Here is a 71,937-nt window from a genome sequence, read left to right on the forward strand (position 1 = left end):
TTGAGAGGCAAGAATTATCCACTGTTCCACCTCTTTGCAGCCAGTTTGAGAGGCAAGAATTATCCACTGTTGTGTATGAAGAGCCTATGTTATATGATCTCAGTGAGCCACCCATCTATGTTGTTGATGAAGAAGGAGTTGCCTTTGAAAGTCAGAGTAGCAGCTTCAGTGTAGCTCATGGTACTGGTGTTTGCACACAAGAGAGCAAGAATGTAAAAGGAAAACTGAAAGCTGTGTTGGAAATAGAAGAAGAAGAGGGATATGATGGCAGTGGTGGTTCTGATTGTGAAGGTGAAGATGACAGTGATGTAAACCCTTTTTATATGGGTGATGCTGGTGATATAGAGATGGAGGAGGGAAAGAAGCAGAGAGAGTATGATGAAATAGAAGAGGAAGAAACAGATGATGAAGAATTTGAGGTGGAAGAAGTGTTGCATTATGAGGGTGACACAGAGGTTGAGGAACCTTTCCAAATGGATGAAGATGAGAAAGTTGTTTCACGGGATGAAGAAACTGTAATTGTACGGGAAGAGAAGAAGAAGAAGAAGAAACAGAAGCTTCCAGTTAGGAAAGGGCCTACAACAAGGACACATTCAAGTGTAGTTCAAGAGGAGGAACCTGATTTCAAACCTTCATCTGATGAAGAAGATAAAGGATTGTTGAAGGAGGCTGATGATGATGGTTATGAGCCATTGTCATTTATACTGCCAAAGAAAAGGAAGAGCAGGGCAAAGCAGAGGCCTCCTAGAAAATGGTACAATGAGAAGATGGAGGCACCACATGAGTAATTATGTCTAAATATGTGTTTCTTGGATCTACATCAATTCAGAGAGGCTTTGTTGAACTTACACATCACTCAAGGCAGAAACTTCAGATATCATAGGAACTCATATCAAAGAATAATTGTAGAATGCAACCAAAAACATTGCAACTTCTTTATGGTGGCAGCAGTTATAAAAGGCGAAACTACTTTTGTAATTAAGAAGATGAGAATTAAGCGCACTTGCCCTATTAGTACAGAGACAACAGGGGTAAGTGCCAAGTGGCTTGCACAGAAGTATGAGTCACTGTTCAGATCTGATCTAACAACTGGCATTCAGACTTTGATTGATGCCTGCATGGAGAAGTATGGTGTGGATGTGCCCAAGTCAATGGCATATAGGGCAAAGAACCTAGCTATTGATGTTGTGCTAGGAGACCACAAGAAGCAATACCCTAGGTTGAAAGACTATGCTCAGACAGTGATGGATACAAACCCTGGGAGTAGAGTAGCTGTCACTACTGTAACTCCAACACACAATGCAAAAATCCCCCATCCAGGTCCAAGATTTCATGCTATGTTCCATTGCATCAATGGAGCAAGGGAGGGGTTTCTCAAGGGGTGCAGACCATTCATTGGTTAGTTTGTTCACCTTGTGCATTAGTTACATATTTTTTCATCTTGAAATGCATTTGAATGTTCTAAATATTGAATTTGCTTGCTCATTTAGGTGTTGATGGGTGCTTCATTAAGTTAAGTACTGGTGCTCAACTACTTGCTGCCACTGGTAGAGATGGCAACAGCAATATATACCCACTAGCATTTGGTATTGTTGGGCAAGAGGACAAAGCTAATTGGTGTTGGTTTCTACACCAACTTAAAATCTGCCTAGGAGGAGAAGAGGGACAGTTTGGTCCATATACAATAATGTCAGATAGGCAAAAGGTATGTGCTTGCATCTTATGTCCTTGTTCCTATAAGGTTGTTTTGTGCTAGATATTAGCTTAGCTAGTTTAATTGCGTGTCCCAGGGCCTACTATATGCAGTGAATGCTGTCTTTCCTAAGTGCAACCAAAGGTTCTGCCTTAGGCATATCTATGCAAACTTTCAAACTGCTGGGTTTAGGGGGGGAAGATGTGAAGAAGTGTATGGATAATGCTGCCTATGCATATAGTGAACACAAATTTAACATTGCAATGAATGACCTTAGAGCTGAATGTAAGGAAGCTTGGGAGTGGCTTTGTCAAATACCCAAGAAAACATGGGCAAGGCATGCATTTGACACAAACTCCAAGACTGACCTTGTAGTCAACAATTTGTCTGAGGTGTTCAACAAGTATGTCCTAGATGTTAGGAAGAAACCAATTAGGACAATGTGTGATGGAATAAAGGATAAGCAGATGATGAGGTGGCATAGGAATAGGGAGAGTGCAAAGACAGCTAGATGGGACATAACACCCCATTATAGTGAGAAGCTAGAGGTTGAGAAAGAGAGGGCCAAATATTGCAAACCAATTCAAACTGGTGTGGACTTGTGGCAAGTTACAAGTGGGCAGCAAACCCATGCTGTTAACTTGCAAGTGCACACATGTGGGTGCAGAAAATGGGACCTTAGTGGCATCCCATGTAACCATGCCATCTCAGCAATAAACAAGGGCAAAAGAAAACCAGAGGATTATGTCAGCAAGTTCTTCAAGAAAGAATTTTATGTGGCAGCTTATGAACCAATGATCTATCCAGTTCCTGGTGAGCATGACTGGACAAGGACCCCTGGTCCTGACATTGACCCACCTGCATTTAAAGTGAAGAGAGGAAGAAAGAAAGAGAAAATGATCAAGGGGAAATTTGAAGTTTCAAAGCCTAAGGACACATCCAGAATGGGGACTATAACATGTGGCAATTGTGGACTACAAGGACATAGGTACACTAGCTGCATGAAGCAGTTGAAGCCTGAGCTGGCTTTGAGGAAGAACAAACATGTGGTAATCCTCTTATAAGTAGTAACATGTTTTCCTTCTTGTACATTCCATTTTTAAGTACTAACTCATTTTCCTTCTTGTTTATGCAAGCCTCTTGCAAGGAATCCCAATGCTGGTGCTGGTGCTGCTGCTACTACACCAGCAACAAGAACTTCTCAACCAGCTCCTACAACAACACCAACAGCTGGAACAGGAGGTGCTGGGAGAGGTGCTGGGACAGGAGCTGGGAGAGGAGCTGGTAGAGGTGCTGGGAGAGGTGCTGGGAGAGGTGCTGCAGTTGCAGGTGCTGGGAGAGGTGCTGGTAGAGGTGCTGGGAGAGGGAGAGGTACATTCTCTGCCCCAAGGCAATCTGGTCCATCCACATCTACTGCTGGGACAGGTGCTGGTGTTACACATAGTGGATGGAGGAGGTACTTCTATGCAAGTGGCAACTAGATACTTCATGTGTGTGTTCTTGCATCCTATGATACAATGGTGATCTTGCTTTGATGATGTACTTCATGTGTGTGTTCTTGCATCCTATGATACAATGGTGATCTTGCTTTGATGATGTACTTTAAGAATCAATGCCATGTATGGCTTTTGTTCATGTGGATGCATATTTATTGGATATCTTCATGTGATATGTTGATGAGTACTCAATATATTATTGGATATATTGCTGGAGTTATTGATATTTTGGAGTTATTGATGAGTACTCATCATATTGGATATCTTCATAGTGTGTATGTTCTTTTTATGATTCATATGTTGATGAGTACTCAAATGGAGTTATTGATATGCTGGATATATTAATGGAGTTATTGATATGTTGTGTATGCTGAAAATGTTCTTTATATGATTGATATGTTGATCCTATTGATATGTTGTGTAAAGCGATCATTTTGGGTTTTGGTGGCTCGGGGTCGACGAAACCACCTAAAGCCATCATTTTGGGTTTTGATGGCTCGGGGTCGACGGAACCACCTAAAGCCATCAACTAGGGTCTAGGGTGGCTCGGGGTCGACGAAACCACCTAAAGCCATCAACTAGGGTCTAGGCTGGCTCGGGGTCGACGGAACCACCTAAAGCCATCATTTTGGGTTTTGGTGGCTCGGGGTGGACGGAACCACCTAAAGCCATCAACTAGGGTCTAGCGTGGCTCGGGGTCGACGAAACCACCTAAAGCCATCATTTTGGGTTTTGGTGGCTCGGGGTCGATGGAACCACCTAAAGCCATCAACTAGGGGCTAGGGTGACTCGGGGTCGACGAAACCACCCAAAGCCATCAACTAGGGTCTACGGTGGCTCGGGGTCGACGAAACCACCTAAAGCAATCATTTTGGGTTTTTGTGGCTCGGGGTCGACGGAACCACCTAAAGCCATCAACTAGGGTCTAGGGTGGCTCGGGGTCGACGGAACCACCTAAAGCCATCAACTAGGGTCTACGGTGGCTCGGGGTGGACGAAACCACCTAAAGCGATCATTTTGGGTTTTTGTGGCTCGGGGTCGACGGAACCACCTAAAGCCATCAACTAGGGTCTAGGGTGGCTCGGGGTCGACGAAACCACCTAAAGCCATCAACTAGGGTCTACGGTGGCTCGGGGTCGACGAAACCACCTAAAGCCATCAACTAGGGTCTATGGTGGCTCGGGGTCGACGAAACCACCTAAAGCGATCAATTTGGGTTTTTGTGGCTCGGGGTCGACGAAACCACCTAAAGCCATCAACTAGGGTCTAGGGTGGCTCGGGGTCGACGAAACCACCTAAAGCCATCAACTAGGGTCTAGGGTGGCTCGGGGTCGATGAAACCACCTAAAGCCATCAACTAGGGTCTACGGTGGCTCGGGGTCGATGAAACCACCTAAAGCATCACTGTACCATAACAAACTATTCCTTTTGCAAATGCATTTAAGCATTTAAGAATCACTCTAACATATGTAACTATATGCATTTAAGAAGCATTTAACCATCAGAATAACATAAGCATCAGTATGTAAACATTTTCAGTCTAACATAAGCATCACTGGAGTTCACATTACATAGTGGAGTTCAAATGCACAATCCATCCTTTTCTCACAAAAGGATGAATAGCATATTACTAGGTAGATAAATAGACAGAGTTCACAATTAGTACTAGAACCATACATTACACAACCATAATTCTAAGTTACTAGGTCATTGCCCAGCCATCCTTCCCAAAAGGTCTGCAATGCCCACTAATCTCAATTCATCTTGTTCAGTTCTCCAAGATGGCCTGGATCCCCTTGATCTTCTCCTTCAGCTTCTCCTCTGCCTTCATGAGCTCAGTTATCTTAAACTCTTGCATCTTCTTCTCTTCATTATGGTTTTCCTTGAGCTTCAGCAGATCAGCAACCTGGAACTTCAACTCTAGCTTCTCTTGGGTGAGCTTCTCCTCAAACTTTGTGAACTCTGCATTCTTCAACTCCAAATTCATCTTAGCCTCACTCAGCAATTCCTTCTCTTTCATATTCTTCAACTTGAGGTTTTGGATGGCAATTGCTTGAGCACTTGTCAGGTTGCACAGGATTTCATACTTCTGTTGAAGCTTCTCTGTAGCTGCATCTTTCTTTGCCATTCCTGCATTCTTACGAGCCACCAATTCAGCTCTGCATTCGTGCTGATATGTGACAGCTGACTGCAGATAACTAAAATCCACAACCCTATCCTGCTGAAAGTCCACAAGTTGATGCACATCTTTCACTAACTTGTCATAATCTGCATCCAGCTTCTTCTTTTCTTCTGTCAAATGGTGAATAGTTAAAGCACTTTGAAGATTATCATTCACCCTGGCAGACTTGCTCTCTTCAACCATTGACCAAAGCTTCAGCAATGCATTCTCCATTGTTGGGGGCCACTGCTCATCAACCCACTGAACAAACCCACAATTCTGACCTTCCTGGAAAAATAACAAGGCAAAATTTAGTACAATACAACTACTATGAGTAGTAAGCAACAGTTAGTTCATGCCAGTAGCTAATGTTGGTACTGACCAACACTGAATTTGCACAGCCATGTGCTAAGCAAGAGGGTGATCAGTATATAATTAGCATAGTAACACTCCATTCAACTTTGCATAATAACCAACTTACAATTGGCCATTAATATAATGGAATCCTACAATCTGCACTACCACTCTAGCAGTGAACTACTTTGCCATATATCACTAACAAATGGAACATAGAAATCACTGAATGAAGAGTTATCAAACCAGACTACATTAGCCTAGCTAAATACACTACATTAGCCTACAGGAACAAACTAGCTAATGACAGTACCTACTGTCAACAGTAAGCAACAGTTACTTATTAAGAGTCACACATCAGCTAATGGAGGGGCTAATGTGAGTACTAAGCAACATTGCATACAAGCATAAATAAATAGCATATGCACACAACAGAGCATTCATGTGCAAACAACAGAGCATGCTTGAGCCTATATTTAGCCTAAATGCACTCCACTGACCATAATATTCACCATTCCTACAATGAGCACTACAGTATGGCATACATGACTAACAAAATTACCATACACATAACTGAATCACAATTGGCAAACAAGACTCTGTCACTTCCAATGAACATATCCTGTGCATAACCAATAAGGCAAGAAAAATACCGGCTCTGCACATGCTAAGAACCTTCTCCCGGTCATTGTTCCTTCAAATGCAACAAGCCTCTCTGATGGCTTCCCATGCTTCTCGCACAGCACTATCAGATCTAGCTCAAGACCCTTGTAAGCCGGGTCCTCAAGAGAGAAAGGCACCTGCCCAAGCAAAATCCAAGTTAGCATCATGTGCAGCGGACGAGGACAAAGCAAATCAAACGAAATCCTCACACCAAAGACCACCTACATAGAAAAATCCCCAAAATTTTCTAAACCTAGCCCTAACCCTAGCTCCAATGGAGTAACTGACCTGGTTGAGCCCATCGGTGGAGGTTTCCGAGTGCATGTACGGGAGGCTTGAGTTGTCGTCGCTACTCTTGTCTTCAAAAACCATGGCTGCGGTAGCTTCGTGTGGCGGCCGGCAGGGGCGGGCGCAGGCGGCGGCGAGGCAGAGAGAAGGAAGAAGAACACAGAGCAGAGCGGGGGGGAGTGAGCGGGGTGTGTCTCGACCGCACCAGCGGCGCCCTAAACGGCTCGACCCAGGCTCGTCCGAGTTAGCGCGCGGGCACGCGCGCACTGGCCAGCGTGGCGCCTGACGGGCGGGCCCAACCGGTTAACTTTTCTGTCAATACGTATAAAACACAGTTTTAGTCTTTTTTGCAACGGCTCGCCCCAATCTTGGTACTGACACGTGAAAATTACCAATCTTGGCACCAATCTGCTTCCAATGCCTCAATTGTGGTACTTCTATGTAATTTATGTTGGAAATATGCCCTAGAGGCAATAATAAAAGCATTATTATTATATTTCCTTGTTCATGATAATTGTCTTTTATTCATGCTATAATTGTGTTATCAGGAAATCATAATACATGTGTGAATAATAGACACCAACATGTCCCTAGTAAGCCTCTAGTTGACTAGCTCGTTGATCAACAGATAGTCATGGTTTCCTGACTATGGACATTGGATGTCATCGATAACGAGATCACATCATTAGGAGAATGATGTGATGGACAAGACCCAATCCTAAACATAGCATAAGATTGTATAGTTCGTTTGCTAGAGTTTTCCAATGTCAAGTATCTTTTCCTTAGACCATGAGATCGTGTAACTCCCGGATACCGTAGGAGTGCTTTGGGTGTACCAAACGTCACAACGTAACTGGGTGACTATAAAGGTATACTGCGGGTATCTCCGAAAGTGTCTGTTGGGTTGACATGGATCAAGACTGGGATTTGTCACTCCGTATGACGGAGAGGTATCACTGGGCCCACTCGGTAATGCATCATCATAATGAGCTCAAAGTGACCAAGTGTCTGGTCACGGGATCATGCACTACGGTACGAGTAAAGTGACTTGCCGGTAACGAGATTGAATGAGGTATTGGGATACCGATGATCGAATCTCGGGCAAGTAGCATACCGATTGACAAAGGGAATTGTATACGGGGTTGCTTGAATCCTCGACATCGTGGTTCATCCGATGAGATCATCGAGGAGCATGTGGGAGCCAACATGGGTATCCAGATCCCGCTGTTGGTTATTGACCGGAGAGCATCTCGGTCATGTCTACATGTCTCCCGAACCCGTAGGGTCTACACACTTAAGGTTCGGTGACGCTAGGGTTGTAGGGATATGTATATGCAGCAACCCGAATATTGTTCAGAGTCCCGGATGAGATCCCAGACATCACGAGGAGTTCCGGAATGGTCCGGAGGTAAAGAATTATATATAGGAAGTGCTATTTCGGGCATCGGGACAAGTTTCGGGGTCACCGGTATTGTACCGGGACCACCGGAAGGGTCCCGGGGGTCCACCGGGTGGGGCCCCCTGCCTCGGGGGGGCCACATGGGCTGTAGGGGGTGCGCCTTGGCCTATATGGGCCAAGGGCACCAGCCCCAAGAGGCCCATGCGCCTAGGGTTCAAGAGGGAAGAGTCCCAAAGGGGGAAGGCACCTCCTAGGTGCCTTGGGGAGGAGGGATTCCTCCCTTGGCCGCACCCCCTAGGAGATTGGATCTCCTAGGGCCGGCGCCCCCCCCTTGGACTCCCTATATATAGTGGAGAAAGGAGGGCCTCTCAACCCTTGCCTTTGGTGCCTCCCTCTCCCTCTCCAACACATCCTCCTCCTCCGTAGTGCTTTGGCGAAGCCCTGCCGGAGTACTGCAGCTCCATCACCACCACGCCGTCGTGCTGCTGCTGGAGCCATCTCCCTCAACCTCTCCTTTCCCCTTGCTGGATCAAGAAGAAGGAGACGTTACGCTAACCATACGTGTGTTGAACGCGGAGGTGCCGTCCGTTCGGCGCTAGGATCTCCGGTGATTTGGATCACGTCGAGTACGCCTTCCTCATCCCCGTTCTTTGAACGCTTCCGCGCGTGATCTACAAAGGTATGTAGATGCAATCCAATCACTCGTTGCTAGATGAACTCATAGATAGATCTTGGTGAAACCGTAGGAAAATTTTTGTTTTCTGCAACGTTCCCCAACAGTGGCATCATGAGCTAGGTCTATGCGTAGTTCTCTTGCACGAGTAGAACACAATTTGTTGTGGGCGTTGATGTTGTCAACTTTCTTGCCGCTACTAGTCTTATCTTGCTTCAACGGTATTGTGGGATGAAGCGGCCCGGACCAACCTTACACGTACGCTTACGTGAGACCGGTTCCACCGACTAACATGCACTAGTTGCATAAGGTGGCTGGCGGGTGTCTGTCTCTCCCACTTTAGTTGGAGCGGATTCGATGAAAAGGGTCCTTATGAAGGGTAAATAGAAGTTGACAAATCACGTTGTGGCTTTCACGTAGGTAAGAAAACGTTCTTGCTAGAACCCTACTTCAGCCACGTAAAACTTGCAACAACAGTTAGAGGATGTCTAACTTGTTTTTGCAGCAAGTGCTTTGTGATATGATATGGCCAAAGTTGTGATGAATGATGAATGATATATATGTGATGTATGAGATGTTCATGCTATTGTAATAGGAATCACGACTTGCATGTCGATGAGTATGACAACCGGCAGGAGCCATATGAGTTGTCTTTATTTTTTGTATGACCTGCGTGTCATTGAGAAACGCCATGTAAATTACTTTACTTTATTGCTAAACGCGTTAGCCATAGTAGTAGAAGTAATAGTTGGCGAGCAACTTCATGGAGACACGATGATGGAGATCATGATGATGGAGATCATGGTGTCATGCCGGTGACAAGATGATCATGGAGCCCCAAGATGGAGATCAAAGGAGCTATGTGATATTGGCCATATCATGTCACTATTATTATTTGATTGCATGTGATATTTATCATGTTTTTCATCTTGTTTGCTTAGAACGACGGTAGTAAATAAGATGAACCCTCATAATAATTTCAAGAAAGTGTTCCCCCTAACTGTGCACCGTTGTGACAGTTCGTTGTTTCGAAGCACCACGTGATGATCGGGTGTGATAGATTCTAACGTTCACATACAACGGGTGTAAGACAGATTTACACATGCAAAACACTTAGGTTGACTTAACGAGCCTAGCATGTACAGACATGGCCTCGGAACACAGAAGATCGAAAGGTCGAGCATGAGTCGTATAGAAGATACGATCAACATGAAGATGTTCACCGACATTGACTAGTCCGTCTCACGTGATGATCGGACACGGCCTAGTTAACTCGGATCATGTTATACTTAGATGACTGGAGGGATGTCTATCTAAGTGGGAGTTCATTGAATAATTTGATTAGATGAACTTAATTATCATGAACTTAGTCTAAAATCTTTACAATATGTCTTGTAGATCAAATGGCCAACGTAGTCCTCAACTTTAACGCGTTCCTAGAGAAAACCAAGCTGAAAGACGATGGCAGCAACTACACGGACTGGGTCCGGAACCTGAGGATCATCCTCATAGCTGCCAAGAAAGATTATGTCCTACAAGCACCGCTAGGTGACGCACCTGTTCTCCCTGCAGAACAAGACGTTATGAACGCTTGGCAGGCACGTACCGATGACTACTCCCTTGTTCAGTGCGGCATGCTTTACAGCTTAGAGCCGGGGCTCCAAAAGCGTTTTGAGAGACACGGAGCATATGAGATGTTCGAAGAGCTGAAAATGGTTTTCCAAGCTCATGCCCGGGTCGAGAGATATGAAGTCTCCAACAAGTTCTTCAGCTGTAAGATGGAGGAAAACAGTTCTGTCAGTGAGCACATACTCACATGTCTGGGTTACATAACCGCTTGACTCAGCTGGGAGTTAATCTCCCGGATGACGCGGTCATTGACAGAATCCTTCAGTCGCTTCCACCGAGCTACAAGAGCTTTGTGATGAACTTCAATATGCAGGGGATGGAAAAGACCATTCCTGAAGTATTTGCAATGCTAAAATCAGCAGAGGTAGAAGTCAAAAAGGAACATCAAGTGTTGATGGTGAATAAAACCACTAAGTTCAAGAAAGGCAAGGGTAAGAAAACCTTCAAGAAAGACGGCAAGGGAGTCGCCGCGCCCGGCAAGCAAGCTGCCGGGAAGAAGCCAAAGAATGGACCCAAGCCCGAGACTGAGTGCTTTTATTGCAAGGAAAGTGGTCACTGGAAGCGGAACTGCCCCAAATACTTAGCAGACAAGAAGGCCGGCAAAACGAAAGGTATATGTGATATACATGTAATTGATGTGTACCTTACCAGTATTCGTAGTAGCTCCTGGGTATTTGATACCGGTGCAGTTGTTCACATTTGTAACTCGAAGCAGGAGCTGTGGAATAAGCGGAGACTGGCGAAGGACGAGGTGACGATGCGCGTCGGGAATGGTTCCAAGGTCGATGTGATCGCCGTCGGCACGCTGCCTCTTCATTTACCTACGGGATTAGTTTTAAACCTCAATAATTGTTATTTAGTACCAGCTTTGAGCATGAACATTGTATCAGGATCTCGTTTAATACGAGATGGCTACTCATTTAAATCCGAGAATAATGGTTGTTCTATTTATATGAGAGATATGTTTTATGGTCATGCTCCGATGGTAAATGGTTTATTCTTAATGAATCTCGAGCGTAATGCTACACATATTCATAGTGTGAGTACCAAAAGATGTAAGGTTGATAATGATAGTCCCACATACTTGTGGCACTGCCGCCTTGGTCACATAGGTGTCAAACGCATGAAGAAGCTCCATGCTGATGGACTTTTAGATTCTCTTGATTACGAATCATTTGACACGTGCGAACCATGCCTCATGGGTAAAATGACCAAGACTCCGTTCTCAGGAACAATGGAGCGAGCAACCAACTTATTGGAAATCATACATACTGATGTGTGCGGTCCAATGAGTGTTGAGGCTCGCGGTGGCTATCGTTTTGTTCTCACCCTCACTGATGACTTGAGTAGATATGGGTATGTCTACTTAATGAAACACAAGTCTGAGACCTTTGAAAAGTTCAAGGAATTTCAGAGTGAGGTTGAGAATCAACGTGACAGGAAAATCAAGTTCCTGCGATCAGATCGTGGAGGAGAATACTTGAGTCATGAGTTTGGCACACACTTAAAAAATGTGGAATAGTTTCACAACTCACGCCGCCTGGAACACCTTAGCGTAATGGTGTGTCCGAACGTCGTAATCGCACTCTATTAGATATGGTGCGATCTATGATGTCTCTTGCCGATTTACCGCTATCTTTTTGGGGGTATGCTTTAGAGACTACCGCATTCACTTTAAATAGGGCTCCGTCGAAATCCGTTGAGACGACACCGTATGAATTATGGTTTGGGAAGAAACCTAAGCTGTCGTTTCTAAAAGTTTGGGGATGCGATGCTTATGTCAAGAAACTTCAACCTGAAAAGCTCGAACCCAAATCGGAAAAATGCGTCTTCATAGGATACCCTAAAGAAACTATTGGGTATACCTTCTACCTCAGATCCGAAGGCAAGATCTTTGTTGCCAAGAATGGGTCCTTTCTAGAGAAAGAGTTTCTCTCGAAAGAAGTAAGTGGGAGGAAAGTAGAACTTGATGAAGTATTACCTCTTGAACCGGAAAATGGCGCAACTGAAGAAAATGTTCCTGAGGTGCCTGCACCGACTAGAGAGGAAGTTAATGATGATGATCAAGATACTTCTGATCAAGCTCCTACTGAAATTCGAAGGTTCACAAGGACACGTTCCGCACCAGAGTGGTATGGCAACCCTGTCTTGGAAATCATGTTGTTAGACAACGGTGAACCTTCGAACTATGAAGAAGCGATGGCGGGCCCGGATTCCGACAAATGGCTAGAAGCCATGAAATCCGAGATAGGATCCATGTATGAAAACGAAGTATGGACTTTGACTGACTTGCCCGTTGAGCGGCGAGCCATAGAAAATAAATGGATCTTTAAGAAGACAGACGCGGATGGTAATGTGACCATCTATAAAGCTCGGCTTGTCGCTAAGGGTTATCGACAAGTTCAAGGGGTTGACTACGATGAGACTTTCTCACCGGTAGCGAAGCTGAAGTCCGTCCGAATCATGTTAGCGATTGCCGCATTCTATGATTATGAAATATGGCAAATGGACGTCAAAACGGCATTCCTTAATGGTTTCCTTAAGGAAGAATTGTATATGATGCAGCCGGAAGGTTTTGTCGATCCTAAGAATGCTGACAAGGTGTGCAAGCTCCAACGCTTGATTTATGGGCTGGTGCAAGCATCTCGGAGTTGGAACATTCGCTTTGATGAGATGATCAAAATGTTTGGGTTTACGCAGACTTATGGAGAAGCCTGTGTTTACAAGAAAGTGAGTGGGAGCTCTGTAGCATTCCTCATATTATATGTAGATGACATACTTTTGATGGGAAATGATATAGAACTCTTGGACAGCATAAAGGCCTACTTGAATAAGAGTTTTTCAATGAAGGACCTTGGAGAAGCTGCTTATATATTAGGCATCAAGATCTATAGAGATAGATCGAGACACCTCATAGGTCTTTCACAAAGCACATACCTTGATAAGATATTGAAGAAGTTCAATATGGACCAGTCTAAGAAGGGGTTCTTGCCTGTGTTACAAGGTGTGAAATTGAGCTCAGCTCAATGTCCGACCACGGCAGAAGATATAGAAGAGATGAGTGTCATCCCCTATGCCTCAGCCATAGGTTCTATTATGTATGCCATGCTGTGTACCAGACCCGATGTAAACCTTGCCGTAAGTTTGGTAGGAAGGTACCAAAGTAATCCCGGCAAGGAACACTGGACAGCGGTCAAGAATATCCTGAAGTACCTGAAAAGGACTAAGGAAATGTTTCTCGTCTATGGAGGTGACGAAGAGCTCGTCGTAAAGGGTTACGTTGACGCTAGCTTCGACACAGATCTGGATGACTCAAAGTCACAAACCGGATACGTGTATATTTTGAATGGTGGGGCAGTAAGCTGGTGCAGTTGCAAGCAGAGCGTCGTGGCGGGATCTACATGTGAAACGGAGTACATGGCAGCCTCGGAGGCAGCGCATGAAGCAATTTGGGTGAAGGAGTTCATCACCGACCTAGGAGTCATACCCAATGCGTCGGGGCCGATCAAGCTCTTCTGTGACAACACTGGAGCTATTGCACTTGCCAAGGAGCCCAGGTTTCACAAGAAGACAAGGCACATCAAGCGTCGCTTCAACTCCATTCGTGAAAATGTTCAAGATGGAGACATAGATATTTGTAAAGTACACACGGACCTGAATGTAGCAGATCCGTTGACTAAACCTCTCCCTAGAGCAAAACATGATCAACACCAGAATTCCATGGGTGTTCGATTCATCACAATGTAACTAGATTATTGACTCTAGTGCAAATGGGAGACTCTTGGAAATATGCCCTAGAGGCAATAATAAAAGCATTATTATTATATTTCCTTGTTCATGATAATTGTCTTTTATTCATGCTATAATTGTGTTATCAGGACCCAATCCTAAACATAGCATAAGATCGTATAGTTCGTTTGCTAGAGTTTTCCAATGTCAAGTATCTTTTCCTTAGACCATGAGATCGTGTAACTCCAGGATACCGTAGGAGTGCTTTGGGTGTACCAAACGTCACAACGTAACTGGGTGACTATAAAGGTATACTACGGGTATCTCCGAAAGTGTCTGTTGGGTTCACATGGATCAAGACTGGGATTTGTCACTCCGTATGACGGAGAGGTATCACTGGGCCCACTCGGTAATACATCATCATAATGAGCTCAAAGTGACCAAGTGTATGGTCACGGGATCATGCACTACGGTACGAGTAAAGTGACTTGCCGGTAACGAGATTGAACGAGGTATTGGGATACCGACGATCGAATCTCGGGCAAGTAGCATACCGATTGACAAAGGGAATTGTATACGGGGTTGCTTGAATCCTCGACATCGTGGTTCATCCGATGAGATCATCGAGGAGCATGTGGGAGCCAACATGGGTATCCAGATCCCGCTGTTGGTTATTGGCCGGAGAGCGATCTCGGTCATGTCTACATGTCTCCCGAACCCGTAGGGTCTACACACTTAAGGTTCGGTGACGCTAGGGTTGTAGGGATATGTATATGCAGTAACCCGAATGTTGTTCGGAGTCCCGGATGAGATCCTGGACGTCACGAGGAGTTCCGGAATGGTCCGGAGGTAAAGAATTATATATAGGAAGTACTATTTCGGGCATCGGGACAAGTTTCGGGGTCACCGGTATTGTACCGGGACCACCGGAAGGGTCTCGGGGGTCCACCGGGTGGGGCCACCTGCCCCGGGGGGCCACATGGGCTGTAGGGGGTGCGCCTTGGCCTATATGGGCCAAGGGCACCAGCCCAAGAGGCCCATGCGCCTAGGGTTCAAGAAGGGAGGAGTCCCAAAGGGGGAAGGCACCTCCTAGGTGCCTTGGGGAGGAGGGATTCCTCCCCTTGGCCGCACCCCCCTAGGAGATTGGATCTCCTAGGGCCGGCGCCCACCCCCCTTGGCCCTCCTATATATAGTGGGGAGATGGAGGACTTCTCACCCCACGCCTTTGGTGCCTCCCTCTCCCTCTCCAACACATCCTCCTCCTCCATAGTGCTTGGCGAAGCCCTGCCGGAGTACTGCAGCTCCATCACCACCACGCCGTCGTGCTGCTGCTGGAGCCATCTCCCTCAACCTCTCCTTTCCCCTTGCTGGATCAAGAAGAAGGAGACGTTACGCTAACCATACGTGTGTTGAACGCGGAGGTGCCGTCCGTTCGGCGCTAGGATCTCCGGTGATTTGGATCACGTCGAGTACGCCTTCCTCATCCCCGTTCTTTGAACGCTTCCGCGCGTGATCTACAAAGGTATGTAGATGCAATCCAATCACTCGTTGCTAGATGAACTCATAGATAGATCTTGGTGAAACCGTAGGAAAATTTTTGTTTTCTGCAACGTTCCCCAACAATTTACTCGCACTCGAGTGGTAGCCACGTCGGCGTGTTTCCCCTTCTTGGCACCTTTGTTGCTGTCCGGCCGCCCTTCCGATGCGCCAGGAGTCGGCGCGTCCAGCTTTTAGGTCTCCTTGGCCTTGTCGAGGGTGCGCCGGACTTCCGCCCACTTCTCGCACTTGTCAATGCGCTTGTAAACGTGGAGGTACTTGAATTCGGCGTCGTTGTTGCTCTACCGGTACAGGGCGAACATGCGCAGCAACTGCGCGGAGGAACAAACAGTTGACGGGCGTACACGGCGAAGAGAGGCGGCAGACCGGCGTGGCATACCTGATCCTCAATGCTGGCGCCGCTCTCCGGGCGAGGCGCGACCTCCTCGACGACCCCATGCCATTTGTTGCACGCCCCCTGGATACGCCCCCAATGGTTCGCCATCGCCTTCAAGCCGCGCTGCATGTAGACGCCTTTGAAGTAGGGGTCGACGAGTTTGCGCTCGTCGAACTTGGTCTTGATGCGCTCCCAGTACGTCTCAATGCTCTGGTTCGTGCCGGTGGTCGGGTCAAGGCAGACGACTTTCCATGCTTCGGCGAGGCATTCCTCCTCCTTGGACGCCCACTTGATGCGCGGCTCACCTGACCTGGCCGCCCGCGTCTTGTTCTTGTGCCTCTTCGCCGGAACAGTCGTCGGCTCCTCCTCCACCTCCTCATCCTCCTCCTCGTCCTCCTCCTGCTCCTGCTCCTCCTGCTCCTCCTTGCTGTCCATTCCGCTGCCGAGATCCACCGTCTCGTCGGGGGTGTCGAACCCGGGAGACGCCACGGCCAAAACTGCGGCGATGATGTCGTCCATGTCGCCCTTGGTCTCGTCGGTGTCGCCAAGGTGCGAGAAGGGCAGCGCGCAACGACGGAGACGGGGCATCGGGGAAGACGCGTAGGCGGGCGGCGAGTAGTTGTATGGAGGGTACTGCACGCTGGTGAAGGTCACCGGCGAGGGCGTGCGCTGGGCCGGGTGTCCATGGGGGAAGGTGACGTTTGGGTTGAACCCGCCGTGCACGTCCCCGTCGGCGTAGCTCGGCGAGGGCGATCCCCATGGCTGCGGCGACGGAGAGGCGAAGCTTTGCTGTCCCCAGGGAGCGTACTGGGCGTGGCTGCCGGGTGGATTCATCATCCCCGCGCGAGTCGCCTCGGCCTCGGCTTGGTCTGCCGAAGCGGCAGCCGCAGCCGCGCGCGCCGCGTTGTCATGGGCCTTCTTAGCGATGGCCCTATTCCGTCGGTCGGCGGTGACAGCCTCCCATCGCTGAACTTCCGCCCTCCACTTGGCGTTTGGCATGCCCGGTGGCTTCGACGGTGGCGCCCTCGGATCCGTCTGCTTCGGTTGGGCGACGGAGGCGGTTGCGGTTGCCGCCGCGCGGGGGACGACGTACTTCTTCGGTGGCATGGCGGCCGGCTGGGAGGCAAGCGGGAGGGAGATTGGCGGGAGGAGAGGAGAGAATGGGAGGAAAGTGGGGGAAAAGCGGGAAGAAACGGTGGGAATAGGCGCGAGACTCGCCGACAGGGCGGACCCACATGCCCATTTTGCTTGTGTCGGCGCCCCAGCGCCCCTAGGGCGCCGAGTTCTACCTGGGTCCGCCGGCACCAGTTTCGGCCCGAGCCGGCGAAAAACGGTCTTCTGGGGGGCGACTGGACCGTTGTTTCGGCGCCGGCGCGGCAAAAACGCCTGGGGAGGGCTTGTTGGGGGCGCGGCTGGAGATGCTCTTAGGGCATGGACAATGCATAGCCTCGGGATGATGCCTCGCATGTTATGTAAGAGCGGATGTCAGGAAAAGTAGATTCGGATGTGGAAGCGAGATTCTCTACAGGAGATAGGTGCTTGAGAAGAAATGGAGTGGTCCGGTGCATAAAGTTGAAAGTTGATGTGAAAAGTAGGGACGCATGTGTAGTCGGAGTCTACTTTCTGTTCTTTGATAAGGCTCACTAGTAGCAGTTTGCATTGTGAAGGAAAATCAATATAGATGCTTCAACCTACTTTTTGTCATGGGCGTCTGTATCCATATATCATCATTGTACATGCCCTTATCTCTCTTCAGCATAGTAGGATGACCCATGATGCCACAGGTATGGTAGAACTCAGACAAAAAATCATACACGAATAGACACCAATTCCGTCCCATCTTCCTTCTCTTTTTGTTGTTAGGCAGACCCAATCCCTTTCCCTTCATTTTTGTTAAGACTCTCCTCACCATTATGCCCCACCAGAGTGGCTCCTTAAGGGCATCTTCGTTTTTCCAGCGATTGGTGCCCCTAGGACAATCAACGGGAAAAAAGTGGTTGGATGGGTCTGTTCGCATATGAACATGTCATCGTGTACCTCCAACGTCGAGGATGATGCACCGCAGCGCACGTCGAAGAAGACCCGTCTGGAAGCGCGGTACGCAAGCAATCCGGCGGACGCTTTTGAGCACCCGAAACCCCACGTGCCCGGTAGGGACCCCGTCTGGACACTTAGCGGCTATGGGCTGCCCTAGGTTGGTTCGTCCGCCCCTAGGGCCTCGAGGATCGCTGCCCTTCAACGAAGAACGAACGAAGAACGAGAGAGAAAGAACAAGGGAGAGATGTAAAACTAGGGTAAAAAGTAGATTGATTGTTCGATTGTGTGTTGTTCAATCGGCCGTCACCGCTTAGGTATATAAGAGGCACCTGGACTTCCCGTGCAAGGAAAAGGCTTGGATTCACGTCCAATACCCTAGTCAAATTCGGATTGATTTTGTCCGAGCTTTCTAAAACTGTTCGGTTTAAACTGGCTGGACCTTGCGGGTAATTTTTGAGGTGGTAAACAACCTTCGACGAAAACGAGCCCAAAAGCAATCTTGACCGTTTCGACGAGACGGACAACTTTCATGTTGAATGTTTTTTTATCAGAGGTCATCTTGAGGGCCAAATGGCTCGCGCAAAACAAACTATTATTCGCGCTACCCATCAGACAGTGTGTCTGGTGGGGCGCGCCACTTTTGGCTCGTGATATGGTTGTATTCGGATGGCTGTAACTTTTGCATACGAACTTGGATTGGGACGATTTTTATATAAAAATCGACCGTTTCGACGAGACGAAGACAATTCGTGTAAAACGTTTTCTCATACGTGACCATTTTGGAGGCGTAATCAGCCAAATAGTGTTCTGGATACAAAATCTCAGTACTTCGAACACAACTTCGGCCTTGGAGATGAGACCGGATGGCTATAGCTCAAATATCAAAGTTTATCTTTTTTATGAAAGGAACTTTCTCGCTTTGAGCATTTTTTCATTTGAGACATTCTTAATTATATTTTCGACCATGCCAAAATCTGGTGTCAACAGGGCCAAGAAAAAGGATGCGTGGGTGAGTAGGATTGGTTGTTGCTTCCATCGGCGCCTCCAACACCGCCTCGGCATGCTATTTTTGACATGGGTTCGCCGCCCCCATTTTGAGGTCTTGGGGGGGCTTGGGGGCACGACTGTGCCGTTTTTTTGCCCTTTTTACATCATCGACGCAAAAAAAGGCTCCTGGGGAAGCACTCAGGGGCGGCTGGAGATGCTCTAATATTCAAACGTATTTTCGCCCTCAAAATCCTATGTCTTGTAGCTATATCCACCACCGTTTGCGCTTTCATAATCATTTTTTTTGCGGGAAAGTAACTTTGAAACAGTTTCATCCAGAGGTTGTAGTTCTTTTTGAGAATTATTCAGAAGTTGTACTACTACCAAAGAGAATGTTTGGCTTCCATCTAACTCCAGCTTCAAGAATAGAAAAGATGAAAAGGATCTATTTGATTGGTTGAGGGGGGAGAAACGAAGGGGTATCCACTTACTGGTGGCAATGATGGGTAATTTTCATCCAACTTCAGCTTCTAGAGTTTTTTAAGCACCTTCTGAAGAGCTTCATAAAAAACTGAAAGTTGTACCCCAGATTCTAGTTTTCTCACGGAGTGGCATATCGTGAAGCTACTTCTGTTTGGCTTGTATTTTCTAAAGCGGAGCTGAATTTTAAGGAGCAGAGCAGTCCCAAACAGGCTCTATGCTATGCTAGCTAACTTCACAGGAGAGTTCCGAAGCAAACAAGCAGCTAGCTGTTGCAAACGACCCATGCATGCAAGGATATGACTAGGTGCATTCACATGCCTACTAATTTTAGCTAAGCTAATGTTCCTTCCTTGGGACAACACACTTCTGATTTCGTTCACCCGGTTCGAGTGTTGCGACATATCCTGTTTAGCGCGGGATGTACTGCAAGGTCAATCACTTGTTTCCCTTTTGAGACATCTGCAGATGGGTGTGGTTGCAGCATAAACTACCCCATCTGATCACCATTATTTTTCATCCATTTTTCATTCAGCATTCCCAGCGGCATGTAAGATACCCGACGGCAGTGAACTAATCCTAGTTTAGATGGTTTGATTCTTTGTGATGGCACCAGCCTATCAAGGTTAAAATCCTATATTCTTTATTATTCAAGCTTTCTAGCGATATTCGTTCAACGGAAAGAGGTGTTTTTGTCGACTATGGAGTTGTGATGACCTCGTCAATCTCAAGATGATGTGTCGGCTTAGTCTCTCGAAGATACTTATATGGATAGCTTGTGCATACGTGTGTTCATAGGGATAAGTATATATGCATATGTATGAGCGTCTGCATTTGTATTATGTTAAAAAAAGATACCCGACGTTCAATTGGTAGGAAGGAAATTCATATTCATCAACAATCTTCCTTGGGTCATAATTCTACGGCACGAGTGCATCACCCCTAACATCCAAGGGGGTTCCTCCATGGCCTTTCTCTTCCCCGACTGCTATATGAAAGTATTTTTTTAAGACTACAACGTGACAGTTACAAGGAAGATATCTTTCCCCATGGTTTTGCACTCCGTGCCCCGCAGCGGACACCAAAACCTACCTACCGAGTTCTCTAACAGCAACTCTAGCAGACCTCGTAAAACGCCCCGACCCACAAAATAAATGCGGGTCGGGGTCAGAAAATCTGCACGAGCAGACCCTGCATCCCGCCCCGGTCCGCAAATTTTTTTGCAGGGCGCGGCAAATCTTCTCCCCCAACCTCTATCTTCACGGGCTGGGAGGCCGACCCGAGCTCAACCCCTATCCCACGCGAGATTTGGTGGGAGGGACATTTCCGCGCGGCCCTTCCCACTCCCCGCATCCTCCGCCACCATTGCCCTCACTCCGCAGGTTCCGGCTGCTCCTCCCCGGTCGTCCCTCGCCACCATGGACAACCCCATGTTGTCCCACGTCACCGTCGAGGTCGCGCACGCCCCTTCCCCTCGGGCAGATCTCGTCGCCGGCCATGTTGGCCCCGCCGTCGTCGCCCAAGCCCACGCCGCGCCTGCCCTCAAGCGGCAGGGCAACATGGTCGCGCAGGGTGGGAATCCGACCGCCCCCGCCGCGATGGCCCGTGCTCCGGGCGCCAACGCGGCAGCGCGATCCCGGCCAGCGGCGGAGAAGGTTGGCAAGGTCGCGGGCGTAAAGCGAAGGAAGGTTCTGGCTTCAAAGAAGCCACCTTCTTCAACCTCTCGCTCCATCCCGCCGCAAGGAGGTGCTCCGGCGATGCCATTCAACGGTGCCGCTCCCCCCGCGAGCGAGGTGTCGACGAAATGGCCGGAAGGTATGCGTCTTCGGTCTTGGCGATTCCCTTTCATTTTTCGCCATTATTCTCGATAGCGCGTGACTTCTTATCGTTCGCTATAGAGGTGGTTCGAACAATGCAACAACCGAGTTCGTGAACTTGTTGGACACGAACGCGGTTGACATTGATCAAGCCCCTTTCGAACCATTCGACTATAATGAAATGAAGGGCGGCGTGCATGATCACTGTTGTGCGAACGAATTGGAGGAGATCGAAGCAGAAGCGTTTGAGCAATCGCAAGCAAAATCTGGGAAAAGCATAAGATCGAAGAACTACACGATCTTGGAAGATCAAGCTTTGGTTCAAGCATGGAGTGCGGTGTTTCTTGATGCATGCACGGGTACTTCTTAAACTTCCAAGAGATATTGGCAAAGGATCAAAGATCAATACTTCCGCATTATGACAAAGCATTCCAATAGGACTACACGCACATTTTGATCGCTTCAAGGGCATTGGGAGAATATCAAGCCTATGTGCAGCTTGCTTGGAGCAAGTGTGCAATGCACCTCCAAGTGGCACCGTGGGGTCCGACTATGTGAGTTTGTTTTGCCTTTGTTCAAATTGTGCATCATCATATTGCATCATGGGAAATGATTGGATCACTTTGTTCACATTGTGTAGTGTTGGAAATATGCCCTAGAGGCAATAATAAAAGCATTATTATTATATTTCCTTGTTCATGATAATTGTCTTTATTCATGCTATAATTGTGTTATCCGAAAATCGTAATACATGTGTGAATAATAGACACCAACATGTCCCTAGTAAGCCTCTAGTTGACTAGCTCGTTGATCAACAGATAGTCATGGTTTCCTGACTATGGACATTGGATGTCATTGATAACGAGATCACATCATTAGGAGAATGATGTGATGGACAAGACCCGATCCTAAACATAGCATAAGATCGTATGGTTCGTTTGCTAGAGTTTTCCAATGTCAAGTATCATTTCCTTAGACCATGAGATCGAGTAACTCCCGGATACCGTAGGAGTGCTTTGGGTGTACCAAACGTCACAACGTAACTGGGTGACTATAAAGGTATACTACGGGTATCTCCGAAAGTGTCTGTTGGGTTGACACGGATCAAGACTGGGATTTGTCACTCCGTATGACGGAGAGGTATCACTGGGCCCACTCGGTAATGCATCATCATAATGAGCTCAAAGTGACCAAGTGTCTGGTCACGGGATCATGCACTACGGTACGAGTAAAGTGACTTGCCGGTAACGAGATTGAACGAGGTATTGGGATACCGACGATCGAATCTCGGGCAAGTAACATACCGATTGACAAAGGGAATTGTATACGGGGTTGCTTGAATCCTCGACATCGTGGTTCATCCGATGAGATCATCGAGGAGCATGTGGGAGCCAACATGGGTATCCAGATCCCGCTGTTGGTTATTGACCGGAGAGCGATCTCGGTCATGTCTGCATGTCTCCCGAACCCGTAAGGTCTACACACTTAAGGTTCGGTGACGCTAGGGTTGTAGGGATATGTATATGCAGTAACCCGAATATTGTTCGGAGTCCCGGATGAGATCCCGGACGTCACGAGGAGTTCCGGAATGGTCCGGAGGTAAAGAATTATATATAGGAAGTGCTATTTCGGGCATCGGGACAAGTTTCGGGGTCACCGGTATTGTACCGGGACCACCGGAAGGGTCCCGGGGGTCCACCGGGTGGGGCCACCTGCCCCGGGGGGCCACATGGGCTGTAGGGGTGTGCGCCTTGGCCTATATGGGCCAAGGGCACCAGCCCCAAGAGGCCCATGCGCCTAGAGATAAGGAAGGGAAGAGTCCCAAAGGGGGAAGGCACCTCCTAGGTGCCTTGGGGAGGAGGGATTCCTCCCTTGGCCGCCGCCCCCCCTAGGAGATTGCATCTCCTAGGGCCGCCGTCCCCCCCCCCCTTGGACTCCCTATATATATTGGGGAAGGAGGGCCTCTCATAACACATCTTTGGTGCCTCCCTCTCCCTCTCCAACACATCCTCCTCCTCCATAGTGCTTGGCGAAGCCCTGCCGGAGTGCTGCAGCTCCACTACCACCACACCGTCGTGCTGCTGTTGGAGCCATCTTCCTCAACCTCTCCTTCCCCCTTGCTGGATCAAGAAGGAGATGTTACGCTGACCGTACGTGTGTTGAACGCGGAGGTGCCGTCCGTTCGGCGCTAGGATCTTCGGTGATTTGGATCACGTCGAGTACGCCTTCCTCATCCCCGTTCTTTGAACTCTTCCGCGCGTGATCTACAAAGGTATGTAGATGCAATCGAATCACTCGTTGCTAAATGAACTCCTAGATGGATCTTGGTGAAATCGTAGGAAAATTTTTGTTTTCTGCAACGTTTCCCAACATGTAGGACAAGATTGCTCAACATAGATACAAGGACATGGAAGCTTCGGAAGGCAAAATTTTCAAACTAGAGCATTGTTGGGAGTTGCTCCAAAAGTGCGAGAAGTGGAAGTTGATCGACAAATAATCCCCACCAAAGAGAGGCTCACTTACAAACATGGATGAAGATGAGGATGATGATGGCCCAAGAATTTTGCACAAGCCCGATGGCGACAAGAAGACCAAGGAGAAGATGAAGAGAGAGCAAGAAGCATCAAGCTTGAGGGAGAAGATTGATGCCATGGTGCAATCCAACGAGTCAATGTTGTTGAAATCGTTGGAGATCAAGAAAGAGTTGGCCGAGAAGAAGGCGAAGGAGAAGCAAGAAAAGTGGCAGTTGCTCAAGGAAGAGGGGCTGCGCAAAGCTGCCATCGAGGAGAGAAGAGCACGCGCCGCCGAATCTATGTCCATGTTGCTCGCCGAAGAGAACACGACCATGTCAATGAACCGCAATGACATGGACGACCTCACCAAAACATGGCATGATATGGCAAGGAGAGAAATTTTGAAGAGAAGAATGGTGGCGTCGGCCGGTATATGCTACAGTTCCGGTGATATTTTCTCCGCTCCATATGGTGGCAATGTGGATGATTTCGGTGCGGGAGTTGGAAAAAGCGCCGGAGATGGATTCGGTGGCGCTGATGAACTCCAAGGTGGACTCGATGGCGCGGAGTGAAGATCGACTAAGATGATGCCGGACATGGGCGCAAACCTTTTGCAGGGCCCTCTTTTGCGTTAGCCGTAACGAACTTGGCTTCTATTTACGCGTAAAACTGTTTGTGTCGTTTGAATTTGAACTTGTTTGTGAAATATTATGTCAAATGCGAGATTGACAGTTTATCTGTCAAATCCAAGGTGGTGTCCGAGCAGAACCTGCATAGCCAACCCGTAAAAATGCATATTTCACGAATATACTTTTTTATGGATCCGTTCGGGGGGTCTGCATCTGTGCCAGCCTGCGCCGGCCCGCAAAAGCGGTTTTGCGAGAACTGCAAACGCGTTTTGCGGGCTGGCGGGATGCGGGGTCTGCTAGAGTTGCTCTAAGACCTCAGTCATCGCCGGTTTCTTCGATAGCACCTTCACCAATGTCGTGGTTCCATCATTCCCACCTTACCACCCCAAACCACCTGATCTTGACACTCTTCTTCTCCGCTGACAACCGCAGCCTCTCCATAAGCTCTGACACCTTTTCTATAGCACCCCTAAATAACTAAGCACTGCCTCGCGCTAGGGTGAAAGTGGTGTACGATCACATCCTCTAGAAACATGAAAGGTTTTTGGCTCGGAATATAAGACTCCAATGAGGGCAGCACAACCACAGGCATAGGGATCGCTGCCAGCACAGAAGTGCAGGGTGATGGGATGTGGACGAGAGAGGGCATGGCTTCATGAAGGACTTGGCGAGCAGAGATCGAGGACGACAACCATCGCCGAGACCGCCCTGGGGTCACCAAGAAACCCTAACCGTCACCAAGAGGGACGAACCAAAACTCAATTCATACTGTTTTAGAATGACTTTTGTTAATACACATCGTAACAGGGTGTAACTGCTAGCTCTCCCCTCCCCCTTGAATTTGCTCTGCAAACTCTCTATGGACTGGCTGAGTCATGTTCAAGTGGAATATACTCCTAGTATGAAACGGTGGCGATCAGTACTCCTGAACTAAAGTCATGACGGCACTTATTTTGGGACGAAGAAAGTACTTATGACACTACATTTTACAGTGACACATCAACAACCAAAACAACAAGGAGGCGCTGATGAATCATGGTCGTGCATGATATCTTTATGCGTTTCTGCTACAGAGATACAGACAACAGCGGGGCGGCATCTGGCAACTCCAACCGCAACAGCCGGCACCGCGAAAAACGTAGGGTTCTATACTTCTATACATGCTTAAAGCAGGGGAGAAATTTGTCTTTGACAACCGAGGGTGTACATCATCATCGCATCTCTAACGTAGGATGGATATTACACTGAAGAAAAGCAGAGGGAAAGCTACCTGACCACAATCCATTGCCTTCGACAACGGAAAGCTCTCGGCGCAGAAGTTCTGCTGCATCGCAAAAGACACCGCAAAGATGTATTGGAGGGATGGCAGAAAACTCTGCTTCCGAAGCTCTGATGCAATGGGCGTCGCTCAGGTGTCGTCATGGACCGGTGGCAGAGCAACAACACCCCTATCGAGGAAATCAAAGCTTCTGCCAGACGATTTGTATTGTGATGGCATCGCGGAGCAGCTTCGTGCCAACCTTATGTTGGCTAAATCCTCACACTATTGACAACGGTAAATCATCGTTATTATTTGGAATGCGTTTTTGTGCAGCCTTCACAGCAGCCACTCTAGCTGCATTGGCTGCTTTATTAGCTGCGGCAACCGCCCTGTTAACCTTATCATCTACTCTTGGAACATCGTAGGCCTTCTCTGTAGCTCTTCTTGCCTCCTGGGGGTGTGGCATAATCAGAAATCAGTGACAACAATTGTACAGTATTAAACATCATGGGAGTAAAGACTCTTTCTGGTAACTACCGATGGTTTGCTGGCACATTACCTGCACTGCATTGAGGACCTTGGAATGGTTCACGGCAATTGCTGACCCTGGGACAATATTTTGGGTGCTTAAGGTGTCAAGAACTCCATTTTGCCAGTGGCCTGCTTGTGTCTCTCCATTCCTGAATGTATACATGCCTAAGCCCTGCCTTCTGCCCTCATGCCATGCACCCTCGTATCTATGTCCATTGGCAAAGCTGTAGACTCCGAAACCGTGCATTCTATCAGCGAAGTACTCCCCAGCATACGTGTCACCATTCCTAACAGCAGTAACAAAAGAGTTAGTTCAAAGCTCAATTAATACCAATTTTATACTGCATCATTTATTATTGCCAAACACGGCTATACTAGCACAAAGGAATCATGATACCATATTGCAATCTTAACAGGCTCAAGTTAAAAGTTAACTCAAAAGAACAAACATGGAAGAAAAAAGGAAAATGGAAGCTTAAGATCAATTGCGATTCAAACGGAAGATGGTTGTACTGGAAATATGCAGCACGGTATAATTGGCAAACATCACATAAAACTTTATATGCTATCTCATGAAGTTTGAAGAAGTTGGACATATTATCAAGCTAGTTGTCTGGTAAACAGAACTGGAAAGAGAATAGTTATTGATATGGTCTTTTCAGATGTATCAAGACAGATGACAACAAAATAGGACCACAAAATACATGGAGACCATGCGCAATCATTGATGACTCGTATAGCCCACTACCAGTCCCTTCAGGGACAACCAATATAACCCATAACTGATGAGACAAATATATAATACTACAGTGAATTAATGTATTTACGAAATCTCCATGCATATAAGAAATGAACTACCGGTGTGAACAAAACTTATAGCAGATTAACTTGGTGGTGTGGTCAAATCTGACTATGAAATCTTAAAACTAAGAAATTGGATTATAGTAACCATCCAATTGTGTACCATGAACTTTTAACTAACTGCAGCCACATAAATAAGTTGATATAAACGATAACAGCTTAAGTAGCAAGAATTTACACAAGAAAAGTTTCAAACAAGATTTAAAGAATTCAGATAAATAGATTTCACGCTGCACACAACTGAACGGCAGGTCATTGCTAGAACTAGGTTCAAAACCTTGGGATATTACTAAATTAGTTGTCTACCCAAACTCATTCCTCATAAAGACCACAACCATAACCAGTAATATTACCCATATAGAAGAAAATATACACATAATATATGCATCTAATATACTCATACAGGTCCGCCTCCAGATTTGGCAGATATTAAATTCATCCAAAAAACTACTCCCTCTGTCCCATAATGTAAGACGTTTTTTGACACTAGACATTATGGGACAGAGGGAGTAGCTTATGAGGTGATAGCAGTGTCACTCTATTCTACCAAATAACTACATCTCAATTCTCATTATCTGCAGTTCTTTTAGAGCTCTCCGGTTGATTGTAAGCTATGTCTGACCAATAGCTCTCCTACCTAATGGCTAATGGTATGGGGCAAGGTAGCGTAAAGAGTAGCTTGTATTCTTGTTCGGCGAGACAGAGGTAACAAGGGGGTTGTTGGTTGGGGCACTACCCTGGTGATAATTACACTTTTTCCAGATTCCACTACAAACAGAAAAAGAGAATTCTACATCAGATCTATGGTGAAGGGAATCAGCCAAGCGAGCCATATCATCTCTCCCTAGAAAACAACAACCTGACAAAAGTCCTTTACTTTGATTGAAAGAAGCATCTTACTCAACAGAAAGCAACAAAAGAACAATGCTACCGGCAACTAATGTATCATCTACTTGGGTGAAAAGAACTTCTACAATTTACTTGATATATAAAATACTTGTGCAGTTATCAACTTCACTACAATCCCTAGGTTATACCATGATATGGCCAATTACACATGAGTCTTGTTTAGGTCGGATACACAAACCCCACAGTAACTGTGATAATGTTTAGCAACCAATGAGGCAAAACATGGAAGACGGAAAATATCCACGCAAGCTCTACAATTTCCTTATTCATCATATGTCATGGCTAACACAATCTCACGTTTGGCCAGATCTTCAACATTAACACACTATATTATGCACCGTCTATGTCTACATAAAAAAGGATCATGGCTAGCATGTAAGTAGCTGCACAGTTTAACTCGATTTCACAACTATGCACAAATACAATGCAATTCAAACCTGAAATGGTAGTGGCCTAGCCCGTGTTTGACACCTCTCTTGAACTCCCCGATGTACCGGCTGCCATCCTCGCAGGTGTGCACACCGTATCCATGGCTCTGCCCGTTGGACCATTCCCCGGAGTAGACATCACCGGTGTAGAACCTGTACACGCCGTGGCCGTGCCTGAGCCCCTGCCGGTACTGGCCTCTGTAGCGGCTCCCCCTGGCCCAGGTCTCGACCCCGTAGCCGTCGTACTTGCCGTCGATCCAGTCCCCCTCGTACCTGCCGCTCATGTAGTAGTAGTAGACGCCACTGCCGGTGCAGCGGCCACGGTTGAACTGGCCCTCGTAGACATCGCCGTTGCTGTACACCTGGACGAAATGGCCGGTGGTGGGGGCGGACGCGGAGGCGGAGGGAGAGGAGCCGATGGACCAGAGGATCGGGGATCGGCGAGGCCGGCGGAGCGGGAGGTGGAAGGGGAGCGGGAACGGGAGGCGGGGGAGGGAGAGGCAGAGGAGCAGGAGCAGCGCGCAGGAGAAGGCCGCGGCGGAGAGGAAGTCGGCGAGGAGGGAGCGCGGGAGGATGGCGGGCGACGGGGAGAGGAAGTAGAGGGTCGGGAGGGAGAGGAGCAGCAGGATCCGGAGGCGGAGGTGGAGGCAGCGCAGCAGGTGCCTCGCGGCGGCGGCGGCCGCGGCCGCCGCGGCCGGGGCGGGCGGGACCGAGGAGGCGGCGAGCTTGCGGCGGCGCGGCGGGGTGAAGGGCGAGGGCCTGGTGGGGGTGGCCGAGGAGGAGGAGTTCATGGAGACGGGGCGCTTGTGCGGGGTGGAGGGGAGCGCATGGTGCGGGCTGGCCGGGATGTGGATGCGGAGGGAGGAGGGGTGGGGGGGAGGCGGGTGGTTGGGATCGGATGGCGGCGGCTCCGGCCCCGCGGCCGCGTCCGGCGCGGCGGCGGCGGCGACGGGGAGGTGGTGGTGGTGCATCTAGTTGGGGCTGGGGCCGGGATTGGGATCGGATTTGGGATTGGGGTTGGAATTGGGGGAGGAGGGCGGGGAGGTGGTGGTGGCCGGAGGAGGAGGTGTCGACATGGGCGGGGCGGGGACGAGGGGAGGGAGGGGGGCTGCCGCCTTCTCTACGCTTTTCTCCTCGCTTTTCAGCACCAGTTTTTTCGGGTCTTTTCTCTCTTGCTCCCTGTCTTCTCGCTCGTTTTCTTCTCCTCCTTCCTTCCTTCCTTCTTCCCCGTGCAACGGGTGATTAGTGTAATTAATGCAGACAACTTCAGTGTGATAATTAAGGCATCTACGTATGGTTCATGAAGACTTTTAACTGTGAGGGCCTCTTTGATTCAAAGGAATCCTAAACGGATCTTGGAGGATTCTAATTCTTATAATTTTCATAGGATTACAGCTCATAGAAAATTTATCTTAGGGTTCATATATACTACATATCATATGGAAATTTTCATCCGCTCTAACCTCATATGAATATTTCTACGTTTCCTTGGGCACAATCAAACAGCTATACTAATAGTGTGATAGTATCCAAGTTGACATGCAACTTCATTCTCATGTTTTTCCCTATTCATGTATTGTACAAATCATGCGAATCATAGATGCCCTAACATTCCATTGAACCAAATAGATCCTAGCCGGAAAAAAAAACAGTTTCGCTATTTTATTTTTGCGAAGGATGGTCCCTCGATTCAGTTCAACGGAATCTCAAATTGTGCGGCTGTTTTCCTTATTTTGTTTTTCTATCTTTGTGTGCTTTTATTTATGGGCTTTGCGGTTTGGGGAGATATTTTTCATACAATATTTCAAAGAAAAAGTCTATCTACACTAACAAAGATTCCTATATTTGTCTTTGAGTAATTAAATATAAATTTAGGCATGTTTTTTGAACATGGGACGGAATTGTACTATTGTATTTAAAGTTTTGCGGGTCAAAGAGGGCCCTTGGACCTCGTCTGCACTGTGTGGATTTTGTTTTCCTTCTAAAATTTATGTGCTTTAAACAATTTGCGAAGTTATTTTTTTGCAGGAAGAAAAACAATTCTTAAAGTGGGATTTTTTTTTGCGTGGCCTTAAAGTGGTTAAACAACATTCGATATGAATACTCCAAGAATATTTTTCGCTAGGGGTTATGCGATTTTGACCAATAAGATGAGTGGTGAAATGGCCCAGTTTTGAATTTGTTCTACTCTTGCCGGTTTGTTTCATCTCTCAAAAGTATGTAACATTCAGTTGTCCGCTCGTTCTTTGTCCAACATGACATATGCCCACTCTATCTCTGTTCTGATTTTTTTTCCGCCTCAACTGCCCCACCACTAATTTATGTACCAAATAATATTTTTCTTTGATAAGCCAATAAATGATTATCAAACAAGTGTTTACCGCCAAATAAATTTTTATTGATCTAACAACTATATTTTATACACTATTAAATTAATATGCGCACTTAATTCACAGGCTAACCTAACAAAAATATGTATTCCCTTGTTGCTACACATAAGTAATCATCTGGTGTAAATTCTCCCTCACTAAACAATAAGAGTGTCTAGATCAGTAAAGAGATCTAAACACTTTTATATTTCTTTATAAAGAGAGCACTTGTTAGGCAGTGATAGTCTTGTCAGAACTCCTTTCCGCTCTTTTTGCTGATGTATGCAGCGTTTGTCCCTTGTTTACAACCCTAATCAAATTGCAATTATTGAGAATACTAAATGAAGCCCAACAGTATTAGTGCATTGGAAGTAACGTACTTTAAAAACATGAGGACAATGCACGCGTCGTATGTGTGAAGTTTCTTATGCACGAATGTCATAGAAGACAAAGATGCTAATACAAGAAATGTGAAGTTGTGTTAGAATTATGCCAATTAATTTGGATCGGAGGGAGTAGTACACTTTTCTCACCGACCGAAAAGAAACTAAGAAACACTTCAGACACAGGGGCTACCAGATCACAGCGACTTAGCGTGGGATGCATGCATTTAGCTAGCAAACTCACACTTTTACTCATGGTGTGCCTGTTAGGTTTTGCGGGTCTGTTTGCCTGCACATGGAAGGATGAAAAGTGGCAGGCCGATAGGGCCAGCACGTTGGAGGTCTCCCATTTCCGTGCGCCTTCGCCTTGCCTCGATCTGGCTCTGTCATGTGTGTGTGCAAGGAATACAGAGGGAAATGGATGGGGTCGTCTTCACCGGCCTGAAATTAGAATATTTCCCTGCAAAAGCGAGCCCTCGGCCATTTTGGTCGATCAGTTTATCACTTCCTCCGTTCTAGTATGACATAGTGTGTATTAAAAAAACGAAATTAAAGTCAAAATAAGCAAACTTTGACTAAGTTCATAGAAGAAATTATCCATATCTAGAATATAAAAAATATATACAACATGAAAATAAATCTCATGATATATCTACCTAATCAATATGCAGCTGGTATTCTGTTTGTAGATCCTTTTCTTCATAAAACTTGATCAGAGTTTGCATTGTTTAACTTTAGGCACTACGTTTTGAAATAGAGGAAGTAGTACTTCCTAGTATCACCCTACATCCGCGTGTGTGGTCCTCGTGGTGCGCTCTAGTGCATACATGGTTGAGCCAAAGTGGCTGAAGTTAGGAGCTCACGACAAGATAGTTTCTAAGTTTAGCGGCGCAGCACACGTGGCCACGGCGCTTCAAGTTACAAGTGAACGGCATGCGACGAGTGAAGTAACGAGCACCGCTTCTAAGTTTAGGGGCGGGGTACACATGGTTTTGGTGGCTCAAGTTACGAGCTCACGACGAAACCGCTCCTAAGTTTAGCGGCGACAGTACCACACACTTGCGGTGCCCCGGGTGAGCTATTGAGTGCCAAGATGAATGAATGCTGTTTCTAAGTTTAGCAGCGCACAGTACTACCACGCGGCTGTGGTGGTCCAAGTGCTGCGACGAGCTCACGACGAGGTCGTCGTTCCTAAGTTTAGTGCCACAGTATGTGGCTGCACTAGTGGTTGGAGCTTCAAGAGAAGATCGTTTCTAAGTTTGGTTGTGTGGTGTATGCACTGGCGGAGCTACAGCTAAGTTGGGTGAATCAGTAAAGATTTTTCTTTTGTGTGTGTGAGCTTACATTGGCCCGAGTAATCTTATTTTGCGAATCGGTATATTAGAGCAACTTCAATGAAGCGATCCCATTTCGTCCGTGGCCGTCTGTTTGGGTCGGCGTGGATAGAAAAGTCGGTCCAACGCGTCGACCCAAACGGGCGCGCGTCCGCTTTCATCCACCTGCCGACCCATTCCCGACCCATTTTTTAGCCGGATTTGCGTCGGCGCAGACACAAGACAGACGCGCGCGCTCGTCCTCTTTCCTCATCGGGCCCGCTGGTCGGTGGCACATTGACCTCTTCACATCAAACAACACACCCTCGCCCGCCTGCTTCGTCGCCGACGCCGCCGGCCATTTTTTCCGATAAAAATGGATACATAGATAGTTCTAGCGTACACAGATAAAAGAAAAGACCAACTACTCGTCGCTTTCCGACTCCGACTCGGTAATGTCCTTCTCCGACGTTTGAATGTAGGTGTCAGCATGCTGCTCGTCTTCGAAGTCCCAACCCGACGTTTCTCGTAGCTTCAGTTTCAATTGAGTGGCCAGCTTCCGCGAACGCTTGTCCTCCCGATAGGCAGCTCGTTCTGTCCTACTCGCGTCCCTCTTCGTCCTCCTTTGCTTATAGAACTGGCGCTCGTCGACGATGTCCTGCGGGAAGCGTTCGCGCCACACCACCATGGCTTCCACGTCCATCTCGGTGATGGCGAGGCGACGCTGCCGCCTCTGGTGGACACGATGATCCTCGTCGGTGAAAAGCCGCAGGAGAGGCGTGAGATCCTACGCCCGTTGGCTCAACACGTCGGGAAAATTCATATCCCGACAAGGCCTCGGGAGGCGCCACGTCGCTACGTCATGCACGCGGGCCGCCTCCTCTGCGGTGTCGAAGGTGCCGAGGATGAGACGTTTCTCGCCAAACCAGATCTCGAAGGAGAAGGCGCTGGAGCGACGCTCGCAGACTCCGCGAAAATCCGAAGCGCCCAGGCGGCGCATCGACATGCTGGCGCAGAGGCGACGAGGCTAGTGAGAGGGGGCGAGACGAGTGGGCGACAGACAGAGTGTAGAGGGAGCTCCTTCTTATAACGAGCGCCGGCCGGGGCACGCGCGCGAACCTTTCCTGCGCGCTGGAGCGCCAAAACAGCTAGGCCGCTTTTCGTCCGCGCGCGCGAACCTTTCCCGTCCGCTGGAGCGCCAAAAACAGGGCGACGGCATGGCCGCTAGCATGATATAAAGCGTGCGCGGTCATGAAATGGGTTGGCCCGTTGGGCGCATTGCCGACCTAAATCTAAAAGAGGGCGGACGGCGGGCGGAGGGCCGACCCAAACGGACAAAAAACGGACAAAAACGTCGTCCGTTTGGGTCGGCCCGTTGAAGTTGCTCTTATTACATTACTCATGAGTTGAGTTCAGGACAGAGTCGTGACCTAGGAATATTCCAATGATTCAGGATGAACATGTGAGTTCACCATAATATATAATGGGAATGATAATTTGTTGAGAATTGGGGCGTCACCGGGTCAAAAGAGGACGTGTTCGTCGTTGTGCTGTGATGTTGATGAGCAGGCAACATCGCCATGCTTATCTACATCCATGGCATGATGGATAGCATCCTACGTGTGCCACAGGATTATTTAATGTAAGGTGTCCAAGTACATGAATCAGAATAGGCAATTGGTCCTGGGTTTTAGTATGACAGTGATACCGTGTGTTTGCTTCAACTAATCATGGAGAAAATGGGCCAACATGTTGGCTCATCACCGTCTTGATCCAACATCAGCCACGGCTCTGCCATATTATATATATATATATATTAATAACACGTAAATTCTCCTACAGGACCAATTTTCTTTCTTTCTATTTGCAGGGGAAAGAACTAAATCTCCTACAATACCATTTTTCTTTCTTTCTATTTGCAGGGGAAAGAATACTCCCTCTGATCCATATTACTTGTTGCTGACCAAAAGGAGTACATTGTTCTCTGCAAATTAAAAAAAACTAGGAGGAAATTACTTTACAATTTGTGTATATTTTTTCAACGTTAAGCTCCAGCAACATACTAACAGTAAAACTCTGAACTTGCGCATACCATATACCAAAACCTGGGAGGCAATGTCAAACACAAATACACGATTAAAATTTAAGTGCCTTACTAGCCGAGAAGGTAGGAGAACGAAAAACTCTAGAAAATAATAGCATAAAAACATAGGAAACTAACTTGCTGGGGTGTGATCTAGATGTATCCGATTCGGACACAGAAAAACACCCTGCTAACATGCAAATGTGCATAGATTGATCAAGTGAGGAAACCTAGATTACACAATAGTCATACAACAAAACAGATACAGTTGCTCAGCAGTTTACAGCAAGATTCGAGCTCGCAAGTACTCGAATCAAGAGGCCACAACATTTTCAGGCCAAGGTGTTCCATCTCTAACACTAGGTAAAAACAAATAGCGCCCACTGGTAAAAGTTCGTCATGACTGCTTGTGAAGTTTGAAGCCAAAAACCCTTGGGACGTATTGTTGTGATGGCTTCTGTGGCTTCAGGTGTGGGTATGTCATCAAGAAGAGATGAGGAAATGTCGTACCAAAGTATGCTCCATCAATGTCTTGGCTGAGTCAAGGATGCAACAGCGGTACAATATTTGGTTCTAGTATAACCGTAACCACCAAACACATGTATGAATATGTAACACAAACTACCAAAAGGTCCAAAATGCAGGATGAAATAAAGTTGAATCATGTTTAGTGTGGACCACAAATTACTACCTAAACCTTTTTCTATACGGTTATATCACTGTACTGTTGCGATGGAGAAACCATAATGGCATTTCACTATTATAGGGCTGTATATTTCAGTGGTTTCAGATTTTACATAATGTGGAAATGACAATTTGATAAGAAACCGCATGGGATGGGACACGCAAGAATCTTACCACAGGTGGACGGAAACATCTTAGCTAAAATTCCCATGAAACAGCATCAGAGTTACATAACAAATCATAATTTGTGAAGACCTTGTTTAATGGGCCACGCAAGTTAATACTCTTACGATGGATGGATATATTAGTATATTACTCCCTCCGATCAGAATTAATTGACGCAGCCTCTATACATCGTCCATTTTACATTGTACAGACACTGCGTCAATTAATTCGGATCGGAGGGAGTACTAATAATTTGAGCAGAGTGAAAAATCCAAAGGATACTGCCTTGGTACTTGGACCTTGGATAGTGTAAATCTTCACATTTTGGACAAAACACCTTCACTGTGCTTGACCTAGGAATGTCTGATTGCCCTGCTGGAAGACAGGGTTGACCACAGCAGTATACTCGAGGGCATCTGCCAAAATCATAGTTCTTGAACTTTTCTAACTGCAACAAATGAAAATGTAGTAATTCAGTACATAAGGTAAGAAAGAATTGTATCTTGACGCATAGATTAAAACAAGCATTACCATTGCAGCTAGACCCTTGCTGGTTAAGATGTACCGTGCATGAATTAAACCATACAGCATCTCTGCAGATGACTCAATTAATTCATTTTGCTCCTCAGTGAATACATCACCTGCACAAAAATGGCCCCACTTAGATGAATTCAATAGTAAACCTGAACAGTACCTTCTGTGGATACTAGAGTGCAGGATGAATATACACAGGTTGCTGGAAATTTGCTTCTAAATGAAATGAAATTGATGAACATAAAAAAATATGTTATTAAAAAAATAATTATGTGATCTGAAAATACAAATAATAGATGATAAATTCAGAAAGGAAAAAATCCACTTTATAACCCTAAACTTGGAGAAAGTTCAGTTTTCAACCTGAACTCTAAAACCGTTTGAATTGCTACTGCAAATTACTGAAATAGCACACTTTTCACCCTTGGACGGTTTCACTTTTTTTTTTGGGTAACATGGATGCCACGTGTCATCCACACCATTGGCATGTCACCACCATGAACACACACTAAAGACACAAGCAATTCTAAAACAAACTATACCATCCGGATTAAAAACTTTCACAAAAAGATATACCAGAATTGTACAAACAGATAAAATAATGGAATTTGATGACATGCAGCGACGTGACATTGAGGTTGCATCTGCGTGGCTTCCACATCAGTCAAAACCACCGCCTGTGAAACCGCTTGAGCTTTAAGTGGACAGTTTCAATAGTTCAAGGTTGCATTTAAAGCGCTTTTAGAGTTCAAGGTTGAAAAGTGGAAAATTTTCCAAACAGAAATAACATGTCAATTGTATCACACCATTACTGGTGTATTTAGTATTTACAGTAAAAAAAGGTAGCTTCTTAAGAAGAAACAATCTCACCATTAGAAGACTCAATGTCTAGGATGAGATCAAGTGCATAATCATAATATGGCACCTGACTGCTTAGGCCACAGAGATTGAAATCATCCTGTATATAATCATCATCAATCTCACAGAAGAATTCATTGCCTCGCAAGCTACAGAACCATGAAATCCAAGATGTATCCTCTCCTTCAGAACCACTAACATCAGAATCTTCACTGTCAGTTTCGAATTCCTCTGCAGTGCCAAAATAAGAAGGTTAGAGGAGTCTACATAGTAAAAAATGATATTTATCTTTTCCTACTTATAAAGATTGGAGTTGAAGGTGAGTTTACACGTGGAATCAACAACCTTCATCAATAAACAAATGCACCCCTATCCACATGTATGGACTAACAACCTTCAAGAGACAAAAATAAACAAATGTACTTTTACTAACATGTGAAACCTAACAAATACAAACAAGTACACTACGAATTTCAGGTGAGACCAACACATATACTCCCTCCGTAACTAAATATAAGACATCTTTTGACACTGTCACAGTGTCAAAAAACTGTCTTATATTAAGTTACAGAGGTAGTAGAAGACACAAATAACAAATGTAGAAATGCGACTCCAACTCAAACTTATGCTCTTATTTTCCGTTTCTCTTCCCAACCAAGTTCTTCCAGTTCTGTATCACAGAACAAGAGTGAATAAACTGTGATTCCAAAGCGACGATAGAACTTGTCTTCCTACCCGATCCATGATCTTGTGCAGACAACTTACTAATGCCTATTCTCATATGTTTCAACATTCGGATGTTATTATGTCTTGCAAAGGACCTACTGTGACCACTTAAGATTCTTCAATTCACGTTTCATGATCTTTCGTTGTATTTTCTCTCTTTTAAACCGTGAACCGCACGCAAAGGCCGCAGGACACCAATGTATTTTAACGACTTTCTAAGCCAGTGACCTAACTCCTCATATTTTATAGTTTCATAGCAACGCATGAGCATTGTGCTAGTAATCACAACTATTCCAGTAAAGCGACATCCTGACAAACACTACAAAAATCCATGTGGCTCACAAAAGTAAAAACGCATGATATTCTACAGATTAAAAAAACACAAAGAACATCACTATAGCGATAAAGCGAAGAGAAAAAAATCTCTTATTGAGTTACTCCACATAATTTTGAATTTATAGTGTTCGATACGCCTAAGGGTGTCTAGGGCAAGGCTAAGGTGTTCAATCGTCAAACAACACAAGACTAAACAGAACTGACCAGTTCGAACAGAAAAGATAAGAGCAACTCTAGCAGAGTCACCATAAGTAGAGTCATCATATTGCATATGGAGCACACTCCATAATGTTTTGGAGGTCGGCGAGCCTTTGCACAAACAGATAATCGCCATAAACATAGCCTTCAAAAAATTCTCTATGTGGAATCGGTTTGTCATTGGCTAACAAGACCTCTTTCTTCCCCATCTCATCAAACAACAATGGAAGAAGTTTCGAACTTGATTTCAACAAGGATTATTACTCGGATTTCAACAAAGATATCCAAATGATTTCAACAAGGATTTCTACTACAATTTGAACTAGGATTCTACTACGACTTCAACTAGTCCGGCCTCTTCCTTCGTTTGGAAGTGACATCGATGCTTCGGCTGCTTTCACTTCCGCGGTCAGGCGGTTGACGAACACTTGTGTGTCCTTGTGTAGCCCTCCATGAGCGCGGCATCCCTTCCAACCGTGGCCGCCATCGTCATGCGGGCAAGGTAGCGGTGGGCAGCAGGGAGGCGCATGATTTTGGGTTCGATCTACTGCTACCGTAACTTTTCTAGAGCAAATAAATATCATTTTTGGATAGTATTTTGATGCGCATCTTTTGTCTTGATACTACCCTCTTTCGATATGTGTATGATTCCACACATGGCTACATAAAGAAGTGAGCAAACCTATGTTTTTAAGGCGGTAAAGCGTCATAAGGCGGAGGAGGGCCGCTCTGACGCCTAAGCGCCAAGGCGAGGCGGTAAGGCGAGGCAAGGCAACGCCTTAAACATTGCAGGAAAAGAGTTATCAATAGGTCTGCACATATTAATACTAGAAAAAGAGCAATGGCTGAGAGATGGGCCACTACTTATGCACCTCCCAGTGGCCCAAAAGCCCATCTAGTGGCCATATACACCCCCGTGACCTAATTCCACTATCTTCTTCCCTTCTTTCCCACCACAGCCGCCACGGCGCCACACCCTTCTGGTCCTCCCTCCTCCAGTCCCCCCTCCTCTTCATGGCCCCACCCTTCTCCCACACAGCAGCAAGCCCCAGGAGCAGCCACAACTAGGGCAGCCAGGAGCCTCCAGTCCTCCCTCCTCTTCATGGTGCCGGGAGACAGCGGGGCCGTCATCTACAAGCCCCAAGAGCAGCCACAGCCGTACACTTCATGTCTGTCTAAGGCGGGGTAGACGCCTTGCCATCCTGGGGCGCCTTGACGCTTAGGCGACGCCTTAAAACATAGGAGCAAACTAAAACCTGAGAAGCTGACTCAAACCAACCAATCTCCTTGTAGATACCGATTCTAACCTCTTTCCATGTATGCATGTTTCAACTCATGTGGCTACATATAAGATTGTTAGCCAAAATAAACGCAAAGAGCTCCAATGTCTCCTACTGGCCAAGAGCCACAGATGCCCTTCCTAAAGCAAGTGATCCCGGGTTCGATCCACTGCATACTCCAATTGTCCTTTTTTCCCCATGAAGTTAGAATTAGTCAACCTTTGCTAATGTTTCACCACTTATTAATTAGGTTCAGCGACAACACTTGGTAATTTTGGTTAAACATGTGTCAGGATGGAGAAACAAGTAAATAATGTAATTGGCCAAAAATCATTATTGAAACTAACTGATTTGCAATCTTGCAAAACAAGCGGTTAAATTAGCCAAAGTATGCTCAGTTAATACTCCCTCCAGCCCAAAATAAGTGCCATTGTTTTAGTTCAAATAAGTCCAAATTTGAACTAAAACCACGACGCTTATTTTGGAACGGAGACTACTGAAATAGGTTTGGCAATAAATGTTGGTATGTTTGGTTAAACCGTGTCCTGGTTGGAGAAAGAAGCAAACAAAGTGGCAACACAACACAACAACACAAAGCCTTTAGTCCCAAACAAGTTGGGGTAGGCTAGAGGTGAAACCCATAAGATCTCACGACCAACTCATGGCTCTGGCACATGGATAGCAAGCTTCCACGCACCCCTGTCCATTGCTAGTTCTGTGGTGATACTCCAATCCTTCAGGTCTCTCTTAACGGACTCCTCCCATGTCAAATTCGGTCTACCCCGACCTCTCTTGACATTCTCCGCACGCTTTAGCCGTCCGCTATGCACTGGAGCTCCTGGAGGCCTGCGCTGAATATGCCCAAACCATCTCAGACGATGTTGGACAAGCTTCTCTTCAATTGGTGCTACCCCAATTCTATCTCATATATCATCATTCCGGACTCGATCCTTCCTCGTGTGGCCACACATCCATCTCAACATACGCATCTCCGCCACACCTAACTGTTGAACATGTCGCCTTTTAGTCGGCCAACACCCAGCGCCATACAACATTGCGGGTCGAACCGCCGTCCTGTAGAACTTGCCTTTAAGCTTTTGTGGCACTCTCTAGTCACAAAGAATGCCAGAAGCTTGGAGCCACTTCATCCATCCGGCTTTGATTCGATGGTTCACATCTTCATCAATACACCCATCCTCCTGCAGCATTGACCCCAAATATCGAAAGGTGTCCTTCTGAGGCACCACCTGCCCGTCAAGGCTAACCTCCTCCTCCTCACACCTAGTAGTACTGAAACTGCACATCATGTACTCGGTTTTAGTTCTACTAAGCCTAAACCCTTTCGATTCCAAAGTTTGTCTCCATAACTCTAACTTCCTATTTACCCCCGTTCGACTATTGTCAACTAGCACCACATCATCCGCAAAGAGCATACACCATGGGATATCTCCTTGTTATATCCCTTGTGACCTCATCCATCACCAAGGCAAAAATATAAGGGCTCAAATCTGACCCCTGATGCAGTACTATCTTAATCGGGAAGTCATCAGTGTCTCAACATCACTTGTTCAAACACTTGTCACAACATTATCATACATGTCCTTGATGAGGGTAATGTACTTTGCTGGGACTTTGTGTTTCACCAAGGCCCACCACATGACATTCCGCGGTATCTTATCATAGGTCTTCTCCAGGTCAGTGAGCACCATATGCAAGCCCTTCTTTTGCTCCCTGTATCTCTCCATAAGTTGCCGTACCAAGAAAATGGCTTCCATGGTCGACCTCCCAGGCATGAAACCAAACTGATTTTTGGTCACGCTTGTCATTGATCCAAAAAATCATTAGTGTAACTCCCTGGTTAATCTACGGTATTACACGAGGAAAATACTTTACTCCCCATGGAGCATCTTTCCTGCTGAAGGAAAGCATCGTAAAGGAGTGAATCAAATCGTGCTTCTATACCCAAAATTATCCTGCAGCAAATGTTGCATTTGCCTTAAATACTATTCCATAGTCTAAAAGATAAAAGACTGAAGCTTGAGAGCCCTACTGACCTAACAGACAATCAGCCACGAAAAGAAGACTGAGATGACTTGTAGCAAACCAATACCAGAAAAGAATCAGAAATTCTCTACCAGACAATCATGTAATCCAGTAGCTAAAAATGCTAGACAGGCGAAAGAAAATCAAGGCTTTATTCCTCGACAGTCTTCAAGCCATCTCTGCCATTCCATCTTCAGCAACCCTACTTCGTTTCGCCTACTATCCTGTTTCTTTCCCCCATGCAGCATGATACTTACTGATGATAGGCACATGAAGCATGGACGTCAGAGGTAAAGTAAACAGAGCAATACGGAATCGATTCCTCAGCTCCACGCAATGCAGTGAACTTCCTGTTTCCCCGCGTCTCACTGCAACCACGGGGGAACGTCGCAAGTCGCTTCCCACGGGCATGCAATGACAGTGCACCATATGATTTCCTCTACCACTAGAATAACAGGAGCCGCGTCGTTCTGGCAAGAGCAGGCAATGCGGAGCACAACAAAAAACAAGAAACAGAGGCCGGGCGAACGGCTGGATCCTCACCGACGTCGGAGACCTTGGGGACCTTGCCGATCTGAGTGGTTATCTTGCCGGCGGCGAGCAGCTCCTTCTCCCTGGACGCCCCCCTGGAGGTGGACGGGGACGGCCTCTCCGTGTGCTTCTCGAGCGCCTCCTTGATGCGCTTCCGGTCCATCTCCGCGGCGCCGCCGAATCCCCGGTCCCTGTAGGCCGCTCCGCTCATCCCCCGCGGTCCGCCGGAGCACCTGCTTGCGGGAAGCCGCACGGCGCGGCGTGTCGGCGCTCGCAGGCTGGACTAGGGTTTGAACTTCTTGGCTGCGCAGGTGGGGGAGGAACGAGATGGAGAGGAGAGAGAGATCGGAACGGTGACGAGGCGCGGGGGAGGGGGAGGGAGAGCGTGGGCGGCTGGCTGTTGTAATTACGACAGGCGCCCGGGGGGTTTCCCGCAAAGATGACACGCCAGCCATGCAAGATATTTTTACTCCACTGTTGGACCCTGAAAATTAAATAAAGAGAAGCTCCCTCAAAAGCCAAAAGCCCAACTGCTTCCCAGCATCCACTAAAAAAAAGGCTGCTTCCCCTCTTAAAAAAAAACTGCTTCCCCGCAATACCGTTGGTTCAAAAAAAAAAGACATGATATGAAGTACTCCCTCTGTCCCATAATATAAGAATATTTTGCAAGCTAAGAACGTTTTGCAAGCTATGTTATTACGGGACGGAGGAAGTATTTAGACAAATCAGTTCGTCAATACACGATGCTTAAAAAAAAACTTGTCATGTTTGTCCGCTACGTATAGTTCTTTCTCCCTATCGAAGAAAGAGGCGATCTCGCCTGCACCGCCACGAAGTTCCTCCGCCCCGTCCTCCGGCAGCTCTCCTCCGCTGACAACCTCGGTCGTCGGTGGTGAGGAGGGTCATTGGATCTACGCGCGTGAATAGTTTTAGCCTAAAGTAGCTTATTTTTTTAGGTTGTTCATCGTCTTGGATTCGACGGCGGCGATGGTGGCGCTGAATAAAATTTCGTCAGATCCTACTCCGATGAGGTGATGGTTCTATGGTTGGGGATGAATTTGGAATCCAGTCTGTTCAAGCAATGATGGTGTGGCGGCGGCGGCACCCTCGTGGTGGACCTGTGTCCTCGGGCTCCGCCATTGCAACAACGTTTGCTCCAGCGACGGCGCGAAGCTTGGGAGGTAGTACAGGAGCAGATGCATATTCTCGGCGGCATCTAGAAGATGGTGGACCGTGTACTGGGTTTGTGGCCCATGGATGTCAAGTATGGTTTCCTCCTCCGGCGTCTTAGTCATGTGGGGTGTTAGATCTGGAGTTTGATGACGTATCCGGAGTGTTGCTATGGTCTGATTCATTCAACGGTAATGGTTTCGCCTTTAGCGAGCCACCTCGGAGGTCCGCAAAGCTGCATATCAGCGATGAAGCCGCGTCAAGCTCGATTGTGGAGGTGATCCGTCAATTTTTTTTTTGGTGGCTGTTATGGTAGTGCCAGAGGCAAATGACAGTCGTTGGTGTCAAGCTCAGAGGTTTCTTCGGTCTTATTTGTAATTTTACTTCTTGGTTCCTTCGTGCAAAGACTATTGTTATGCTATTTGTTCAGTTTTATCAGGTCGGTATGTACGTGGCTTTTACTATGACCCTTGTGATATAAATGAGACACGTATTATCATGTAAAAAAAAACTCATCAATACACAACTTTTTTTTGTCAATTTCAGATTGCTTTTACCACACTTGTCGCGTGGTGTCAATACACAACTTTGACCACGAATATATAATCTCTTTTTAATTATGAAGTATAGAGACAAATCAGCACATGTGATTCTCAAGCGTTCAATAGAAATATCTTGGGAAATACTTTTTCCCAGGTGAAAGGAGGAGAAGCCCCCAATTTCATCTATAATATCTAGGATGATGTCAAAAAATTCTATAATATCTAGGAAAATATAGATAGTCAAAGTTTTGAATGATTGATGAGTTTTCTTCCGAGCACAATGTAGACGTTACGACACTCGGTACACACAAGTGTGCATTGTCTTGTGTTTGTCATTGCGACAGATTGTGATAATTCCATTTGATTGAACTTTTTCTGCAAAAGAAAACAAGTTTGATTAGCCGAGTGCAATCCGCAGAAAAATAGTTCCATAAGAATACATTTCTTGTGGTGGTCGTTGAGACTGATGCAATTTGTCAACAAGAAGCTAGTAAATTATTTTTGCAACCACTTTTACGCGGCAACTCATAAAACAACTTCATCGATCACAAACTTGCAACCATACATGCTTTAGAAATTTATCAGGTTGCTGTGAACACAATACTCCAGTAGTCTGCAGTAGACATAACATATCGATATCTACAGTAATATATAGGCTTTGAAAGGCATTTGTTAGTTGCCTGATTTGCTAAGGCCGCGTTCTCAAACGTCTTTCTGGTGCTGTTTTGCTTCTTCTTCATCTTTTTCAGATAGTGGTAGTAGATTCATGAAGCACGCTCGAATTATATTAGTCAGGTTGAACAACAGTTTATTTAGCAGCCATATTCTCGACAAATAATAAGTTGTGCCAAGTACTTGCAAATTCAAGCTCACAAACATACATTAATATTTAACAAGACTAACTCTCGGTGTAACGAACACCACCCAGGAAAAAAAACTATCTCTCGACTCTCCAGCAACATTAGCTAGCATCAAGCATGTTGCAGCGTTGCAGATATTCTGATGATACGTTCTTTCTTTCTGTTAACTGTACATCTTTGTGAGGATCATCGTCATGTAACGATATCATCAACCTCCGAGTGAAACACAAAGCTGGGAAACGTGGTCGTTATGTCCCTGAAACATCAACACAAATGATTAGCAAGAATTTTCGTTCCTTCGTATCAAATGTTCATGGAAAAAACCCGTGCACCACTGTCATCAAACATCCTATGGAAAAGGTACAAGAAGCCATGGCCTTTATGGTAAACTACTTTTTATGCTAGTTCAAGATAACAGTAATAGTAGTGAAGGTCACATAAACAATTACTACCACATGTAACTAGAATGTGCTTGTCTGGGTGCAGATATTTCGCTCATGACCTCCAGTCATCCCTTTAATTTGAAATTCTTGAGAAGTGCATTTACAGGTTTCAGAAAATCAAAACAAATCCCACATGTGCATGTATGAATACACTATGAATTGCCACGTGAACATGTGGGATTGTTTTAAAGATTTGCCTGAAAGTCGTAAATGCACCTTTTGAAATTTTCAAAACATAATGATCACTGGAGCTCAGCGGCCAAAAGTAATTACTCTCAGTTTAAGCTCTAGAAATTGATTTCTCTGGAAATAGCCGCATGGGGACACGTAAACGTAGTTGCGGCCAATGCTTCTGAATTTATATGTTACATCATACTCACTTGAGGTACGAAAGAGTCATTATCTTCAACAAGGAAGGATTCCTGGACACAAAATTCTCCCATTCTGTTCTGTCTATTTTACCATCCTGATTCGTATCAGCATCTGAAAAGGTCTGTCACCATTAACCAGTCATTATCGGTCTACACTTCAATACTGGACACAAGAATTGTCAACAGCCTAAGCAACTAACAACTTAAAAAAGTATCCAATACCTTGTCCAGGATTGTCTCAACAATCTCGTCAGATAATCTCATCTCTGATTCGCCTAGAAGAGCAATCAACATCTGCTTTACCTGTACAAGAGGATGATAGAAATTTTAATTGATAAACGAAGGCTAATAAGTATTCCTATACTTTATACACACAAAATGGTGATGGCACCAATGTCAACTTTTGAGATGATAATTGGTTCGATTGTTTACCGTTATCATTTGGTTCTTGGTGAGCACCAGAATTCTCACTTTGAGCCAATAAAAACTCTTAAATATTTGTTGTTGTTATATGCTATGGCTTGGTTTCTACAGAGTTCAGCAGCCTGATCTTTTTGGTCTGGCTTGGCTTCCAGATGGTATAGAGCATCTGCGGGGCTGCCTGGTTTTAGGGTCTAGCAAATATTGTTAGGTGTGCTGCTGCATGCTGGTCCATGTAGATGCTCTTAATTAGTAGCTACACTTTCAGTGTTAGGTCAGTCCTGCTTCCGTAGTCAGAAAAAAGCCAATCGCAGTCATTGTCGTACTAGCAATGTTTGATTTGTGAAGCATGTGCCGCAATCGTTGGAAGATATGAATTATGTATCTAGAATGGAAGCTGAGACGAGTACATCTCCTTGTCTCTTTAATTATTATTTTGCTTCAGTAGTACATACGTGCACACGCTGCTGGATTTTTCAGTCACACAGCAACGCATTTCTTTTGTATATACGACTAATTCAGAAAAATTCAGAAGCAAAAAACATGCGCAGAGGCACAAACCAAGAAGGCCAGACATTACCTCCTTCCGTTCAATAAAGCCTGTACCATCCATATCATATAGCTTGAAGGAAACTGTAAGTATCAAGCAGCTCAAAACCTTCAGAAAGAGAGAGAATGGTATCTACAAACTGAAGACAAGACAGAAACGTAACAACTTACAATCAATTTTCTCTTCCACTGGAAAATTTGGATGGAATACATTTAAAGCTCGAACAAAGTCGCCAAAATCAATGACACCCCTTTTCTTGACATCGAAAAGGTCGAATATCTACAAGGTCAATTTCATATAAGTCAATTGTATTGATAACATTGAGCCCCAGCATATAATATGTAATATTGCAAATGAGAATAGTTGACAAGGAGATGTATACCCGATTAGCGAAAAGATTTTCCTTCCTTGTGTTTTTGAACAATGCAAGCTGGAACTCTTCCTGCGTATATATGAATATAAATTACGCATAGTTTCAGTTGCCAGTGAATATAGTACCCAATGACAACGAGATGATAGTTCACTGTGGTACATATAATTGCACAGACATGTACCGGTTAACATGACAACAAGTAATAAATTCTATGACATATATGACCATAAGATACATTTATAATTACACTGGATAAGGAAGGCATTCTCCCAAGGTGTCTAGCACTCTACCATGAATGATCAAAGCAAATTTTGCATTATGAACATGCGAAGCAAGCAGTTGGCTTATGTAAGAAGTAAACCATGAAACGAGCCTTGGAAGTTTAGCTAGACTACGATAACGTGAGATGCAAGGTAACGGCTAAAACCTTGAGCTACATGATGTTCATATAACTTGCAATAATATCTGATGCAGGACACATTGTGGGTTCGTGACACGGTTATCTTAGGAACAAGTTCTTTCAAGTTCTTCATGAGAAGATGTGTTGACTTATGTATGGAAAAGACCATAATAAGGAGCCAAAAGGCATTTTTGTGCTATAATTTTTATTCTATATTTTGCACAGACCACAAGAATGGAAATTTTGCATAAAACTCAAAATCTACCTAATACTCACCTAAATGTGTGAAACTTCTAATATTTTTTTGGAAGAGATAAAATACTTATTTAGAGCCAGGAGCATGTGCTCCCGAGCTCTACTAGGCTTCACCGTATCATAGTCATTATGCTATAATAATGGCTCTAAGTTGTAGCTATTTATCAAACGGGCTCATTGAGTTGTACAGTAAGAATAAACGATTGGTGACATATACAACAAGAATCCATGTTCAGTTACTATGTTAGAGAAATTAGAACTATTGATGGCTAAATGTAATCACCGGAAAAGGGTATTGCTGCATAAGTTGCTCAGTTGTAAAAGGGTCGGTACATGCGCAATGTAATTTCAGCATAGCAATGTCAGATTTCGTTTCAATGGTACCGACAAAAAGTACGCAAAAACAGGTCTCGGGTGCTTATTTGATGTCCGTGTATGTCAACCTGATAAGGAATCACACGTTCGTAAGAAAGTGGTACCTTGTTGATCAGCCCGTCATCGATCACTGAGCCACTAATGCTCTTGAACAGCTCGAACAAAGCCTCAACTTCGCTGACGCTGACTACATGAACAGAACAGCAAGTGCACGGAGTCAGAAAACACCCAATGAGAATTCACAAGGCAGGAGGTGGATCAATAGCAGATGTCCGATGAATATCACAGCAACTAAAACATAAGTTCCCCCGCAAAAAGAAACTAAAACATAAGTTAATCATAACTACTGGTCAGATTATTCGATTTGCCTCCACTGTCTACAGGATCACGGCTGGCAGCGCGAAACAAGTTCCATTCCAAATCCTAATCCCGAGTGCGCGAGAGCTAGCACGCGTAGGCGGAAGCAGAAGCTGTATCCATTTACCCTTTTTCGAGAAATGAAGCGGGAGCTGGATTCACGGAATGGGTTGCGTAGAAAAGGGGAAAAGGGATGCGAGCGAGCGAGCTCACAGGCGGTCTGGGAGGCGAGGTGGACGGGGTCCTCGTAGCCGGCAGGGTGCTGCCTCCGCTTCGGCGTGGACTGGATGCACCCCATGGCCTAGCTCGCCGCGGCCGGAGAAGAGAACCTAGCGCCGCCGCGACCAATCACGCATCACCGCCGCCGCCACCCACTGCATAGAAGTGTGGAGCCGCAGCGCCAGCAGGGGAGGCAGCGGGCAGCGGGCAGCAAGCGGGCGGGCGGGCGGATCCGGGCCGTCAGCGCGGGATTCCGGCGGTCAGGGGAGGCGTGCGGGCTGGCGGGCGGTCGGCGGTCTGGTTTTGGCTGGTGGGATATGGAGTCGCGGAATCTCTCTGTAGCGGAACAACCAACAGCGAGAGCTGGTGGTAGTAGTAGTCGCCTTCCGGCTCAAGCCCCCACCCTTTACGCACGTGACGGTCGGTCCAAATCCACCGGGGACCGGGAGCGAGTCTGCTTCGAATCAGAGACCGGCCCAAAAGTCTGAACCTGGCCCGAGTCGTGCAGTGTGGGCGCATAAAAGACGACGCGCGCCCATGCCGCACTAGCTTGGAACGCATATGCATGCCACTTGTCGCCCTCCCGTTGTAGATCAACCCTGCATATTACTGCGAGGCACGCGTGGTGAGCAATTTTTAAATCATTCAAAACAACACAATATTTCTTTCTACCTATATTGCTACCGAAAAGCTTACCTTCAGCCAGCCGACCGATCACGCGCCGCGTCCGCCAGCTCAACGTCTGTCGGATAGTCTGTTGATTAGACGGACAAGAGCGTCCCACTTCCGCGTCACCGCGTCCGTTTTCTGAAACAGAGCCCTTGTTTCAGGACCAGCATTCATGCAACTGGCAGCTCCGTCGACTCGTATCTCTCGGAGGGCGACACTTCTGGATCTGGGAGGGCGGCGGGGCCAGCGGCGCAAGGCATTGGGCGACCGGGCATATCCAGCGCAGTGGCAACGGCGACGTCGACTCTAGCAGGTATGGATCTGAGACCCCTCCCCTCCCCTTTTCCCCGCATTTCTGGTGATTCTGTAGGCGTTCATGGCGGTTCTCCCCCGGGGCAGCTGGATCCATAGGGGTGGCATATCCACCGAGATGACGACGACGACGCAACTAGCAGGGAGACGACTAGTTTGTTGGAGAGTGGTTGTTGGTGTAGATAGTTCGGTGGTGTTGTAGGTCGCCGGTGTAGTTAGGTTGCATGATTTGGATGTGTTGCAGAATTTGTTTACATATTTTTTGCAGATTAACATGTTTTTTGCCAGGGCACATGTGAGCAGAGTTTGTGCTTTTGTTATATTGTTCCAATGAGTTTTAGGTGTTTGTAGATATCCTGCTGAATTTTACCGAGTTTCAGGTTTGATTTTTTAGTTGTGCTTGCTGAATTTTCTGCATTGGTAATGTCATGCAAAGGGACTTAAAGCTGCAGGATCCGTCTTATTATTTCTGAATTTCTGGAGTTCATAGTTTCTGTAGGATTCCTTATGATTTTCTCTGAAGCTCATAGCTTGTGATAAACTTAAAGTTGCAGCATCCCACCGTGTTAATTTCTGAATAGCTCATAGTTTCTATAGCCCATTCTACCTTTTTTAGCTCATGCTTGTTAGGTCATTTTTTTGCAGCTCATGGGTTGTGAATTTTAGCTTTAGTTTTCAGTAGAGGAAATTTGCTAGACTTGCTCATAGCTCATTTCTTGCTGCATTTCCTGTAGCTTTTAGCAGAGGGGATTTAGGTTATATGCTTCTGAATAAGGAATGTTATAAACAGCTTTCATTTTCTGAAATTAGATGCCTGCTTGAGTTAGCTAAAAAAATCCTGATTTTTGCATCATGTATACAATTTTCCACTAATCTCAGTATTGTTTTTCATTTTCTTTAGATCACTAGAGATGCATGCTCATAGCATCCTGCTTTTTTTCATTTTTGTTTTGTGTTCGCAGCATGCCCATCTACCAAACTCGATGGTCGGCAAAGTGGCTGCGCGACATAGCCAATGCCATCAAAGGGAAGAAGAGGTATGCAATAAGCAAGTCCAGCTTCGGGGATTTGCTATACATCTCTCCTTTGGTTCCTCCTCCTGAAGGGCTTCTCGATTTCATAGTTATGAGTATTAACACTAAGAGTCGTGTGCTTAAGTATGCAATATCTCCTTATGTTCTTCTCTCTGTTGCACAACACCTTTTCTCTTTTTCTTGCAACATCTACTCGTTTGTTTAATTTTTGTGAATTGTGGGATTAATGACAACAAGGAGATCCACTTTTCAAGAGACATGGTTAAGAAGATATTCAGTGTCCCATCTGGTAGCAGACTGATACGTCTCCAACGTATCTATAATTTTTATTTGTTCCATGTTGTTATATTATCAATCTTAGATGTTTTATATTCATTTATTAGCAACTTTATATCATTTTTTGGGACTACCTATTAACATAGTGCCCAGTGCCAGTTGTTCTTTTCTGCTTGTTTTTTACTTTCCAGAATATCAATACCAAACGAAGTACAAATGCAATGAAACTTTTTGGAGATTTTTTTCCGGACAGAAGACACCCACGGAGCCAAAGGAGCACAGTGGAGGAGGCTCGTGGTGTTGGGGAACATTGCATGGAAAACAAAAAAAATTCTACGCACACACAAGATCTATCCATGGAGATGCACAACAACGAGAGGGGAGAGTGTGTCAACGTCCCTCGTAGATCGTAAGCAGAAGCATTTATTAACGTGGTTGATGTAGTCGAACTTCTCCGCGATCCAACCGATCAAGTATCGAACGTACGGCACCTCCGTGTTCAGCACACGTTCAGCTCGATGACGTCCTCGCCTTCTTGAACCAGCAAGACGGACGAAGTAGTAGATGAGTTCCTGCAGCACGACGGCGTGGTGATGGTGGTGATGAAGCTATCTCCGCAGGGCTTCGCCTAAGCACTCCGAAAATATGACCAAGGAACGAAACCGTGGAGAGGGGCGCCACACATGGCTAAGAGATTGTCGTGCCTTTGTGTGGTGCCCCCTCCCTCGTATATAGGTGGGGGAGAGGGGAGGCAGCCAGGAGGCGCCCCCAAGGGTGGCTGAATCCTCCTTGGGCTCCTACCCTGGCCGCCCCCTTCCTTTATGGCACACGGGAGGAAGGCAGGGGGAGGTGGCGCCCCCCTTTCCTTTCTCTCATGAGGAGGGAAAGGTAGGAGGGGTCAACCCTCCCCCGTTCCTTCTCCTAGGGCCGGCGGCCTAGGAGAGGGCACGCCAGCCCCCTTGTGGGCTGGTGTGTGCCTTCCCTTGGCCCATTAGGCCCATAGACCTCCCGGGGGCCTCCCGAAACCCCTTCCGGCGATCTGATGGTTACCCGATACAACCTGAAACCTTTCCGGTGTCCAAATAGTATCGTCCTATATATCAATCTTTACCTCCAGACCATTCTGGAGCTCCTCCTCATGTCGGTGATCTCATCTCGGACTCCGAACAACATTCGGTCACCAAATCATATAACTCATATAACACTATATCGTCAACGAACGTTAAGCGTGCAGACCCTATGGGTTCGAGAACTATGTAGACATGACCGAGACACCTCTCCGGTCAATAACCAATAGAGGAACCTGGATGTCCCTATTGGTTCCTACATATTCTACGTAGATATTTTTCGGTTGAACCTTATGACAACATATGTAATTCCCTTTGTCTATCGGTATGTTACTTGCCCAAGATTCGATCGTCGGTATCTTCATACCTAGTTCAATCTCTTTATCGACAAGTCTCTTTACTCGTTCTATAATACATCATCTCTTAACTAACTCCTTAGTCAATTTGCTTGCAAGCTTCTTGTGACGTGTATTACCGAGAGGGCCCAGAGATACCTCTCCGATACACAGAGTGACAAATCCTAATCTCGATCTATGCCAACTCAACAAACACCTTCGGAGATACCTGTAGAGCATCTTTATGATCACCCAGTTACGTTGTGACGTTTGATAGAACACAAGGTATTCCTCCAGTATCCGGGAGTTGCATGATCTCATAGTCAAAGGAATATGTATTTGACATGAAGAAAGCAATAGCAATAAACCGAACGATCATATGCTAAGCTAACGGATGGGTCTTGTCCATCACATCATTCTCCTAATGTTGTGATCCCTTATCAAGTGACAACACATGTCTATGGTTAGGAAACCTTAACCATCTTTGATCAACGAGCTAGTCTAGTAGAGGCTTACTAGGGACATACTATTTGTTTATGTATCTACACATGTATTTAAGTTTCCGATCAATACAATTCTAGCATGAATAATAAACCTTTATCATGAATAAGGAAATATAATAATAATAACTTTATTATTGCCTCTAGGGCATATTTCCATCAGTCTCCTACTTGCACTAGAGTCAATAATCTAGATTACATTGTAATGAATCTAACACCCATGGAGTCATGGTGTTGATCATGTTTTGCTCGCGGAAGAGGCTTAGTCAACAGGTCTGCTACATTCAAATCCGTATGTATTTTGCAAATCTCTATGTCTCCATCCTTGACCTTTTCACGAATGGAGTTAAAGCTTCCCTTGATGTGTTTGGTTCTCTTGTGAAACCTGGATTCCTTCACTAAGGCAATTGCTTCAGTGTTTTCATAAAAGATTTTCATTGGACCCGATGCACTGGATATTCACCCAGATCGGATATTAACTCCTTCATCCAGACTCCTTCATGCACTGCTTCTGAAGCAACTATGTACTCTGCTTCACACGTAGATCCCACCATGATGCTCTGCTTGGAATTGCACCATCTGACAGCTCCACCATTCAATATAAATACATATCCGGTTTGTGACTTAGAGTCATCCGGATTAGTGTCGAAACTAGCATCGACGTAACCATTTACGACGAGCTCTTCATCATCTCCATAAATGAAAAACATATCCTTGGTCCTTTTCAGGTACTTTAGGATGTTCTTGACCGCTGTCCAGTGAGCCACTCCTGGATTACTTTGGTACCTCCTTGCCAAACTTATGGTAAGGCACACATCAGGTATGGTACACAACATATCATACATGATAGAACCTATGGCTGAGACATATATAGGGAATGCCTTTCATTTTATCTCTATCTTCTGTAGTGGTCAGGCTTTGAGTCTGACTCAATTTCACACCTTGTAATACAAGCAAGAACCCTTTCTTTAACTGATCCATTTTGAACTTCTTCAAAACTTTGTCAAGGTATGTGCTTTGTGGAAGTCCTATTAAGCGTCTCGATCTATCCCTATAGATCTTGATGCCCAATATATAAGCAGCTTCACCGAGGTCTTTCATTGAAAAATTCGTATTCAAGTATCCTTTTATGATATCCAGAAATTCTATATCATTTCCAATCAACAACTTGTCATCCGCATATAATATCATAAATGCTACAGAGCTCCCACTCACTTTCTTGTAAATACAGGCTTCACCATAAGTTTGTATAAAACCATATGCTTTTATCACCTCATCAAAGCGTATATTCCAACTCTGAGATGCTTGCATCAGTCCATAGATGGATCGCTGGAGCTTGCACACTTTGTTAGCACCTTTAGGATCGACAAAACCCTATGGTTGCATCATATACAACTCTTCTTTAAGAAATCCATTAAGGAATGCAGTTTTTACGTCCATTTGACAGATTTCATAATTATAAAATGTGACAATTGCTAACATGATTCGTACAGACTTAAGCATCGCTACGGGTGAGAAAGTCTCATCGTAGTCAACTCCTTGAACTTGTCGAAAAACTTTCACGACAAGTCGAGCTTTGTAGATAGTGACATTACCATCAGTGTATGTCTTCTTCTTGAAGATCCATTGATTCTCAATGGCTTGCTGATCATCAGGGAAGTCCACCAAAGTCCATACTTTGTTCTCATACATGGATCCTATCTCAGAGTTCAGCCTTCAAGCCATTTATCGGAATCTGGGCATAACTTCTTCATAGTTCATAGGTTCTCCATGGTCTAATAACATAACTTTCAGGACAGGATTACCATACCACTCTTCTGTGGAACATGCTCTGGTCGACCTACGAGGTCCAGCAGTAACTTGATCCGAAGTTTCATGACCATCATCGTTAGCTTCCTCTCCAGTTGGTGTAGGCATCATGGGAATAGTTTTCTCCGATGTGCTACTTTCCAATTCGAGAAAAGGTACAATTACCTCATCAAGTTCTACTTTCCTCCCACTCACTTCTTTCGAGAGAAACTCCTTCTCCAGAAAGGACCCATTCTTGGCAACAAAGATCTTGCCTCCGGATCTGTGGTAGAAGGTGTACCCAATAGTTTCCTTAGGGTATCCTATGAAGATGCACTTCTCCGATTTGGGTTCGAGCTTATCAGGCTGAAGCCTTTTGACATAAGTGTTGCATCCCCAAACTTTAAGAAACGACGGCTTAGGTTTCTTGCCAAACCATAGTTCATATGGTGTCGTCTCAATGGATTTAGATGTTGCCCTATTTAACGAGAACGCGGCTGTCTCTAATGCATAACCCCAAAACGATAGTGGTAAATCGGTAAGAGACATCATAGAATGCACCATATCTAATAAAGTACGGTTATGATGTTTGCACACACCATTACGCTGTGGTGTTCCAGGTGGCGTGAGTTATGAAACAATTCCAAATTGTTTTAAATGAAGGCCAAACTCATAACTCAAATATTCACCTCCACGATCAGATCGTAGAAACTTAATTTTCTTGTTATGATGATTCTCCACTTCACTCTGAATTCTTTGAAATTTTCAAATGTTTCAGCTTTGTGTTTCATTAAGTAGATATACCCATATCTTCTCAAATCATATGTAAAGGTTAGAAAATAACAATACCCGCCGCGTGCCTCAACACTCATCGGACCGCATACATCGGTATGTATTATTTCCAATAAGACACTAGCTCGCTCCATTGTTCCGGAGAACGGAGTTTTAGTCATCTTGCCCATAAGGCATGGTTCGCAATATCAAATGATTCATAATCAAGTGATTCCAAAAGTCCATCCGCATGGACTTTCTTCATGTGCTTTACACCAATATGACCTAAATGGCAGTGCCACAAGTATGTCGCACTATCATTATCAACTTTGCATCTTTTGGCATCAATATTATGAATATGTGTATCACTACGATCAAGATTCAACAAGAATAGACCATTCATCAAGGGTGCATGGCCATAAAAGATATTACTCATATAAATAGAACAACCATTATTCTCCAATTTAAATGAATAACCGTCTCGCAATGAACAAGATCCAGATATAATGTTTATGCTCAACGCTGGCACCAAATAACAATTGTTGAGGTCTAAAACTAATCCCGACGGCAGATGTAGAGGTAGTGTTGGGGATATAACTATTAGGTATGACCCACCCAGGAGGGGTCGGGTCATCCCTATGAAGATTCATCACAATGAAGCCCAAGGTCACATGGCAATTCATAGATAGGCTTAGTAGAGGGCCCAGACCCGAAGGCGGCTTAAGGCCCATGAGTATAAACCACCATGTATGTAAACTTGTATTGTAAGGCATATGTGAAAGGTCACCGAGCCGGATACGTTGTATAAGCTGGCCGGGACTCTGAGGGCCGTAGGGCGTCAACCCATGTATATAAGGCGACGACCTAGCGGCGGCTTAGGACAAGAAACAACAGATCAAGAGCCGGGTCAAGCGTATTCGCTCCCTGCTCATCAAAACCCTAGCAATACCAACTACAAACTAGACTAGGCTTTTACCTTCATCGTAAGGGACCGAACCAGTATAAACTCCTCGTGTCCTTTGTCCTGATTAACCCCTTTAAGCTAACCTCAACACGATGGCTCCATGACTAAGTCCTCACACTAGGACATCTGTCGTGACAATTCCACGACAGTTGGCGCCCACCGTGGGGCTATCACACGATGGTTTCGAGTTCTTAAAGGGCAGCTTCGAAGGGATAAAGGGATACGCCATGGGACGGATGACCAAGAGTCACCGCGACAAGCTCTACATCGACGACGCAGGCTGGGGCCCCGAGGCTGGCTCAATTGAGTACGGGTACCAGGTCCCTTTTGGTGGAATCCACGTCTTCATCGGCAAGATCAGCGAACCGGGCCCTGAGCCGGACATCTGCACCGACATCGTCGAGACGGCTCAGCGTGAGAGACCCGCCCGGGTTCGGCCTGCCATGAATCGTGCCTTCGTGGGATTTATCCATGGAGTGGAATTTGAGGACATGCTAGCATTTGGTGATGAGACCGTTGTTTATTCTGATGGCGGGTCATCCACCGATGAGACAGAGTCTTTGTATCAACTGTCAGACGGCCGGCTTGGGGGCTGTTCCGATGGCGACAGTATTTCGGACCCCTGTGAGCCGCCGAATCGGGTTGCAATTTTCATGGCCGGTACACAGCCCGTGCACCACTCATCAACTGCGGCGGAGCTGGTTTCTGGGTCAGGGGCGACAACGGCTGCCGGGGCAGGAGGCCCTGAGCGCCCGCCGGCTCAGGATTTAACCGATTTGCTGGATAAATTGACGATGCTGTTAACAACGGTGGTTAACCCGACGGATCAAGATCAGCACGATGCGGCGATCACAAAATTGCGTGATGAGATAGCATAGGCCAAGGAGGAGTTAAACGCTGAAAGCGCCAGGATGGCTGAAGAGTGGACCACTTTGGATGCTCAAGCTCGGCGGATTCAGTCACAATCTTTCCGGCTCATGTTAGATCAGAACGCTTCCAATGAAGTTATGAGGAGGAGGCATCAGACTCGTCTGCCTTCGGTTTATGAGGCGAGGAATCTTTTTAACACGCCAGGTGCAGGAACCAGTAATCCGGCAGTTGCAAACCAGGTCGAAGCACCTGGGACTGGTACGCCAGTTCAGCCGCGTACAATGGACCCGCCTCGTCAGAACACCAACCCGCCGCAGCATGTGCCGACACCACCGGGACATTATTCTAACCCCTTGGATAACATGATCACTGCGGCGTCACGACTGGCAGCGATCCCGGATGATGGTGAGTCGCCGGCGGCGGTTGAAACGCGGAGGGCAAGAGAGCTTCTCCAGATGGCGCTAACTCATCAACAGGCTTATTCCTACAGTCGTGATAGGATTCATTCCACCCCTCACCCGAGCTGAAGTTACATCAGACATCTTGATGAACCGGCTGTATCAAGTAGTGGGCGAAACCGTAACCCGCCCCGTGGGCATGACCCGACAGGCGGTGGTGCAAACGCTCAGGACGTGGTGGATCAAGGTAGAGCTCGCCGAGAGGCCGAGCTGGCAGCTCAGTATACGGCTCGTCAACCAACTCTGGTTCGTCCGACCACCTCTGTGGATCTAGGGGTAACCTTTAGAAACTTGGACGTACCATGCTTGGTCTCAGATCTACGTAATGAGTGTCTGCCCAAAGATTTCAAAGGGCCTCACAAGGTGCCAAACTATACAGCTGATTTAAGTCATGAGGCATGGATTGAGAGTTATGAGATGGCCATGGAGTTGCTGGACGTCAGCGAGGCTGTGTGTGCTAAGTATTTTCCCCTGATGCTAGAAGGAACGGCCCGCACCTGGTTGAAGGGGCTCCCTGCCAATTCCATCGGGTCATGGGCCAAGTTGAAAGCCCGATTTATCCAGAATATATCTAGTCATGGGCCGGGCCGGACCGGGCTTGGGCCGGGCCTAAAAAAGCCCATGGCAGAAAACTAAGGCCGAGGCCCTCCCAAGCCCTACCATCAGGCCTACTTTTCAAGCCCAAGCCCAGCCCATCTGGTAAAAAGCCCTAAAAAGCCCTTAGGGCTTAGGGCCGTGGGCTGGGCCTCTTCCTTAAAATGTCAATATGCCAAGCCCAAGCCCGCCCAGTCCCTGCTGGTGGGCTCAAAACTCAGGCCCAAACCCGGTCCACGGGCAAGCCCATTGGGCCTAGGCCCTGGATTTTAGGGTCGGGCCTGGGTGGGCCGACAGGGCCGGGCCTGAGATGGCCAGGACTAATCCAGAACTTCAAAGATACATGTAAACAACCCATGTCGATTATGGATCTAGCTGCCTGTGTTCAGGAAGATGGTGAATCAACAACCCATTGGGTGCGCCGGGTCTCAACAATCTTACACTCGTCGGATCGCATCAATGCCGACTCAGCAGTGTTGATGTTGGAGAACAACTGCCGTTTCACGCCCTCGAAGCAGAAATTAGGGCGGCTCAAACGCCACTGCAATGACATGGGCACACTCATGGCGGCTCTGGTTAAATATGTTGACTCTGATAGTACCAAAGACCCTGAGTCTGATGACGATAAAGTGGGAAAGGGGAAGACGAGCAGCAACGCTAAGGGGCAGCAGTATAACCCGGGAGGCAACGGTAAGCGCAAAGTTGATAATAGTTTTGACTTTGTGGCTAACACCAATGCACGAAATAATGGTCATCGTCGAAAGGGTAAACCGCCCCCACAAGCCAGCAGTTCCAGCATCAATCTTGAGCGTATGTTAAATCAGCCCTGCCCACGACATGGTACGAAAAAAGACCATCCAGGCATCTATGGAAGGATTGTCACATCATGAAGGAGTACAAAAATTCAAATCTTTTCCATGACAGCCATGGGCCAGGTGGCGGTTCTGGGCCCGGCTCTCACGGTCCGGGTTATGGCGGTGGCGGTTTTAACTTTGGGTTCCAAGGAAATCAAGGTAATCACAACAACCAGGGTGGTTACAACCAGCAGAGTAATCAAGGGGGTCAGCAACAACAACAGTCTGGTTACCAGAGCAACCCGAAGCAGTTGAATAGTGGGCAATATCATGTGTTTACCACTAGCTTGTGTAAGCATGACTAGAAGTTGCATAAGAGATTAGTCAATGTTGTTAAGCCGGAAGTTCCTCGCTATCTACGTTGATCTGAGCAGCCCATCATGTGGAGTCAGGAAGATCATCCACCCCGGGTTGATAATCCGGGTCATTTTGCTTTGGTGGTTGCACCGTAGGTCGGAGGGTATAAGTTTACCAAAGTACTCATGGACGGAGGGAGCAGCATCAATATCCTTTATTATGAAACTTTCTGGCGCATGGGGTTGACTGATAAAAATCTTAAGCCGTCAAACACTGTTTTCCATGGCGTGGTGCCTGGTAAGTCGGCGTATCCAGTCGGTAAGATAGATCTGGAAGTTGTTTTTGGGGATTATCATGATTCTAGGTCAGAAACATTGACCTTTGAAGTGGTCAAGATCCATAGCCCATATCACGCTCTGTTTGGACGACCGGCTTACGCCAAGTTCATGGCGCGGCCGTGTTACGTGTATCTGCAGCTCAAGATGCTGGGTCACAAAGGAACCATTACAGTACACGGGAGCCGTAAGATAGCACTAGAGTGTGAAGAAGGGGATGCGGCTTATGCTGAGTCAGTTTGTGCAACAGAGGAGTTGAAGTTTTACAAGGACAATGTTGACCCGACAGATATGACGTCTTTGGAAAAGCCAACCACAGAGCATGATCCGGTGTTAAAGTTTAAGTCGGTAGATGATACCAAGATGGTTGATTTTGTTCCTGGCGACTCATCCAAGAAGTTCAGCATCAGTGCTAATCTGGATCCGAAATAGGAAAGCGCACTCATCGAGTTCATCCATGAGAACCGGGACATCTTTGCATGGAAGCCTTCAGACATGCCGGGTGTACCGAGAGAACTCGCTAAGCACACTCTTAATATTGATCCAAAGTTTAAGCCGGTCAAACAATTTCTTCGCCGTTTTGATGAGGAGGGACGGAAGGCCATTGGAGAGGAAGTAGCCTGGCTCTTGGCAGCTGGGTTCATCATTGAAGTTTTCCATCCTGAGTGGTTGGCTAATCCGGTGCTGGTACTTAAGGAAAACGGCACTTGGCATATGTGTGTGGACTACACGGATTTAAATAAGGCTTGTCCGGCTGATCCTTTTGCTCTCCCTCGTATTGATCAGATTATTGATGCTACGGCGGGTTGTGAGCGTTTGAGTGTTTTGGATGCTTATTCTGGTTATCATCAGATCAAGATGGCAGTTAAGGACCAGGAGAAGACGACTTTCATATCTCCCTTTGGAGCCTTCTGCTATCTGTCCATGCCTTTTGGGCTCAAGAGTGCCCAGGTGACTTAACAGAGGTGTGTGCAAAATTGCCTTCATAACCAAATCGGGCGTAATGTTCATGCCTATGTGGATGATATTGTGGTGAAATCCGGAGAGAAAGAGAGACTGATAGATGATTTGAAGGAAACCTTTGATAATCTCCGGGTTTACAAGATGATGCTTAACCCGACCAAGTGTGTTTTTGGTGTGCCGGTAGGCAAGCTCCTGGGTTTTTTGGTGTCTAACACAGGAATTGAAGCTAATCCGGAGAAGATGAAAGCTATCACCTCTCTGGCAAAGCTGGCGTGTATCAATGATGTGCAGCGTCTGGCGGGTCATATTGCAACATTAAGTCGGTTCATAAGCCGGTTAGGGGAGAAGGCTATCCCTCTGTATTTAGATGATGAAAAAGATAGATAACTTTGTCTGGAGTGATGCTGCTGATGCAGCGTTTGAGGATTTGAAGAAGCAGCTGGTTGATCCTGAAGGAAATATGCCCTAGAGGCAATAATAAAGTTATTATTTATTTCCTTATATCATGATAAATTTTTATTATTCATGCTAGAATTGTATTAACCGGAAACATAATACATGTGTGAATACATAGACAAACAGAGTGTCACTAGTATGCCTCTACTAGACTAGCTCGTTAATCAAAGATGGTTATGTTTCCTAACCATGGACAAATAGTTGTTATTTGATTAACGGGATCACATCATTAGGTGAATGATCTGATTGACATGACCCATTCCATTAGCTTAGCACCCGATCGTTTAGTATGTTGCTATTGCTTTCTTCATGACTTATACATGTTCCTATGACTATGAGATTATGCAACTCCCGTTTACCGGAGGAACACTTTGTGTGCTACCAAACGTCACAACGTAACTGGGTGATTATAAAGGTGCTCTACAGGTGTCTCCAAAGGTACATGTTGGGTTGGCGTATTTCGAGATTAGGATTTGTCACTTCGATTGTTGGAGAGGTATCTCTGGGCCCTCTCGGTAATACACATCACATAAGCCTTGCAAGCATTGCAACTAATGAGTTAGTTGTGAGATGATGTATTACGGAATGAGTAAAGAGACTTGCCGGTAACGAGATTGAACTAGGTATTAAGATACCGACGATCGAATCTCGGGCAAGTAACATACCGATGACAAAGGGAACAACGTATGTTGTTATGCGGTCTGACCGATAAAGATCTTCGTAGAATATGTAGGAGCCAATATGAGCATCCAGGTTCCGCTATTGGTTATTGACCGGAGACGTGTCTCGGTCATGTATACATTGTTCTCAAACCCGTAGGGTCCGCACGCTTAAGGTTTCGATGATAGTTATATTATGAGTTTATGAGTTTTGATGTACCGAAGGAGTTCGGAGTCCCGGATGGGATCGGGGACATGACGAGGAGTCTCGAAATGGTCGAGACATAAAGATTGATATGTTGGAAGCCTATATTTGGATATCGGAAGTGTTCTGGGTGAAATCGGGATTTTACCAGAGTACCGGGAGGTTACCGGAACCCCCCGGGAGGTATATGGGCCTTAGTGGGCCTTAGTGGAAGAGAGGAGAGGTGGCCAGGGCTGGGCCGCGCGCCCCTCCCCCCTAGTCCGAATAGGACAAGGAGAGGGGGGCGGCGCCCCCCCTTCCTTCTCTCTCTCCTCTTTCCCCCCTCCCGAATCCTATTCCAACTAGGAAAGGGGGGGGGAATCCTACTCCCGGAGGGAGTAGGACTCCTCCTGGCGCGCCCTCTCCTGGCCGGCCGCACCCCCTCTTTGATCCTTTATATACGTAGGCAGGGGGAACCCCTAGAGACACAAGTTGATCCACGTGATCATATTCTTAGCCGTGTCTGGTGCCCCCTTCCACCATAGTCCTCGATAATATTGTAGCGGTGCTTAGGCGAAGCCCTGCGACGGTAGTACATCAAGATCGTCACCACGCCGTCGTGCTGACGGAACTCTTCCCCGACACTTTGCTGGATGGAGTCCGGGGATCGCCATCGAGCTGAACGTGTGCTAGAACTCGGAGGTGCCGTAGTTTCGGTGCTTGATCGGTCGGGCCGTGAAGACGTACGACTACATCAACCACATTGTACTAACGCTTCCGTTGTCGATCTACGAGGGTACGTAGATGTCAAGCCCTCGATGCGGCTATATCTCCCACGTGTCGAAGCACGACTTAGAGGCATAACCGCATTGAAAGCAATGTCGCAAGTGAGGTAATCTTCACACAAACCATGTAATACATAAGGGAAAGAGTAACATAGTTGGCTTACAATCGCCACTTCACACAATACATGAATAAAACATTACCTCATCCAAATACAATCAAGGTCCGACTACGGAACCAAAATAAAAGAAGAACCCCAAATGCGACAAAGGTCCCCGATCGACCCCAACTGGGCTCCACTACTGATCAACTAGAACGAAAACAACACAAAGGATAGATCTTCATCGAGCTCCTCCTTGAGCTTGGTTGCGTCACCTGCTCTGTTCAACGGCACCTGCAAGCTGGTTTTGGAAGAATCTATGAGCCACGGGGACTTAGCAATCTCGCACCCTCGCGATCAAGACTATTTAAGCTTATGGGTAAGGTAAAGGTATGAGGTGGAGCTGCAGCAAGCGACTAGCATATATGGTGGCTAACATACGCAAATGAGAGCGAGAAGAGAAGGCAAAGCACGATCGATAAAAGTATGATCGAGAAGTGATCCTATAGCAACCTACGTCAAGCATAACTCCAACACCGTGTTCTCTTCCCGGACTCCGCCGAGAAGAGACCATCACGGTTACACACGCGGTTGATGCATTTTAATTAAGGTCAAGTTCAGGTTTTCTACAACCGGACATTAACAAATTCCCATCTGCCCATAACCGCGGGCACGGCTTTCGAAAGTTCAAATCCCTGCAGGGGTGTCCCAACTTAGCCCATCACAAGCTCTCACGGTCAACGAAGGATATTCCTTCTAGCGGGAAGACGAAGGAATACACTGATCCTCACGATCATGACAAGCTCTCACGGTCAACGAAGGAATAGACATCCTCCCGAGACATTCCGATCAGACTCGGTATCCCGGTTCTTCAAGACATCCTCGACAATGGTAAAACAAGTCCATCAAGACCGCCCGATGCGCCGACATCCTGATAGGAGCTGCACATATCTCGTTCTCAGGGCAACACCAGATGAGCACTCCGTACAACTAAAACCAGCCCTCAAGTTTCCCCGAGGTGGCGCTGCAAAGGACTCTAGTTCGGACCAACACTTAGACAAGCACTGGCCTGGGGAGTTAAAATAAAGATGACCCTCGGGATGCGCGACTCCCAAGGGAAAAAAGGCTAGGTGGCGAATGGTAAAACCAAGGTTGGGCCTTGCTGGAGGAGTTTTATTCAAAGCGAACTGTCAAGGGGTTCCCATTATAACCCAACCGCGTAAGGAACGCAAAATCCGGGAACATAACACCGATATGACGGAAAACTAGGGCGGCAAGAGTGGAACAAAACACCAGGCATAAGGCCGAGCTTTCCACCCTTTACCAAGTATATAGATGCATTAATTAAATAAGATATATAGTGATATCCCAACAAGTAACCATGTTCCAACAAGGAACAACATCTCCATGTTCCAACAAGGAACAAACTTCAATCTTCACCTGCAACTAACAACGCTATAAGAGGGGCTGAGCAAAGCGGTAACATAGCCAAACAACGGTTTGCTAGGACAAGGTGCGTTAGAGGCTTGGTTCAACAATATAGGAGGCATGATAAGCAAGTGGTAGGTATCGTAGCATAGGCATAGCAAAAGAGCGAGCAACTAGCAAGCAAAGATAGAAGTGATTTCGAGGGTATGGTCATCTTGCCTGAGATCCCGCAAGGAAGAAGAACGAGTCCATGACGAAGACAAACAGACGTAGACGAACGAATCCTCACAACACGACGTTATCGGAACCAACCCGAAGAAGCAACACTGGAAAAGAGCAAACAACCTAGTAAACAACCACCACATAGACATGGCATGATGCGCAAACAAGAATTATGCATGTCTGGTTTAAAGAGGGCATGGCATGGCAAAGTGCATCAAACAACACTACAAAATAAGTGGAGCTTAATATGCAACGAGTTGCATATTGACGAAACACCACGTCAATTATTTAGTTCTCTCCGGTTAGGTACTCAACAATATTAAATGTTTTTAAGCATGGCAAGAGGTGAAGCAAAACAAAACTATACCATCTAGTCAAGTTTAAATGAGGCCGGGAACAACAAACAACAAATCCGGAAACTCCTCATGTGCATATATTAGGTTAGGTACTGTTCTGCCCTAAACATAATTTTAGAGTTGTTAAGCATGCAAAATGAAGCCACCATGTTAAGCTAGACATTTTTCTACCCCAATTACATATAAAGTTTATTAAAATCCGAGCTACGGTTATTTAGCTATGAAATAAATCATTTTAAAATGCCATCTAGCAAATTTAATCAAACAGCATTTTAAACATTTTAAACATAGATGAAAGTTGCATATTATGAAACTAGATGAAATTCTAAGCAAGTTTCATATATAATTTATTTAGATCCGATGCACGGTTGTGGAGTTATTAAATGCATGAAGTTTAGGGGGCTTTCTGTAAAACAGTAACTCTGAGGATAAATGCTAAAAACGCAGCACAGAAAAAAACATACTATGGGCCAAAACTGGGCGTACAGAGCATGGCCCAACAGCAGGGAAGAAAAAAAAGCCGCTCAGGGGGGGGGCCTCACCCAGTGGGCTTCAGCCCAGGTTGGACGAGCGGTGGGCCGGCTCGGCGCTGGATGCGGCCCACGCGGTCGGCGTGTCTGTCGTCGTCCTCCTCCTCGATCCAGAGGGGATCGAGGGAAAGCAGGGCGGCACGGCCTTCGGGAAACGGCGAGGCGAGGGGCACGGGAACGGCGCCGGAGGTCGGATCCGGGGCCGACGGGCGAGCTCCAGCCGGCTCTAGGACGAGGATGGCGACTCCTACCAAATTGGTGGTGGCGAAGCTCCTGCAGCTGCACTCATGGGGGTGAGGCATGACGAGAGAGAGAGAGGAAAGAAAGGCAGGGAGAAGGAGGTGGAGAACGGCAGCGCGACCTGACTGGTCGCCGGCGACGGCGGACTCCGGTGACCCGCCGGAGCAGCGAACGACGGTGGGAGGCGTCACGCGAGGGTTGGTGGCGAAGGAGCTCGAGGGTAGCGAGGCTCTTGCGGTTGCGGGCAGCGATGCGGCTCGTCCAGGCCCAGATGGGCTCGAGCGGGCCTCGATCTGGGTCGGGCGGGCCGGCGCAAGGTGGGAGGAGGGAGGCGCTGGCAGGGGCACGTGGCGTGCTGCCACTGGCCCTAGGCGGCAGCGACGGCGGGTTCAGGTGGCGGCTCGCCCGCTGGGGCAGCGCCAAGTGGCGGCGGCGGGTTAGGCCGGCACGGAATGCGAGGTGGAGGTGGGAGGAGGCTGGCGGCGCGCTGATTTTGAGGAGGGAGTTGTCTGCTGCCAAAAATGGAAGGGGAGGCTTCCTTTTATAGACAGGATTAGGGTTAGAGGGGTTAGGAAGGGTTTTTGGACCGTGCGATCGTCATCGGACGGCTCCGGACACAAGAAGGGGTAGGTTGAGTCTAGTGGGCTATATAGAGGGCCATGGACTGAGAGGAGAGGAGAGAATTGCAGCCCGACAACAGTTTCCGAAGACCGAAAACGTCCGACGAAAAGACCGGCTAGGGTTTCAACCGCGAAAATGACGGGGAAGGCACCTATATATAGGTAGAGGGAGCTAGGAGAGTCCAAATGAGGTGCGGTTTTCGGCCACGCGTTCGTGATCGAACACTCTAGAAGATAGAATAGGTTTAGGTGGGTTTTGGGCCAAAATGGAGGGGTGTTGGGCTGCAACACACACGAGGCCTTTTCGGTCCCTCGGTTAACCGTTGGAGTATCAAACGAAGTCCAAATGGTACGAAACTTGACAGGAGGTCTACCGGTAGTAAACCAAGGCCGCTTGGCAAGTCTCGGTCCAATTCGGAAATGTTTAACCCCCACACACGAAAGAAAGGTAGAAAGGACCACCGGAGGAGAACGGAGCGCCGGAATGCAAAACGGACAACGGTGAAAATGCTCGGATGCAAGAGACGAACACGTATGCAAAAGAAATGCGCATGATGACATGATATGCAATGCATGACACGCAAGAAATGACAAGGCAACAACAGCGAACAACTAGAAGACACCTGGCACATCGGTCTCGGGGCGTCGCAGTAGATCACACTCTCCCCTCTCGTTGCTATGCATCACCATGATCTTGCGTGTGCGTAGGATTTTTTTTGAAATTACTACGTTACCCAACAGTGGCATCCGAGCCTAGGTTTTATGTGTTGATGTTATTTGCACGAGTATAACACAAGTGAGTTGTGGGTGATATAAGTCATACTGCTTACCAGCATGTCATACTTTGGTTCGGCGGTATTGTTGGACGAAGCGGCCCAGACCGACATTACCCGTACGCTTACGCGAGACCGGTTCTCCCGACGTGCTTTGCACAAAGGTGGCTAGCGGGTGACAGTTTCTCCAACTTTAGTTGAACCGAGTGTGGCTACGCCCGGTCCTTGCGAAGGTTAAAACAGCACCAACTTGACAAACTATCGTTGTGGTTTTGATGCGTAGGTAAGATTGGTTCTTGCTTAAGCCCGTAGCAGCCACGTAAAACTTGCAACAACAAAGTAGAGGACGTCTAACTTGTTTTTGCAGGGCATGTTGTGATGTGATATGGTCAAGACATGATGCTAAATTTTATTGTATGAGATGATCATGTTTTGTAACCGAGTTATCGGCAACTGGCAGGAGCCATATGGTTGTCGCTTTATTGTATGTAATGCAATCGCGCTGTAATGCTTTACTTTATCACTAAGCGGTAGCGATAGTCGTGAAAGCATAAGATTGGCGAGACAACAACGATGCTACGATGGAGATCAAGGCGTCGCGCCAGTGACGATGGTGATCATGACGGTGCTTCGAAGATGGAGATCACAAGCACAAGATGATGATGGCCATATCATATCACTTATATTGATTGCATGTGATGTTTATCTTTTATGCATCTTATCTTGCTTTGATTGACGGTAGCATTATAAGATGATCTCTCACTAATTATCAAGAAGTGTTCTCCCTGAGTATGCACCGTTGCCAAAGTTCGTCGTGCTGAGACACCACGTGATGATCGGGTGTGATAGGCTCTACGTTCAAATACAACGGGTGCAAAACAGTTGCGCACGCGGAATACTCAGGTTATACTTGACGAGCCAAGCATATACAGATATGGCCTCGGAACACGGAGACCGAAAGGTCGAGCGTGAATCATATAGTAGATATGATCAACATAGTGATGTTCACCAATGAAGCTACTCCATCTCACGTGATGATCGGACATGGTTTAGTTGATTTGGATCACGTAATCACTTAGAGGATTAGAGGGATGTCTATCTAAGTGGGAGTTCTTTAAGTAATATGATTAATTGAACCTAAATTTATCATGAACTTAGTACCTGATAGTATCTTGCTTATTCATGTTTGATTGTAGATAGATGGCCCGTGCTGTTGTTCCGTTGAATTTTAATGCGTTCCTTGAGAAAGCAATGTTGAAAGATGATGGTAGCAATTACACGGACTGGGTCCGTAACTTGAGGATTATCCTCATTGCTGCACAGAAGAATTACGTCCTGGAAGCACCGTTGGGTGCCAGGCCTGCTGCTGGAGCAACACCAGATGTTATGAACGTCTGGCAGAGGAAAGCTGATGACTACTCGATAGTTTAGTGTGCCATGCTTTACGGCTTAGAATCGGGACTTCAACGACTTTTTGAACGTCATGGAGCATATGAGATGTTCCAGGAGTTGAAGTTAATATTTCAAGCAAATGCCCGGATTGAGAGATATGAAGTCTCCAATAAGTTCTATAGCTGCAAGATGGAGGAGAATAGTTCTGTCAGTGAACATATACTCAAAATGTCTGGGTACAATAATCACTTGATTCAATTGGGAGTTAATCTTCCAGATGATTGCGTCATTGACAGAATTCTCCAATCACTGCCACCAAGCTACAAGAGCTTCGTGATGAACTATAATATGCAAGGGATGAATAAGACTATTCCCGAGCTCTTCGCAATGCTGAAAGCTGCGGAGGTAGAAATCAAGAAGGAGCATCAAGTGTTGATGGTCAACAAGACCACTAGTTTCAAGAAAAAGGGCAAAGGGAAGAAGAAGGGGAACTTCAAAAAGAACAACAAGCAAGTTGCTGCTCAAGAGAAGAAACCCAAACCTGGACCTAAGCCTGAAACTGAGTGCTTCTACTGCAAGCAGACTGGTCATTGGAAGCGGAACTGCCTCAAGTATTTGGCGGATAAGAAGGATGGCAAGGTGAACAAAGGTATATGTGATATACATGTTATTGATGTGTACCTTACTAATGCTCGCAGTAGCACCTGTGTATTTGATACTGGTTCTATTGCTAATATTTGCAACTCGAAATAGGGACTACGGATTAAGCGAAGATTGGCTAAGGACGAGGTGACGATGCGCGTGGGAAATGGTTCCAAAGTCGATGTGATCGCAGTCGGCATGCTACCTCTACATCTACCTTCAGGATTGATATTAGACCTAAATAATTGTTATTTGGTGCCAGCGTTAAGCATGAACATTATATCTGGATCTTGTTTGATGCGAGACGATTATTCATTTAAATCAGAGAATAATGGTTGTTCTATTTACATGAGTAATATCTTTTATGGTCATGCACCCTTAAAGAGTGGTCTATTATTATTAAATCTCGATAGTAGTGACACACATATTCATAGTGTTGAAACCAAAAGATGCAGAGTTGATAATGATAGTGCAACTTATTTGTGCCACTGCCGTTTAGGTCATATCGGTATAAAGCGCATGAAGAAACTCCATACTGATGGGCTTTTGGAACCACTTGATTATGAATCACTTGGTACTTGCGAACCGTGCCTTATGGGTAAGATGACAAAAACACCGTTCTCCGGTACTATGGAGAGAGCAACAGATTTGTTAGAAATCATACATACAGATGTATGTGGTCCGATGAATGTTGAGGCTCGTGGCGGATATCGTTATTTTCTCACCTTCACAGATGACTTAAGCAGATATGGGTATATCTACTTAATGAAACACAAGTCTGAAACGTTTGATAAGTTCAAAGAATTTCAGAGTGAAGTTGAAAATCATCGTAACAAGAAAATAAAATTCCTACGATCTGATCGTGGAGGAGAATATTTGAGTTACGAGTTTGGTGTACATTTGAAACAATGTGGAATAGTTTCGCAACACACGCCACCCGGAACACCACAGCATAATGGTGTGTCCGAACGTCGTAATCGTACTTTACTAGATATGGCACGATCTATGATGTCTCTTACTGATTTACCGCTATCGTTTTGGGGATACGCTCTAGAGACGGCCGCATTCACGTTAAATAGGGCACCATCAAAATCCGTTGAGACGATGCCTTATGAACTGTGGTTTGGCAAGAAACCAAAGTTGTCGTTTCTAAAAGTTTGGGGCTGCGATGCTTATGTGAAAAAGCTTCAACCTGATAAGCTCGAACCCAAATTGGAAAAATGTGTCTTCATAGGATATCCAAAGGAAACTATTGGATACACCTTCTATCACAGATCCAAAGGCAAGACTTTGGTTGCTAAATTCAGAAACTTTCTGGAGAAGGAGTTTCTCTCGAAAGAAGTGAGTGGGAGGAAAGTAGAACTTGACGAGGTAACTGTACCTACTCCCTTATTGGAAAGTAGTACATCACAAAAATCTGTTTCTGTGACACCTACACCAATTAGTGAGGAAGCTAATGATAATGATCATGAAACTTCAGAACAAGATACTACTGAACCTCGTAGATCAACCAGAGTGAGATCCACGCCATAGTGGTACGGTAATCCTGTTCTGGAAGTCATGCTATGTAACACCCCGGATATGACTTTTCCAATTTGTACTCCAACTCTTGCCGTTTCTGGCGTTAAGTTTATTTTATTTTCTCGGGTTCGGGTCTTTGTCTTCGTGTGTTGTTGTCATTGTCATGCATCTCATATCATGTCATCATGTGCATTGCATTTGCATACGTGTTCATCTCATGCATTCGAGCTTTTTACCCCGTTGTCCGTTTTGCATTCCGGCGCTTCGTTCTCCTTCGGTGGTCATTTCTAGCTTTCTTTCGTGTGTGGGGATTAAACATTTCCGGATTGGACGGAGACTTGCCAAGCGACCTTGTTCTACTACCGGTAGACCGCCTGTCAAGTTTTGTATCATTTGGACTTCGTTTGATACTCCAACGGTTAACCGAGGGACCGAAAAGGCCTCATGTGTGTTGCAGCCCAACATCCCTCCAATTTGGCCCAAAACCCACCAAAACCTTCTCCATCATCTAGAGCGTTCGATCACGATTGCGTGGCCGAAAACCGCACCTCATTGGACTCTCCTAGCTCCTCCTATGCCTATATATAGTTCCTTCCCGAAATTCCCGGATCCCCTCACCCAAAACCTTGGACTGTTAATTCGTTAATGCTGATTTCAGGGACTTAGCATTTCCACTAAGTCCTTGGACTGTTTATCTCAATATGCCTTATATGTTCATGTTGTTTCCTAGTGATCCGTGCCTCTTTTGAGGATTGATCAGTAAGGATGTTTTGTTAATCTTGTAGTGCTCTATCCATCCATGTCTTTGTTTGCAATTATGGAGCACCCTAGCTTGAGTCAATCGAGCTCTACTTTTGCTACTTTGTGAATCTGGGCAGATTGTCAACTTGTTTGCAATTTTGCCGATGATGTTGTAGTTGATCCGTGCATGCTATGCTATTGTTCTTGCCATGTCTAGCTTGCATTTTGTGTGTTCTTAGATGTATGCTTAGCTTGTTCATGACTTGCTCCGTAGTGAGTGCATCGAGCTCGTAAACATGCCTACTTGATATCTGTTTTCAGCATGCTCCAGTTTTCACTAAGTCTGACTGATTATGTTTTTGCCATGTTCACATGCTTGCAATTGTATTTTCTGATCCCTTTTGGCTCAAGGTCACTAAGGGACTTTTGTTAAGCTCTTTGAGTAGCTCCATGCCATGCTTTACTTTGCCATGTTCAGGTCCTGTAGCATGTAGTTTTGTTGCTCCGAAGAGTGCTACCTGATCTGAAATTCCAGACAAGTGTTAATTTCACTAAGTCTGAAATCTGTTTGCCATATGCATTTTGCCATGCTTGTTTGAACCTGTTAATGGATGAATTGGCCGTAGCTCAGTGCTAGACTTTTGTTAAGCATCTTGAATGCATCCCTGCCATGTATTTTGTTGTCATGTTTGGTGCTGTAGCATGTTCATCTCATTGCATTTAGATGGCTACTTGCTGTAAATCGCAGACCGGTGTCATATTTGAATCGCTTGCCATTTCCAAACCGTAACTCCGATTCCGGCGTTCTTTATATCGTTTTCAAGCGATTTCATCTCATCTTTCCAGTGGCACACTTGGATTTCCAAGTTGAGGCCAGGTTCTTGCATTTCCTGT

At 46.3% G+C, this 71,937-nt stretch overlaps 3 protein-coding genes across 3 annotated transcripts; all 3 read right to left on the reverse strand.

Moving 5' to 3' along the window:
• Positions 1-25,507: 25,507 nt before the first annotated feature.
• On the reverse strand, positions 25,508-29,521 carry LOC125513651 (phosphatidylinositol 4-phosphate 5-kinase 4-like). The gene is made up of 3 exons (XM_048678814.1): positions 28,481-29,521; positions 26,302-26,560; positions 25,508-26,193 (listed from the first exon to the last, which is right to left on the reverse strand). Exons 1-3 carry the CDS (start codon positions 29,440-29,442, stop codon positions 26,020-26,022), a joined length of 1,395 nt encoding a protein of 464 aa, XP_048534771.1. The 5' UTR covers positions 29,443-29,521; the 3' UTR covers positions 25,508-26,019.
• Positions 29,522-34,810: 5,289 nt separating this feature from the next.
• On the reverse strand, positions 34,811-42,374 carry LOC125513656 (putative casein kinase II subunit beta-4). Its single transcript, XM_048678824.1, has 5 exons — positions 41,987-42,374; positions 36,873-37,091; positions 36,000-36,109; positions 35,751-35,916; positions 34,811-35,150 (listed from the first exon to the last, which is right to left on the reverse strand). Exons 1-5 carry the CDS (start codon positions 42,183-42,185, stop codon positions 35,017-35,019), a joined length of 828 nt encoding a protein of 275 aa, XP_048534781.1. The 5' UTR covers positions 42,186-42,374; the 3' UTR covers positions 34,811-35,016.
• Positions 42,375-44,473: 2,099 nt separating this feature from the next.
• LOC125513665 (calcineurin B-like protein 1) lies at positions 44,474-48,674 on the reverse strand. The gene is made up of 8 exons (XM_048678834.1): positions 48,304-48,674; positions 47,838-47,920; positions 46,713-46,772; positions 46,501-46,609; positions 46,361-46,413; positions 45,583-45,663; positions 45,370-45,482; positions 44,474-44,802 (listed from the first exon to the last, which is right to left on the reverse strand). The coding sequence occupies exons 1-8, from the start codon at positions 48,386-48,388 to the stop codon at positions 44,739-44,741; spliced, it is 648 nt and encodes a 215-aa protein (XP_048534791.1). The 5' UTR covers positions 48,389-48,674; the 3' UTR covers positions 44,474-44,738.
• Positions 48,675-71,937: the final 23,263 nt, after the last annotated feature.

Source organism: Triticum urartu, chromosome 1 (assembly GCF_003073215.2).
Source record: "Triticum urartu cultivar G1812 chromosome 1, Tu2.1, whole genome shotgun sequence".
NCBI lineage: Eukaryota > Viridiplantae > Streptophyta > Magnoliopsida > Poales > Poaceae > Triticum > Triticum urartu.

Bases quoted from the DNA above. Each gene is read 5' to 3' on its own strand.
- LOC125513651 (XM_048678814.1), bottom strand. From the start codon at position 29,442: ATGCACCACCACCACCTCCCCGTCGCCGCCGCCGCCGCGCCGGACGCG. The intron at 26,561-28,480 runs GTTTGAATTGCA...TACTGCTGTTAG, and splicing joins CTAGGCCACTACCATTTCAG to GAATGGTGACACGTATGCTG. The intron at 26,194-26,301 runs GTAATGTGCCAG...CCACACCCCCAG, and splicing joins AGGTCCTCAATGCAGTGCAG to GAGGCAAGAAGAGCTACAGA.
- LOC125513665 (XM_048678834.1), bottom strand. From the start codon at position 48,388: ATGGGGTGCATCCAGTCCACGCCGAAGCGGAGGCAGCACCCTGCCGGC. The intron at 46,414-46,500 runs GTAAGTTGTTAC...TGATACTTACAG, and splicing joins AGTGGAAGAGAAAATTGATT to TTTCCTTCAAGCTATATGAT. The intron at 45,664-46,360 runs GTAATGTCTGGC...CCTCTTGTACAG, and splicing joins GCTTTATTGAACGGAAGGAG to GTAAAGCAGATGTTGATTGC.
- LOC125513656 (XM_048678824.1), bottom strand. From the start codon at position 42,185: ATGAGCGGAGCGGCCTACAGGGACCGGGGATTCGGCGGCGCCGCGGAG. The intron at 36,110-36,872 runs GTGAGATTGTTT...ATTTTTGTGCAG, and splicing joins AGACATTGAGTCTTCTAATG to GTGATGTATTCACTGAGGAG. The intron at 35,917-35,999 runs GTAATGCTTGTT...CATTTGTTGCAG, and splicing joins GCAAGGGTCTAGCTGCAATG to TTAGAAAAGTTCAAGAACTA.